Here is a 72,089-nt window from a genome sequence, read left to right as displayed (position 1 = left end):
ACTGTCACATTCCAGGGATGTTCATATTTACCACATGAGGAGTACACACTATCCACTTTTTAAAGGTTCAAATTTACAAAACATTTTAACTACAAAACAAACATTACACTCACATAAAACACATTTTAGAGCAATAAATGTTTATCATACTATGTACTTACACGTAAAGTAGTTTGTAATGAGATGGTCTCTAATCTCCCTTCCGCCCTCTGTGCTCTGCACATCACCAGATGTGACACGTACCCCTTCTTCTTCTTCACTGTCTACTGCAATAATCGGTGGGGTAAGTTGATGTAAAGCCAGGTTATGCAGCAGACAGCAAGCCAGGACAATCTCAGATACCTTTTCAGGTGCATACATAAGCACCCCACCAGATTTATCAAGGCACCTGAACCTGGTTTTCAAGAGTCCAAACGTACGTTCTATGACACCTCTAGTGGTTATGTGTGCCTCATTGTATTGGTGCTGTGCAGGAGTCTGAGGATGCAGCAGAGGAGTCATGAGCCAGGAGCGACACCCATATCCTGAATCTCCTGCAATAAAAGTAAAATGTTAGCTACCATTTAATTTGAGCATGTTGTACAGCAGTTAGCATATGTGAGTCCATTTGAGCAAGGATAAGGGATATATAAAACATGCAAAGTACATATCCAAAAGCCATCCTTCCGGCATTTCACCACTTTCAAATTTGGCATAAAGGGTAGACTGTCTCAGAATAAAGGCATCATGACATGACCCAGGATAGCCTGCAACAACACTCAATATACGCTGGTTAGCCATGAGGTTAGTACGATTGAGGCGAAACATTTGTACTACCTCCACATCAGCCAAAGACTCCAGATTCAAACGCACTGGAAATGCACGTGGAGTGCGGGGTCTTTGCAGGCTCCGCGGAACAGATGCCAACTGCTGTTCATCCTCCTCCTCCTGGCGCCTTTCTGCCTCCATCAGGTAAAAAGCTGCAAACATACACTGGCAAGAATGCACCACATTACCTGCAAAAGCCATTCTCCAACAAACCCACACCTGCCAAATAATGAGGGGCCCTTTTTGTAAGCATCATGATTAACTGGTGGGCAATAGACGGTGATTGTCTGTGATTGCTTCAGGCAGAAAAACCATTTTTCACATGTGGATTGCATTAGCATTAAAATAAGGGTTAACTATGTAATGCAATAATTCCCATCCTAATTTCTTTGAGGCAACAGTATTCTAGTGGATTTTTGGAAAGTAAAAAACAACTAGAAAAGGAAAGGTGAAATGAGATTTTACTATGCAATCATACTGGGTAAAAAAATAATGCAAAAAAAAAAATAACAGTAGCCTGAAATTTCATGACACTTTGCCCATTTTCTATACACAGTCCTATTGGGTCATTGGACATGAAATAGGCCTTTCTCTTATGGTCTGATTGGCAAAATACCTGAAACAGCACACTGTTTGAACCATCACGCCGCTCACAAGCAGCGCTTTCATTTTGGTCTTTTGAATGGCGGTTTTCCGGCGGCTTTATAAACCCCCTAATAGTAAATCCGGCTGTTTGTATGTTGAACATTGTTGAAACCGTCATGGCGCTTTATACAGAGGCGGGTATGAAAACATCTTTTCTGGTCGTTTGGACGGCGGGTTTAGCCTTAGTAAATCCGGCGATGACTAAACCGCCGCCAAACCCGCCGAAAGTCAGCTGGTTTACAAACACGCCTGATAGTAAATCTAGCCCATTAGCTTTTCAGCTGATGGCTATGACAGATGAAGAGCACAGATCTGAAGGTAAGTCTTGTAAATTGGTATAGTGTGTGCACATGAATCAGCATGCTGACCGGGACTTTCAGTCGTTGGTAAAATTGTTAATGATATCGCATCAGGAAAAATTTTCTGTGCTGTGTATTAATTTTTAATATATATCTGTCCAACTTAGCATCAGTGCAATAGTCTCTAATCTAAACGTCCAAAATGATAATTTTTGTATAGTTTTTATAAAACTGTATTATTAATATTTATTATTTTCTTTTTTTTATTTTTCTATATTTTCTTTATGTATAAAACACTGAAATATTATTCAGCACTAGGGATGTGCACCGGCCACTTTTGGTGTCTCGTGTTTTGTGTTTTGGATTCGGATTTGCTTGAGGTTTTGGGTTCGGATTTGTTTTGTAAAACACCTGACGAAAGGTTTTGGTTCGGATTTAAGGTTTTGGATTCGGATTTATTTTGAAAAAAACATAAAAAGTGCTAAAAAACAGTTTTGTGGGTTTTTTTTTCACTCCAACGTTATTATTAACCTCAATAACATTCAATAACAATCATTTCCACTAATTTCCAGTCTATTCTGAACACCTCACAATATTGTTTTTAGGCCAAAAGATTGCACCGAGGTAGCTTGAGCACATAATGCCAAAAAAGAGGTACAAGATGGAATTGTTCTGGGCCCTCCCTCCCACCCCTTGCGAGATTCGACGCGAGACTTGGAGACTTGGACGACAGAGCCTCGTTTTCATTTTTTTGCCCGCCAGAAATATCCGAACAGTGCTCGGATCCCGTTCGGATCCGCACTATTCGGGTGGGCTCGGAATAGCGGAATCCGAGCCCGCTTATCTCTATTCAGCACGGTACATTGAAGTAATAATATTAAAAACTAATTACATGCAATGACATGAAATAAAAGGAAATGGTCGATACGAACATAAAGGGGCATATTCAATTATGATTCTGGTCCGCGGGATCGCGCCGGCACGGGCCGCGAACTTATTCCACGGTACCGCAATAACATGGATTTTCGTTCACAGCCCATAGGGTTGCGTTATTGCGGTACCGTATTACCGGCAACAGTGCGCACTTTACACAGTAATGCGCGTTACCGCGGATTGGAATCCTAATTGAATATGCCCCAAAGTTTGTTAGTTCTAAAAACCTTGATGTTAAACTCCCAGTTATACGGCATGCATATTGGAATTCACAAAATTAACTTATTAGATAAATTATTGCATATTAATAATTATGTCACTCCAGATCTGATATATAAATCATTAACAGTGAATATAAAAGTTATAACTTTATTTGTGATGTTTTTAAATGCGAAGCAGATATAATGCTCAAGGCTATGTTTTGATGCCATGTTATAAGATAATAGTTTTTAAAGTCTAAAAAGCTATTATAGGACATAGGTTAAAAATAAGTGCATTTACTAAGCTAATAACCTACTTTTGAAATTAAATATAAATCCAAAGAGTTTATAGATGTGTCTTGTACCTCAAATGTAAAGATTAGCCAATATAAATTGTTATTTGAATTAGTATTACCTTAAGAGATGGAGCTGTCATTCCCATCATAAATAAAAAAAACAATAGAATGGTACTATATATCTATATATATATATATATATATATATATATATATATATATATATATATACACACATATATATATATATATATATATACATATATACAGTACTATGTTACCATCAAATCAATGATTCCTAAATGTTAATACTTCTCAGTTTGACCCATAAATAACTTTACAAAACCTAGCATGACTAATGTACCCATAGCAGTCCCACAACATTTACAATATTTTAAATAATATTGCATTATAGTGTTCATATATGAGAAGGAAAATTAACCAACATTTAAAGCTAGATAATGTATAATTCATTTATATAGTGATTGAACATCACAACTAATGTAGGGATACTCATATTTAAACACTATAACCTTAACTATAGTTAAAAGATCAATAGTAGTACATAAATATTACCTTAAATGTATTATAATAGGCTGCAAATAAAACTCTACAAGTTAAGAAAGCTTTAAAAGGAAAGAATCAAGATAATTGGTCTTCCACAGTATACAGCAATATGAGGGAAAGGGGTGTCTACAAATTCTTCCTTAGAGATAGCTCATTTTTGACAACAAGTTTTTTAACTTGTAAGCCTGAAACACTTCTGTAAGATCATTGGAAAGCATATTTTAGTAAATCAAAAAGTTTAAAATCATATTTGCTTCTTTGATATAAGTATAACAATTTTGAAGTACAACAGCTTCACCTTTATCAACTCAATTTACAATATGCTTTGAGTGATCCATGAATTATTTCATAGATATCTTTTCTTGTATTGTCTATTTGGAGTGTACCATATTTGTATCTGATTCACAAAAGGATCTAATCTCATTTTGAAATGATTGATAAAATGCATAAGGACCCCTAGAATTCACAGGATTGAAGCCTTAAATTGATCTATGCTGCCTTCTTCTTAGCCTTTCGCTTAGCTTCATTTAACGTATGTGTCTTTTCTCACAATATACGGGAAAAGACATTATGGAGGCACATTTATAACTTATATTACTTGTACTACTAGTGAGTGAATTACTCTATTTAAAGTCAGATATGTCATTGCACACATTTCCTGCTATTGGGATATGTTGAAAATAAAAGCTTATCTTTTTCTTATGCTTTCATGCTCAAGTCATATTAGAATTAGGGATGTGCACCGGCCACTTTTGGTGTCTCGTGTTTTGTGTTTTGGATTCGGATTTGCTTGAGGTTTTGGGTTCGGATTTGTTTCGCAAAACACCTGACGAAAGGTTTTGGTTCGGATTTAAGGTTTTGGATTCGGATTTATCCTGAAAAAAACATAAAAAGTGTTAAAATCAAGTTTTTGGGTTTATTTTCACTCCTACGCTATTATTAACCTCAATAACATTCAATAACAATCATTTCCACTAATTCCCAGTCTATTCTGAACACCTCACACCTCACAATATTGTTTTTAGTCCAAAACGTTTCACCGAGGTAGCTTTCTGGACTGCATAGTGCAGTGGTCCCGGTACACAATTTGGTACCTGGGCCACAATACCTATGCCTTCAAATGGTCTGAATTCCACTGCACAGATGCCTGCTCCTACATCCTCTGCAGCATATACAGGGTGTAGTTCGAGCGTGTCAATACCTCTTGTTTTTGACGATGACAGGTCATTTTCATTAATTTATGATTTGGCAGCAACAGTCAACGTTGTTTAATATCTGATACGCCTCTATCTGGACTGCATAGTGGAGTGGCCCCGGTACCCAATTTGGTACCGGGGCCACAATACCTCCTCCAACTTTCAAGTGTAGTGTTTATAATTTATAAAAACTACAGTAGTTATAGCACGTCAATAACTCTTGTTTTAGACGACCATGGTACAGAGCATTCATCATTGAGATCCCATCAAGTATGTGAAAGACAGACAGCGTCGAAGTGTTATTTGTTGACTTTGTTAACCAAAAAATTGTCCCTGTTGCAAATATTCGTGCAATGAAGAGTGACTTTTTCATTTAAAGGCTCAAGCTTTCAAGTGTAGTGTTTATAAGTTATAAACACTACAGTAGTTCAAGCACGTCAATACCTCTTGTTTTAGACGACCATGGTACAGAGCATTCATCATTGAGATCCCATCAAGTATGTGAAATACAGACAGGGTCGAAGTGTTATTTGTTGACTTGGTTAACAAAAAAAACTGTCCCTGTTGCAAATATTCGTGCAATGAAGAGTGACTTTTTCATTTAAAGGCTCAAGCTTTCAAGTGTAGTGTTTATAAGTTATAAACACTACAGTAGTTCAAGCACGTCAATACCTCTTGTTTTTGATTATGACAGGGCATTTTACTTTTGGTTTAATTTGTTGAATTTGTTTTAATTTTGTTTTACTTTGTGCTCATGGCAAACGACTGTTGAATGGTCACATAATGGCAAAAAAAGAGTTGCAAGATGGAATTGTCCTTGGGCCCTCCCACCCACCCTTATGTTGTTGAAATAGGACATGCACACTTTAACAAACCAATCATTTCAGCGACAGGGCCTACCAAACAACTATGGCTGAAATGATTGGTTTGTTTGGGCCCCCACACCAAAAAAGCTATTCATCTCTCCCTGTACAAACTAAACAGGCTCTACTGAGGCAAGATGTTGTCCTCATCCTCAACCTCTGATTCCTCTCCCCCTACAGTGTGTACTTTCTCCTCCTCACACATTATCAATTCGTCCCTACTGGACTCCACAACCACAGGTCCCTCTGTACTATCTGGAGGGCAGTGCTGTACTTGATTGAGGAATTGATAATTCATTTTTATGAACATCATTTTTTCAACGTACTGAGGAAGCAACCTCCTTCGCCGCTCACTGACCAGGTTCCCCGCTGCACTAAAAACTCTTTCCGAGTACACACTGGAGGGGGGACAACTCAGGTAAAATAGAGCCAGTTTGTACAGGGGCTTCCAAACTGCCTTTTTTTCCTGCCAGTAACATAGCAGTACCACTGGACTTATACTGCTGAATCAGTGAACTTTGCAATATTGCAGTACCACTGGACTTATACTGCTGAATCAGTGAACTTTGTAATACAGCAGTACCAATGGACTTATACTGCAGAATCAGTGAACTTTGTAATATTGCAGTACCACTGGACTTATACTGCTGAATCAGTGAACTTTGTAATATTGCAGTACGACTGGACTTATACTGCTGAATCAGTGAACTTTGTAATATAGCAGTACCAATGGACTTATACTGCAGAATCAGTGAACTTTGTAATATTGCAGTACCACTGGACTTATACTGCTGAATCAGTGAACGTTGTAATATAGCAGTACCACTGGACTTATACTGCTGAATCAGTGAACTTTGTAATATTGCAGTACCACTGGACTTATACTGCTGAATCAGTGAACTTTGTAATATAGCAGAACCAATGGACTTATACTGCAGAATCAGTGAACTTTGTAATATTGCAGTACCAATGGACTTATACTGCAGGATTGTTTTTGGATATTTTTTTTTTTATTTTATAATTTTTTTTTTTATAACTTTTTTAAAAAAAAATAGAATTTGGGAATAATGGGAAAATAACAATGCCCTTAGAAGGACAGAGCACAGGATACAGCACCACTGGACTGAACAGGACACAGCACAGGACCCAGCAGCACCACTGAACTCAGAAGGACAGAGCACAGTACACAACACCACTGGACTGAGCAGAACACAGCACAGCACAGCACAGCACAGCACAGAACTGAACAGCACAGCGCAGCACAGCACAGCACAGCACGAGATATAGCAGGACAGAGGACCACCTAACACAACCTCCCTCTACCCTGATCAATGCCCGAGTGAAGATGGCGGCGGCTAGCGGGGAATTTATAGAATACGAGTATCGCGAGATCCGACAGCAGGATTATGACTCGGTTTCAGTTTTGCAATTGGCGGGAATACCCGGATCTGTCTCGGATCCGGCTCGGATCGGCAACGTTCGGATGGGCTCGGATTTCAGATATCCGAGCCCGCTCATCTCTAATTAGAATCATAATCGGTTTTATCTCTTGCAAATGTCTTATCTTTTTTTCTCAGTAATTTTATTATCAAAACTAACAACATGTTGATTCACTTTTTCACAGCACATAGCAGCAAGCACATGATCCTTAAATGGTTTGAGCTAATTTTGTACAGCTTTAATATTTTCCTTTAACTCTTTAACACTTTTCTGTCTAAAGTAAATCAATAATTCCATTCATTTAACTAGATATGCATCTAAAACGGTCTTCCATTTTGTCAGGATGAGGGGAAAAAAAACACGATATGATATGATGAAATAGAATACTAAATGTCAGGGCCAAAATAAAAGAATACATTGATAAATAGAAGTGAAGATGATTGCCACCTCAGATAAATGTGTTTCCTTTTTTTAAAACATTTGGTCAAGTAGCCTAGTGGGAAGTAATTAGGTTCAGAGGACATTCTGTGAGGAAACTAACTTAAGACATGCAGATCACAGACATCCATTGTTTGTGAACATATATTCCACTTCCTATTTGACTTCCTTTCAATAACTACTGTAAACACAAAATAACCACTAGGAATAAATTAGACAGAGACATATGCCTAGGTGAGAATCTTGGAGACAGAAGGCAAAACCTGAAGGCTCTCTAGGCAGCTATTTAGAAATGGTAACTTCCAAGAAATTGCTTTCATATTTCATATTTTGGAAAATTCATGTGCCACTCCATACTGGGGGGCAAAAACCACACAAGGGGTTTAAAACATAGATATAACTATACAGGGAACAGCCATAGTCACATGTATTTCTGGATGAGATCTGATATTGCTGTAACCCCATATTTGGTATTTAAATTAGAGATGGGCGGGTCCGGTTCCCCGAGAACCGAACCCACCTGAACTTTGGGTATCCGAGTACCGAGCTGAGCAACTCGGTACTCTCCCGCCCGTTCCGAATCCAAATCGAGGCCGAACGTCATCGTGACGTCGTCAGATCTCGGGGCTCGGTTCTCGCGATACTTCAACCTTATAAATACACGCCTCCACAGCAATCCATCGCCATTTGACAGAGGGAGAGAGCAGGGTGTAGTCACAGGCTGATTAGAGCAGGGACAGAGAATCCAATATTCTTCTTGCAATTGCTCTAACAAAAATCGCTAGAGAAGAGAGGAGGATAGAGGTTTATTATTTTTTGTTAATATTTGGCACTCCCCAGTGCTTTTGGGGTGTCCCCTATAATTGTGCATAAATATTTCTGGCTGTCAAAAGTCATATCTGTCAGCAGTATCTACCAACTAATTGTTAGCACTCCTCAGTGCTTTTGGGGTGTCCCCCATAATTGTGCCTAAATATTTCTGGCTGTCAAAAGTCATATCTGTCAGCAGTATCTACCAACTAATTGTTAGCACTCCTCAGTGCTTTTGGGGTGTCCCCCATAATTGTGCATAAATATTTCTGGCTGTCAAAAGTCATATCTGTCAGCAGTATCTACCAACTAATTGTTAGCACTCCTCAGTGCTTTTGGGGTGTCCCCCATAATTGTGCATAAATATTTCTGGCTGTCAAAAGTCATATCTGTCAGCAGCATCTTACCAAATAATTTTTACCACTACAAGTGCTTTGCGCTCAGAATGGATTCAAAGCAGTCCACATATGATCAGAATGAGCAACCAGGTTCTGTCACCAGTCCTGATGTTAGTGTTCCCAGTACGTCATCTGGCCAAGGCGATGTCAAACAACAGAGTGTTTCCAAATCAGTGCAAAAAACAAAAACCCCCAAAAAATTTACTGTGTTGAAGCGAAAAAAAAGTGTTACTGAGCAAAAGTTAAGTGGCGATAATTTTTTTTTTGCCAACATGCCATTCTACACACGCAGTGGCAAAGAGAGAATGAGGCCTTCACCTTTGGCTATTAGTGGCAGATCCAAAAATGTTACCGACCCTACAAGTGGTGCACCACTACTGTTACGCTTCAAAGCCGAGCTGCAAGATAACAGTAAGGCATTGGAGAATAATGTTTGCTCTGAATCAGAAATGACACCGATCCCTGTGGAGAGTCCATCCAACAGTGGTATGTCTAATTGTGAGCATTCTGTTAGTGTACCCATAAAGAAGGGCCCTTTCAGCAGTTCTGCTGATGTGTACCTGAAGAGCCCGAGTGTAGCCGCTGATACACAAATTGAGGATGCCACTGGAAATAGAAGAGGATGAGGGGGAGATTTATGGAGGTGACGAGGGCGCTAATGAGGATGTTGATGATTATGATGCAGACAGATACCAAATTGCCTTTCTCAATTTCTATTTATATTCTAGATTATACATTGGCTGAATAGTTTTCTATTTTATTCCTAGTGGAGAGGGGATCTGATGCAGACAGATACCAAACTGCCTTTGTCCATTTCTTTGTATATTCAAATTTCTAGTTCTACAATCTATGCAGGCTGCTTTTTTTATATTCAACTACAAGTGGAGGGCGGGGGGGCTTAGATAGCCAGCAAAGTACCGTGGTCCATTTAATTCTACTTTATAGCTACACAGTCTGTGCAGGCTGCTTTTTTTATATTCAACTACAAGTGGAGGGCGGGGGGGGGGGGGCTTAGATAGCCACCAAAGTACCGTGGTCCATTTAATTTTACTTTCTAGCTCCACAGTCTGTGCAGGCTGCTTTTTTAATATTCAACTACAAGTGTAGGGTCTAATATACACCCAAAGATGATGGCTACATTGCCAATAATCAAAGATGGAGGAGGTAGACAACCGGGTTTGACTGTATAATTTGCAGACAAGTGTTCGCATTAAGGACGGCGACCAGGGATTCAACTGTTTTTTCATAATTTATTAGCTTTAGAATTACCTCACTTATCTAAGAAACTGGTGGAGCACTAAATTAGGTTATTTTAGACCCAAAAAATTGTATTTTTCAAAAATAGCAAAAACAAAACCAAACAAAACCAAAACCAAAACACGCAAGGGCAGTTTTGCAAAACCAAAACCAAAACCAAAACACGAAGGTAATCCAGATCCAAAACCGAATACAAAACCAAAACACGGGGGTCAGTGACCATCTCTAATTTAAATGTGCGAGAAGTTATGACCGGTTTATTGAAGAGGAAGTTATATTTCTGGGATATATCTGAGAGAAGTTTCCAAAGGTCAAAACTTTAGAAAACGTTTTGAGCAAACCTTAGGTGGCAACCAGGGGACATTTCCGCCTCCCACATTAGCATTCATTGTATATGAATATCCTGTGTATGCCGCCCCATTTCATTTTGCTTAAAAACCTGTGTTGTAAAGGGACAAATTGTCAGCTTCTTGGGGATCAATCTGCCATACAGATTATTATACGTAAGTGATGCTCTGTACTTTCATCCCATTTGTTTTTATAACTGTTTGCAATGTTTTATTTGTATGTCAAATATTGATCTAATTGTTTTTATTATCATTGTAACTTTTGTCAGTGCCGTAACTAGAAATTTTAGTGCCCTGGGCGAGACAGGGCACCGGCGCCCCCCCATCTAAGTGGGAGTGACATTTGCCAAGTGGGTGTGGCCAACCTAATGTGGGGGTGTGGCTAGCATTTTACTGAGAGAATTATGTTACATATATTTGCAAATACATGATATATAATTTATATAGAGTTAGGATTCAAATAAATTAACAACCGGTTCTCTGCCCTAATGACCATTTAAAGTATGCAAAAATACATACCAAAAGGTATTGTAATATTTCATGCACTTAATACTCAAATAACAGTAAAAGATACACAAAACTATATTGTTATAAGAAAGAGTTTTAAAATGTTAAAGTAAGAATACCTTACCTGACAAAAATCTGTTATTTAATATTATGCCATAGTAATGGCTCTCTTCATCACACTCTGCCATGCTGCCTTCCTTTACTGCCCCTTGCTCCGTTCCTTCACTTACCTTCTCTATCGGCTTCTTTCTTCTCTTTTCATTCCTTCTTGTCGCCGACTCCTGTCTGCGCTGCTCCTTACGGACGTCACGCCTGACATTCAGTGCGGGCGGAGCCGGTGCCGACGCCGCAGAGAGAGATTTTTTTCTTTTCCACGGAGCCTTAAAGGAACACATATAATGGGGGGGAGAGATCGCATGTGTGTTCCACTAACAGGAAGTTACTGCATTTGGAATTACAGAGGGGGTATTCTGTGTGTGTAAGACATTACAGAAGGGGTCGTATATAGAGCAAAGGTAAACAGGAACGGAGTACAGGGCAGTACAAAATAACAGAAACACAGTGTAATTATAACCGAGAACAGATGCACAGGGCAAAGAGGGCTTATAACTAAGTATAATGAGCCTTGTAACTAACTGGTTGTAAAGAAAAGAGAGTTTTCCATGAAGCTCAATCATTTAGACCTGTAATAAGTGATATATCACACAAGCATCTTTTAGTTATGATTTCAACAACTATGCAAATACCGTAATTGGTTTTGCACTCTGTAAAAGTAATGTCAAGAGCAGTAGAAAGTAAATATAAGCAGATTTATTGAAAGGAGATGAGAAGGATTCAGAAATATGTGTAAAATGTACAGGATCTTGTGAGATGAGATTTAAAGGGTACATGTTGTGAGGGAAGATAATTTTTGTGTTCCTAAGGGGGGTGGAGAGAGAGAGAGAGAGAGAGGGGGGAGAGAGAGAGAGATGGGGGAGAGGGGAGAGAGAGGGGGGGAGAGAGAAAGACACTGTGGTATATTTACATTTTTTTTCCTGCTTATTCCTACACTTTTAATTCTGATCATGTCCCTTGAAATCCAATGGCTGCTGACAGCTCTGACTGTGTTGTGTTCTGTTAAATTCTAATAAAGCTTTGTAAAAAAAAAAAAAAGTAGAAAAAAACGAGTCAGAGGATAGAGCTAGAGACCCTGAATACTGTGCAGTTCACATTGCAGCGTGCAACCTCTGAGTGGCAACAAAAAACAAACTGAAGTAGAGTTATAACGGAGTAGCATGCTAATCCCCTGCTAGCGCTGCAGCCTGCACTCCCGAGTAAGTACAAGTTTGCAGTGCTGCACTGTGAAGAAGTAAAGTTAGGATGGTGTCTAACTGCCACATACCCCAAGATGACTGAAGTCCTTCCAGAGCCAGCAGGTGCGCTAGTTTAAGCAGGCGCACATGCCTAGTTAAGGGGGAGAGAGAGAGATTTTCTTCATCCCTTCAGTTCCACAGTGGTTCCACTAACAGGAAGTTAAGCATTTGGAACGCAAGTTTGCGTTCCAAATGCCGAACTTCCTGTCACTGCGGAACTGAAGGGATGAAGATACAGAGGCAGCTAGCGGGCGGCTGCTGCGCCCCCTTGGCCTTGCGCCCTGGGCGACGGCACCGCCCGCACCACCCTCGTTACGGCTCTGACTTTTGTATATTAAATCTAACAATTTAATAGTTCTTTCCTTATTGCTCTAAACAAATCCATTGCCTGTTTAGAAGAGACAGATTGCTTGGCTGGATTAACTCTTTAGAAACCAGTGTGTTAAGGGTTAACTGTTTAGCTACCAGATTGCAGAGTGTGCGCAATTGGGTGATCAAGTCCTAGGTTTGCTACGGGCCTTATACCTAGCTGGTGGAAGTTGCTGAGAGGTGTAAAGAGTGCGTCTGTGTTGGGAAAGGGACCAGCGAAATCTGTATCCTGACAGAGAGATGAGTGTGAGGTTTAGGCTGGAATCCTGTGTGTTCCCTTACAGTAAGCTTCCAAGTCACATGTGCGCAGAGGGCGGTTTGTGACAGATAAAGGGGTTCAGGAGTGGTAGTTTCCTGACAAAATAGAGGTGATATATTGTATGACCGTTGGAATATATGATAAGATATTAAATCAGGGAGTAGGTAGAGGGGCTTATCCCTGGCACATTTATAGTAAAAAATAATAAAATCCATACCTGAATAATGGAATCTGCTTGTGGCATATATATATATATATATATATATATATATATATATATATACACAAGTTAACCCGTGCATGATACTCATGCATTCTAGTCAAATCAAGCTACTTAAGGTGATAAAAAGGTTCTTGTCATGCATTTGGGCCTAGCCCAGGCCTCAACCAGCAACCACTTCCCACTGTCACCCCCGGCAACCACCAACCACTCCCAACTGTCACTTCTCCTTCAAGAACTATATATATATATTTTTTAAATCTTTATATACATTTTTAACAATTAACAAATTAAATTAACAAATTAAAAACATCTTAGTATACCAAATTTCAGCCCTTTCTGATTTATTTTTTCCACACACACTAAGAATTTAGTAGGTCAGTGTATAACTCCGCCCAGCAGGTGGCGCTGCAGCTTGGTTTTATTTTTTCCACACACACAGACAGACAGACTAACACACGCCACTAGACATTTATATATTAAATATATATATCTTTTGAGGGGTAAATAAATCCCACCAGTGTCTCATTTTGTTTTTAAATAACCTCTGTAATTTACAAAAGGAGTCTTAAATTGATCTATGCTGCCCTCTTCTTAGCCTTTCGCTTAGCTTCATTTAACGTATGTGTCTTCTCTCACAATATACGGGAAAAGACATCATGGAGGCAAGAGTGATTAAAATGTGTCATTAACATCTAATATGTTAAAATAATAGGAGATAAACAGCCCTAAAATAGATCAAATAGTCAAAATAAATAATAAATAATAATAAAGGTGCTTTCTATTAATAAACAGCTAAATACAGTGATAATATATACCAATATCAAGAGCTCCAGGGAGGAGATATGTCACCGAGTATGTAAGTGATGTCCAAGCAGAAAAAGCATAGTTTTTAATACTTGCAATACAGGCATCTTTGTGGAATCCATAGCATATTAACACGCAAGACTCATTCAGCATCTGCAAATATGTATTGGCAAACCGGAAATAAGGACACACCCACAGCTGTCAATGGAATAGTAATGCAACTTCATTCTGAGCTTCAGCTTCAGGATAGAGCACTTTTTGTTAAATGGGACAAAGAAGTTACTGAACAATAAACATGTAACCACTTTTAAAACTGAAATTATTGTGAAACAAAAATATAAGCATTGTACAAGAGATAAGACCAATTAGGATTCTAATATGATTAGGGGATAGAAGCATAATGGAAACAGAAATCTTTATTATCACCCTATCCAGAGAGCAAGAAATCTTAAATATGTCCAAACAAAGATTGACTTTAATATAAACAATCTTTACATTAATTACAAATATTTCAGATATGGCACCGTGTTTCAATAATATTACATTGAAATATATTCAGAGTTTTACTCTAGAGCCTTCATGTGACCATATCTGGTTTTGCATGTAGCACCACCGTATACAAAGCAAGCCCCTCTTCAAACAGACTGAACATGGAGATATCCCCACTACTGATAACCGGGACTGGTATGTGTCATTTTCAGCGCCCAAGGAAGAATTGGACTGCTCTCAGCCAGTGGCTCCTCATCCCGGGTCTGTACACTAACGGGATCCAGCCTCCCTTGGACCGATGAGTACTAAGTCTGGGGGTTACAAATACATAAATCTATCCTATCGAAAATGAGCTAATACCAGTACATTTCTTTTAAATCCCCCAGTTCTTTCTACTTTTTTTCATGTTTTTTGTGATGATTACTACGATGATACCATGGCGTTAGGGTAGACACCCAAATGAAAGTCCAGGGGGTAAATGTATGAAACGTCGGTAACTGCAAATCGCCGGAAAACAGTGACTTTGTAGGAGAAAATTAAAGTGGCAATGGCTAGTCAACGTAAATTTGCCTTTACAAGCCATTGCTTTAAATTTCTTCTGTAAAGTCGCCCATTTCTGGCGACTTGCATAAACAGACGTTTCATACATTTACTCTGGGGTATCGAATGGTTTAGAATCCCACAAAGAGAGATAGGAAATATACAACTTAATCTTAATTACAACAGATGAACTTTAATTGCAATCAATAGCCAAAATGAGAACTACACCTTTAAACAACTCCCAAGTGCTCACCGAACTCCAAACAAAACCCCCAAAATTCCCCAGTGCTTTTAAAGAACAAAACCCTGTTATAAATATTAAAGTTTTTACTGTACACAAAACCAGTGAAGTTATGCTGTCCTCAGGCAAGTTGTAGTCAGTGAATATATTGCCGGAGCAACAAATTCAGTTAGATCTCTTGGCTCCTTCCAAAAACACCCTCCTGGCCAAACAGTTGCAGTGGTCCTCTTCTTGCTTGATCTACCTGGCCACTTAGCGCAAAAGTTCTCTACTGAGATAGTAGAGATCTAAAGCCCAGTCTTTCTGCTCCAGCAGGCTCACTGTCACGGGCACTAGGAGTCTTTACCCAGGGATCACCAGGTGGTAGGCTTACCAGAGCAACGTAGGTGGTAATAGGGTACTCTGGTAGCAGGGTGATCACGGAACAGTAAATAGCAGATGATGAGATGCTCAGGAAAGTCTATGACTAGCAACACTGGTAATATGGAGGTGGTAGTACACGAGGAACTGTATGGACAAGGACACGTGAAGGTAGTCAGTGGTCTGCGATAGCAAGTTGTACCACTGCTATAGTGAGGAGGAATGTCCAACAGAAACGAGGAGGTGATGAGAGTCAGCGGTCTGCGGATAGCAAGTTGTACCGCTGTCTGAGTGAAGGAATGGAATCCAAGTGGAGGTATCCGGGGAGTCAGTGGTCTGCGATAGCAAGTTGTACCACTGCTATGTGAGAGGATACTGGAACAGGTGAAACTGGAAACAGGGATCAGTGGTCTGCTACTAGCAAGTTGTGCCACTGAATATATATGTGAGGAGGTGCACGGGGAGAGACTGCAACACAGGGTAAACACGGCACCTTAACACGATCCACAGTAATATGCACAATATAGATATATGAATGACTGAACAGCACTGCAAATATGGAAAGTCTCTTGAAGTAATCCGGAACAAGATAGTACAGTCAATGATGGCAACAGACTCAGCGGATAGCAGGCTCCAGAGGAGAACCAACACAGTCCAGCAAGATATGCAATACACCAGCACAGTCAATGAGAAGTATGCATACCGTGGTTCAGAAGCAGGCAGTCAGACAGGAGTGCAGCGATACCTGAGCGGCAGGAGGCCGGCAGGATGAGAAGTCCCTGGATGGATGAAGCAGAGGTCTAGTAGGTGCAGCGCACAGGTAAGTAAACCAACAGGGACACGAATCCACAGGAATCGGTAGAACACGGAACTGGACTCTTGGCGGACCCAGGAGAATGGTGATGATCTAGCAGCAGGATAGCAGATGAGACACGAATCCAATGCTGACAGGCGGGTAGAGACCAGCGGGACACAGGAAGGTGTGGAGAGCGGATCAGCAACAGATGGACGATTAGCGCTGGCAGCAGGAGCAGGACTCTGCGGACACACGGAGGTAACCAGTAGCAACCAGCAGGTGCAAATAGCGATGGAACACGGGTGAGCAGAGTAGACCAGGAGCTGTTGATCACGGGAGTAGCAAATGGCAATAATAGCAGCAGTCTCGAGGAAACACGGGAGAGATGAGATGAAGACTGCAGCGCACAGAGGTAGCGGATAGGAATCAGCTCACAGTCACGATGTTGAAACACAGACGAGTTGCAAGCTGGAGTCTGTAGTGCACGGAGGCAGCGGGTAGGAATCAGCTAACAGTCACGATGTTGAAACACAGACGAGTTGCAAGCTGGGGTCTGTAGTGCACGGAGGCAGTGGATAGGAATCAGCTAACAGTCACGATGTTGAAACACAGACGAGTTGCAAGCTGGAGACTGTAGTGCACGGAGGCAGCGGATAGGAATCAGCTCACAGTCTTGATGATGAACAGGTGAGTAGATGTGGAGAGTGGCTGAAGTGCACGGAGGCAGCGGATAGGAATCAGCTCACAGTCTTGATGATGAACGGGTGAGTAGATGTGGAGAGTGGCTGAAGTGCACGGAGGCAGCGGATAGGAATCAGCTAACAGTCACGATGATACACTTGATGGTAGAAGTGGTATGGGAACCACAGTAGTAGAAGTGGTTTGGAAACCACAGAGGTAGAAGTGGTTTGGAAACCACAGGAATCAGCAGCGCTGAATACACGAGGAAACACAGGAACACCTTCAGAGACTCATGGGGAATGAGACTCTAAGATCAGGCAACGTGGTGTTGACCACAGGTGCTTAATATAGGGAGTGTTGCCTGATCTGCCAATTAAGTTAAAGGGACATACACTGAAGGGTAGAAAAGGGCTGCGCATGCGCAGACCCTCAGGATGGAGGACGGCCACGGTTCCTAAATGTCCGGGAAGAGGCACTCACGGTCCGGTGAGTGACAGTACCCCCCCTTTTAAAGGTGGGCACAGAACGCCTGGAACCGGGCTTGTCCGGATTTTTGGAATAAAACTTCTTCAAAAGGGCAGGAGCATTAAGATCTTCAGCTTTGATCCAAGAGCGCTCCTCAGGACCAAAGCCCTTCCAATGAACGAGGAAACGGAGAACTCCTCGCGAAATTTTTGCATCCAATACCTCAGTAATCTCGAAATCCTCCTCCTGGTGAACTTGAACTGGCTGCGGAGCTGAGGGAGGAGTTGAGAAACGGTTGATGATAAGAGGTTTGAGTAAAGACACATGAAAGGCATTGGAAATCCGAAGATTCTTAGGAAGAAGAAGTTTAACACATACTGGATTGATTATTTGAATGATCCTATATGGACCAATAAAACGAGGGGCGAATTTCATAGATGGGACCTTCAAACGAATATTAACCAGATAACCAGACACGATCTCCAATTTTTAGTGGTGGAATAGCCCGCCTCTTCTTATCTGCAAAAGACTTATATTTGTTAGATGTCTTCTTTAAACAGGTTCTGACCTGAGACCAGATATTTTTGAAGGTCTGACAAACAGTCACCACAGCAGGAACTTGGGTGGGCGGGAGGGCAGGAAATTCCGGAAAAGACGGATGGTGACCGTAGACCACAAAAAATGGAGTTTTGGATGATGACTCATGGTACATGTTGTTATGGGCGAATTCAGCCCAGGGAAGCAATTCTACCCAGTTGTCTTGATTGGCTGAAGAGAACATCCTTATAAAAGTCTCAAGATCTTGATTGACTCGTTCCGTTTGTCCGTTAGATTGCGGATGGTAAGAAGATGAGAGTGCTAATCGTATGCCCAAGGTTTTACAAAGGGCTCGCCAGAATCGGGAAACGAATTGTACTCCTCTATCAGACACAATCTCCGACGGACATCCATGGATACGGAAGATCTCTTTAATGAAATGTTCAGCCAGAATAGACGAGGAAGGCAAACCAGACAGAGGGACGAAATGAGCCATCTTCGAAAATCTGTCCACCACCACCCAAATAGTATTATGATTCTTACTAGGTGGTAAATCAGTAACAAAATCCATACTAATATGGGTCCATGGTTTGGACGGAATGGGTAGTGGTCGCAGCAACCCTGCTGGAGTTCTGCGGGAGGATTTGAACTGGGAACATAATTCACAGGAAGCAATGAACTCTTTGACGTCTCTCCTCATTGAAGGCCACCAGTAATTTCGAGAGAGAATCTCAAAGGTCTTGTGTTCACCGGCGTGTCCAGAAAAACGGGAGGCATGGAACCACGAAAGGATTTTCCTCCTTAGAGTAGGAGGCACAAGGGTCTTCCCAAATGGTAGCATTTTGGTGGAGGAGGCAGCCAGTGAGATACATTTGGGGTCTAGAATAGTATGGTTGGAAACCTCTTCTACATCAGAGGACGTCACAAAAGCTCTAGATAGAGCGTCAGCTTTTTTGTTCTTGGCAGCTGGTTTGAAGGTTATAATTAATTCAAAACGGGAAAAGAAAAGAGACCATCTTGCTTGACGAGGGTTCAAGCATTGGGCAGACTGGAGATATGACAAGTTCTTATGATCCGTGAAGATCGTCACCGGATGGCGAGCTCCTTCCAATAAGTATCTCCATTCCTCTAATGCAGCTTTGATAGCCAGTAACTCCTTGTCCCCGATAGTATAATTCCTCTCTGCGGGCAGAAGACCCCGAGAATAGAAGGCACAAGGATGGAATTTTTGCTGTTCCGAGCGTTGGGAGAGGATGGCTCCCAAGCCCACATTAGAGGCATCTACTTCTAGGAAGAATGGAAGTGTCACATCAGGCTGTCGAAGAATTGGAGCCGAGGAGAAGGACTCTTTGAGAATTTGAAAGGCTTGGAGAGCCTCAGATGACCATTGCTTAGGATTAGCCCCTTTCCGAGTCAGGGCCACAATAGGGGATGCAATGGAAGAAAAGTCTTGAATGAAGCGTCTATAGTAATTGGCAAAACCTAAAAAACGCTGGATAGCACGAAGAGTAGTTGGCTGGGGCCAATGTAGTACAGCATTCACCTTGTCTGGATCCATCTTCAGGCCAACTCCGGAAACTATATACCCCAAGAATGGAATCTGGGGCAATTCGAACGAACATTTTTCTAATTTACAGAACAATGAGTTTTTCCGTAGCCTGGAGAGGACTTCTGCCACATGTTGGTGATGAGAAGGCAGGTCCTGTGAAAAGATCAATATGTCGTCCAGGTAGACGACGACACATACGTATAATAAGTCCCGAAAGATCTCATTGATGAAGCCTTGGAAAACAGCGGGGGCATTACACAGCCCGAAAGGCATTACCAGATATTCGTAATGCCCGTCTCTGGTGTTGAACGCTGTCTTCCATTCGTCACCGGAACGAATTCTAATTAAATTGTAGGCACCACGAAGATCCAACTTAGTAAAGATACGGGCTCCCTTGATGCGATCGAACAACTCAGTGATCAGCGGAATGGGATACCGATTCTTGATAGTAATGGCATTGAGTCCACGAAAATCTATGCAAGGGCGTAATGATCCATCCTTCTTTTTGACGAAGAAGAACCCAGCTCCAGCGGGAGAGGTGGAAGGTCGAATAAACCCACGCTGGAGGTTCTCCTGTATGTACTCAGATGTGGCTTGAGTTTCAGGTAACGAGAGTGGATAGACCCGGCCCCTGGGAGGAGTCTTGACAGGTAGAAGGTCGATCGGACAATCCCAAGAACGATGAGGAGGAAGACGTTCAGACTGAGCTTTATCAAACACATCAGTAAATGAAGCATACTGAGGAGGGAGTCCCGGTGAGGAAGATGAGATGGAAGATTGCTGTACTTTGAGAGGAATAACTTGGGAAAGGCACCGATGGTAACATTCAGACCCCCAAGACGTAACTTGAGGAGTGCGCCAGTCAATCTGGGGAGAGTGACACTGAAGCCATGGAAGGCCTAAGACAATCGGACTTGTCGTAACTGGAAGGATTAAAAACTATATTTCTTCATGGTGCAGGGCACCAATCTGAAGTGTTACTGGAGACGTACTCTGGGTGATGAGACCGTTGACGAGACGTGATCCATCTATAGCCGTCACAGTAATGGGTGTTCTTAACGTAATTACTGGTAGAGACCATTGATGCACTAATGATTTGGAAATAAAATTTCCTGCTGCTCCGGAATCAATCAATGCCTGTGACTCGAAGGTTTTGGTAGCAAAGGAAATCGTAACATCAAAAGCGCAGACTTTAGATTTCATAGTAGATGGAGAGGACTCCAGGGACCCTAACTTCACCTCTCCAGAACTAGTTAGGGCCTGGCATTTCCCGATCTCTTAGGGCAAGAGCTAAGCATATGAGTGGAATCAGCACAATGGATACAGAGTCTATTCTTGACTCTTCGTTTCCTCTCCTCTGAAGATAATTTGGAACGTCCTATCTCCATGGGAATCACAGAGGGTGAAACTGGACGAAATTGAGGGTTTGAACGAAGAGGTGCTTTAGCAGAAGTTGTTTTTTCAGCCTCTCTTTCACGAAATCTCATATCAACACGATGGCAAAGAGAGATCAGGTCTTCAAGTGACGAAGGAAGCTCCTGGGTAGTCAGTGCATCTTTAATTTTATCGGAGAGCCCCTGCCAGAAGGTGGCAACTAGGGCTTCAGTGTTCCACTGAAGTTCAGAGGCTAAGATCCTAAATTGAATGACGTACTGGCCTACTGTATGAGATCCTTGTCGCAAACGGAGGATGCTGGAAGCAGCGGAGGTCACACGACCTGGTTCATCGAACACACTTCAGAATGTAGAAATGAATTTGGCACTATCTTGCAATATTGGGTCGTTTCTTTCCCACAGAGGGGAGGCCCAAGCCAGGGCTTGTCCAGAAAACAAAGAGATAAGATAGGCCACTCTGGAACGATGGGTAGAAAAATTTTGAGGTTGGAGCTCAAAATGGACTGAACATTGGTTAAGGAAACCCCTACAAGTTTTGGGGTCCCCATCGTACTTTGACGGAGTAGGCAGGTGAAGCGTGGAAGCTGTAGACACCTGGGATGGCACTGGGGAAACGGAGGAAAGCACAGGAGCCTCAGTAGTGGCTGTCACAGTCTGTCCAGATGTTCCTTGGGAGGTTAATGATTGATAACACTGAAGTAACAGCTGTTGGCGGGCATCCTGTTGCTCCACACGGCTGACCAGATGCTGCAGCATCTCTTTGGCGGTAGGTTCCGTATCTGGGTCTGTCATGGCCTGATCTTACTGTCACGGGCACTAGGAGTCTTTACCCAGGGATCACCAGGTGGTAGGCTTACCAGAGCAACGTAGGTGGTAATAGGGTACTCTGGTAGCAGGGTGATCACGGAACAGTAAATAGCAGATGATGAGATGCTCAGGAAAGTCTATGACTAGCAACACTGGTAATATGGAGGTGGTAGTACACGAGGAACTGTATGGACAAGGACACGTGAAGGTAGTCAGTGGTCTGCGATAGCAAGTTGTACCACTGCTATAGTGAGGAGGAATGTCCAACAGAAACGAGGAGGTGATGAGAGTCAGCGGTCTGCGGATAGCAAGTTGTACCGCTGTCTGAGTGAAGGAATGGAATCCAAGTGGAGGTATCCGGGGAGTCAGTGGTCTGCGATAGCAAGTTGTACCACTGCTATGTGAGAGGATACTGGAACAGGTGAAACTGGAAACAGGGATCAGTGGTCTGCTACTAGCAAGTTGTGCCACTGAATATATATGTGAGGAGGTGCACGGGGAGAGACTGCAACACAGGGTAAACACGGCACCTTAACACGATCCACAGTAATATGCACAATATAGATATATGAATGACTGAACAGCACTGCAAATATGGAAAGTCTCTTGAAGTAATCCGGAACAAGATAGTACAGTCAATGATGGCAACAGACTCAGCGGATAGCAGGCTCCAGAGGAGAACCAACACAGTCCAGCAAGATATGCAATACACCAGCACAGTCAATGAGAAGTATGCATACCGTGGTTCAGAAGCAGGCAGTCAGACAGGAGTGCAGCGATACCTGAGCGGCAGGAGGCCGGCAGGATGAGAAGTCCCTGGATGGATGAAGCAGAGGTCTAGTAGGTGCAGCGCACAGGTAAGTAAACCAACAGGGACACGAATCCACAGGAATCGGTAGAACACGGAACTGGACTCTTGGCGGACCCAGGAGAATGGTGATGATCTAGCAGCAGGATAGCAGATGAGACACGAATCCAATGCTGACAGGCGGGTAGAGACCAGCGGGACACAGGAAGGTGTGGAGAGCGGATCAGCAACAGATGGACGATTAGCGCTGGCAGCAGGAGCAGGACTCTGCGGACACACGGAGGTAACCAGTAGCAACCAGCAGGTGCAAATAGCGATGGAACACGGGTGAGCAGAGTAGACCAGGAGCTGTTGATCACGGGAGTAGCAAATGGCAATAATAGCAGCAGTCTCGAGGAAACACGGGAGAGATGAGATGAAGACTGCAGCGCACAGAGGTAGCGGATAGGAATCAGCTCACAGTCACGATGTTGAAACACAGACGAGTTGCAAGCTGGAGTCTGTAGTGCACGGAGGCAGCGGGTAGGAATCAGCTAACAGTCACGATGTTGAAACACAGACGAGTTGCAAGCTGGGGTCTGTAGTGCACGGAGGCAGCGGATAGGAATCAGCTAACAGTCACGATGTTGAAACACAGACGAGTTGCAAGCTGGAGACTGTAGTGCACGGAGGCAGCGGATAGGAATCAGCTCACAGTATTGATGATGAACAGGTGAGTAGATGTGGAGAGTGGCTGAAGTGCACGGAGGCAGCGGATAGGAATCAGCTCACAGTCTTGATGATGAACGGGTGAGTAGATGTGGAGAGTGGCTGAAGTGCACGGAGGCAGCGGATAGGAATCAGCAAACATTCACAATGATATGAGATAGAGTTGAAGTGGTTTAGAAGACTGTAGTGCACGGAGGCAGCGGATAGGAATCAGCTAACAGTCACGATGATACACTTGATGGTAGAAGTGGTATGGGAACCACAGTAGTAGAAGTGGTTTGAAAACCACAGAGGTAGAAGTGGTTTGGAAACCACAGGAATCAGCAGCGCTGAATACATGAGGAAACACAGGAACACCTTCAGAGACTCATGGGGAATGAGACTCTAAGATCAGGCAACGTGGTGTTGACCACAGGTGCTTAATATAGGGAGTGTTGCCTGATCTGCCAATTAAGTTAAAGGGACATACACTGAAGGGTAGAAAAGGGCTGCGCATGCGCAGACCCTCAGGATGGAGGACGGCCACGGTTCCTAAATGTCCGGGAAGAGGCACTCACGGTCCGGTGAGTGACACTCACCAGGTGAACAGACCCATGAGCCACTCTGGATGGAGCAGAGGTTCTTGAAAGTTTTGATCACTTGACTTGGAGCAGGAATCACAAGATAGCTGGTGAGAGAAAAGACTACACCAAGCTACAGAAATCCTAGAACACCCTGATGTCTTTCCCTCACTGTCTGTTAAAGTCTTGGGGAGAACAATGGTGTCTGAACTGGTTAAGGAGTTACCAATCCCTATTGATGAAGAACACCTCCTTCTTTTAACCCCTTACAAGCGTTTGTGACTTTGAAGGGGCTGAAGGAACTGGACACTTCATATGGATGTGATGCGAGGGGGAGGGAGTCCAGGAAATAGGGAATCCACCATTTGTAAGTGGTATTGCAATGTGAGTTAATCCACCCGGCTCTATTTAAGAACCTTGGTAGTTTCAGTCCATGTACAAGTCCAGTTAAATAAAAGTTTGTAAACACCAACAACCCAAAATAAAAAGAAACATTCTTAATTAATAAGGAGCATAATTATATTCACAGGATCTCGTAAAGTTGCTGAGAAGACAGCAGGATGGAATGTTCGCTGTAGTCCATGCTGTCACAATTACTAAAACACGTGATACAATTATATCCAAAATTAGTGTAAATCTAGATATTGGCCTTCTTGCCCATAGACATATTTTTATGTTCTGTGCTTTCAAACTCATTGTTTATTTTATTCAATAAGAGCAGGTCATAACCTTTATTGCAGAATCTTTGTTTTTGAAATTTGGAATTTAGATATGTATTCGTTTCCACTTGTTTAAAGTGTGCTAAGGTGATGATGGATTCAGTAGTGGACTTAATAATGAGGTATAAAAAGTTGACATTCTCCTGTGTAGCACTATGAGGAAACTTGCAAGAGTTATTACTCACATAAATAATAAAAAACTCAAAGTCTTAGAGACATACTTGACAAAGGGCTGGAAAAGGGTATGTTAAACCTGGCAGAATATGATTTGATTTACATTAATAATGTTTATTTATAAGCACTAACATATTAGTCAGCACTGTACATTGAGGGGATCATAACACAAGCAAATTACATACAAAGATATGAAACAGTAGGTAAAGATGACTCTGCCCAAATTATTTTACAATCTAAAAGGTGTGGAGAACAGTTGATACATAAGTAAATACACACACTGTGCCTGATTCATTAAGGAAAGTAACACAAAAAAATTAATACGTTTTCTCCTGGACAAAACCATGTTACAAAGCAAGGGGTGCAAATTAGTTTATTGTTTTGCACATAAGATAAATACTGTTTTTTTTTTTCTTGTAGCACACAAATACTTGATAGCTTTATTTGTACACTGACATTTAAAGTTGATCTAGAACATGCCCTACCCATCAGTCCCAGGGGGCCCGCCCCAAGAAATCCATCCATGTTTGTCAGCCGTTGCACCCATTGCCCAACATGGCCAGCTGTAAATATGACGCAATATCAGCCCTGCGCTGGGAGACCAGGACTTGGAAGCTGTGGTGCTGCGTGTGAAACGAAAGTGAGGAGTAGACCTGGAAGAGACCCTGGTTATCAGCTGCAAGAGATGGAGATCCAAGTAGGAGACCCCCGGCTCCATCACTAAGCAAGTTTGTAGCGCATCCAGAAAGACCTACAAGACCAGAAAGCCGCTACCGTTTAATATCAAGCCTCCGTCCGAAATGTGATGACGAGTTGGATAGTTGATCTGGTGATAGCCAAGCGTCTAGCCTTGTTAAGGACCAGCTGCTCATACAGAAGATGCCAGAGGTCTCTGCACAAGAAAAGTATGGTGACTTTAAGTATTTGACATGGTACATTTGTCTTTGTATTTGATTTTGGTGCATCGTCAGGACAAATTTGATTTGATAATATTTTGAGCGCTGTTTTTTTTCTTTGTGCTTATGCTGCATGACTGAGGAAGCAGAAAAGGAAGAAGCCAATTTAAAGGTCTGTATATCTGTCTAGCTACAGTGTCACTGAATGCTAAATTTGATGATTAACCCCCTAATGACAGGAGGTATTTCATACCTTTGTGACCAGACCATACTTCAATTTTGCTACCTATTGGCTAAACAGGGAATATCTTGACTGCATTATCTGTCCTTGTAAACTTTAAATTGTTTTTCTCAAGACAGATTGGGCTTTCCTTTATTAGGATAGTGAAAAAAAAAAAATATTTTAATAATACAGGCAAATTGGCAAAGAATACACTTATCTGTGATTCTCCCCATAAATACCTTTACATGGTGGCAGGGCTGCCAAGAGAAATTCAGGTCCTTGGTACAACAACTTCATGAGGCCCCCCTATAGTTGAGCATGTCAAAAAAAGTTGTGCTGGGCATGTACATACAATTGGGGGAGTGGCTAGCAGGTGAAAAGCGCTACGTCACCCTCCTAAAGAAAAAAAACCCTGCATTGTTGTGTACACCATTGCCACAAGGGTGCAGTGCCCGCTCGCCAGAGCGTGACATGTCCCAGCACTCCTGACATATTTTTTTCTAAAAAAAAGAAAAGAAAAAGGTCAGCTTTGAAGGCCCGAGCCGGGCCCCCTGGCAGGTCCGGGCCCAAGTAATTAGTACCCCCCCCAACTCTCGGCAGCCCTGCATAGTGGGGTAGGGTATAGAAATAAAGGTGGATTCTTAATTTTTTTTATATGCTTTATTCAAATAGAAAGTGAAGACAAATAAACATTGTACTTAGTACATCTACAATCCAATGCAGAACGTACAAATCATTGCACAGTCATGTACGTAATCATGTATATGTATTTAAGACACTGAAATATTTGTACTTGGGTTAATAATGTCTTAGCTTTAGATGCCTTATATCAGACAAAGTGCAAACTTAACATTGATTGTTGATATAAGGCATTTAAAGTAGAGATGTTCACTGACCCCCGTGTTCTGGTTTTGGTTTTGAATCTGGATTAACTTCGTGTTTTGGTTTTGGCAAAACCGCCCTTGCGTGTTTTGGTTTTGGATCCCGATTATGTTGGACTTGTAGATTAAGTACTTTATTCACTTCGCCATGATCCAAGAGTTATCAACATCTGGAAATCGGATCATTACATTATGGCAACTTGTTACGGCTCACGCCCCCAGGCATCAACTCCTAGAACCGCTTCAGAGGTCTTCACCTATAGGAACCGCTTTTCCCGTCGAGCTAGATGCGCTCACAGGTACTCTGATGCCCCCAGGTCTTGTACTCTAGTAGTAGGAGCTGATTCCGTGAGAACGTAGGGCTGGTGAATACGCAGAGGTGGAGTGATGATTCCAGCTGGGGTTTTGAAGGTGTCAGCAAAACGATATTGCCAAGGTCCAGGCCGGGGTCAAACAGGTCACAGGCAATACGGCAGCGTCAGAATCCAGGCAATAGATCAGGGGCACAAGCAATAATCTGAGTCAGTATCCAGGCTATAGGTCAAGGGTCACAGGCAATCAATCAAAGGCAGTATCCAGGCAATAGTTCGGCAACAGTAATCAGAATCCAAAAGATAATCAGGGAGCAAGGTCACAGCAGGGTAATATGCAGAGTAGCAGGGACTATAACCGGCAGGGAGGGCTTGCCCCTTCCTTCCTTATATACTGATGTGGCCCAATAGAAAAATGTCCTAGCAGCAGGGGGAGTGAACAGCCCAGCTGGGCAATAAACTCAATTTACTTTGAGCGCACGCCCGGCTGCCCTAGATGCCGAGACGCGGCGCTGTAGCCAGAGAGCGTCCCGACCGTTGCCTTGGCAACGGCCGGAACAAAGCAGATGTGACGTCCCGGTCATCATGAAGACGGCCGGGATGCGGGGGCACCTGAGAGAGTGAGTCACGGCAGTGCCTGAAGCCGCCGCGGTTCGTGACACAACTGTGCTTGATCCTAGGTTTAAGAGCTATGTCTTCTCTTTCCAACTGACCCAGATCTCAAGAGATGCAATAAGCTCCTGGTCAGCAAGCTGACAGCTCAAGTGGTACATGAAACAATGACATCTCGTCCTTCAGTTTCTCTGGAAATTGCTGCTAGGAAAAAACTTAGCTTTCCCAAGACACCCAGTGGTAATGCAGATGAGTCAGCACAACATTTTGACATTTGGTCTGGTCTAAAAGAATTGCCCAAATATTGTTACATCTCTGCTGTAAAATGAACTACAAATTCCACAAGGAAGGCCATTACCGGCAATTACATCAAAGTGCATAGACTTCTGTGATAGTGGATTCCAGCGGGATGTATTAGTATTGTTTGAGGATGATGTACACACTGATGAGGGTGAATATGATGACAGTGTAGATTGCAAATGCTGAGATCTAGCTGAGAGAAGGGAGATAGCTGATACTGGTATGCTTGGTAATATTTTGGGTAGAATGGCATGTTGGCAATTTTATGTTTTCTACAGTAAACTTTCACCTTATTAGAGAGGTGTTTTTTTCTTTACAAAGGTACAAGCTTTTTATTTACATTTTTGTTTCCCTGACTTAAATCCACTATGCACTTGAACATACACTTTAGCACATGAGGTAGAAGGATTAGTATCATCATGTCTGAGACTGGAGAGTGACAAGAACAATGCCACCCCTCCTGTTTCTGTATGAACTATGGCACAGTAGAATGTCACTGGAGACTTTTAAGAACACTGCCAGCCCTATTATTACAATTTCTGTTTCAGCACTGAACCCTGCCACCTTTCCTGTTTCTGAGTGAGCTTTGGTACTGTAAAATGTAACTGCAGATTTAGACCAAGACTGTCAGCCCTATTATTTCCATTTCAGCAATGACAATTAGCAATGGAGCAATGGAGCTCTCCTGAATGTCACTGGAGACTTTGAAGAACACTGCTACCCCTCCTCTTTCTTTTCTACATATGATGCTTCCCAACGGCACTAGAGACTACCAAGAACTGTGCTACCCCTTCTGTGTCCCTCTTTGAAATGGCACTGGATCGCCGTGGAGGGCGGTACTTATAGAATCCAATCTCTTGAGATCCGAGATTGGACGACGTTACAATGATGTTTTACCTCATTTTCAATTCTGAGGGCGTGCGAAATTACCAAGCCGAGCGGGTCTGCTAAGTTTGGGAGTGTTCGGTTCTCAGGGAACCGAGCCTGAGCATCTCTAATTTAAAGCTAAGAAATAATTTTGTAGAACATTATTTGCACTCTGTATTAGGTAAGGAGTTAAAAAGTTAATATTTTTTGGTATAACATTCTTTGCATTATCTTTTCTAGTAGGTGTTAAAAGTTAATATATGCTATGCTGAAAAGAATGTAGTGCTATGGATTGTTTCAGGGAGGGGGGCCCAAAACCAGTATCTTGCCTACAGTTCCATGAGGTCTAAATCCGGCTCTGATTACAGATAAAAAACAATTCTACATTTCCCTACTATATCCTTATACACTTGCACCTAAACAGACTGCAGCCACAAAATCTTGTTTCTATATGCTTTTTTATATGAAATGTGGACAGGGCATCACAGATGTAGGGCCAAGCTATTGCCCCAGAGGACAGAAGGTGGACCTGTGAATAAAGTGGCTCCAGGAGGAGGGGCGAGAGCGAAAACTGCGGGTATCATGATGAAATGGGGTGTAGGCCCGGAGGAAGGAGCTGTGGGGGGACGGGGGGCGGTATCCCCTTATGCCAGAACTTGTGCCCCTGAGAGAGGATAAACGTTTGTATCGTATGTGCCCCAGGTCATCAATGAAGGGGCTCAAAAACTTGTTGGGGGGTGTTAGCGAGGTGCCCCCCCCAAGGGGGTTGTGTCTAAAAGGTGGGGACGGCCTGGCTCTAATGGAAGCATGTCGTTCTCAGACTTGCCAAGCAGGAGGAGGGGTAGGAGATCTCCTCTCTCCTTGCCCCAGGACACTTCTACTTGCTGGTGAGACTCCAGAGCAGTTTAAATGACAGGGAGAATGGGGGGGGGGGGATTAATTAGAAGACAAACAGCTGAGGGGGGAAGCAAATGAAGGAGAGGGGGCATAGCAGGGGCAGTAGGGAGAGATAGGTAAAATAATACACAATACATGAGAGTGAAGAGAGTAAGGGATAGAGCAAAGAACAATGCAGAAATTACAAACATGTCTTTCAAGAAGATACTGAGCCTGACAGCAATTCCACGGTCAAACCAAAATGTGTTGCAGGAGACAAGAGACCCAGCATCCACTGGAGTAAGAATATATATGGAAGCTTGGGACCCTCTTTGTGGATATTATTAGCTGGGTATACAGGTGACTTAAGTGCAGGATGTCAGTAACTTGGAATTGCAGACTGGTTTCCAGGAAACTCAGTATAGCACACGGGTCACAGGAAGCCAGGAGCACACAGATAGCAGGGTGTCAGGAATTCATGATAGCACACTGGTAGCATGGTGTCACAACTCCAAGAACTCAGGATTGCTCACTAATAGCAAGATTTGCAGGAACACAGGATTGTTACTAGTAGCAAAGTTTGCAGGAACACAGAATAACAGGATCTGGACTTGGACTAAATCCCAGGAACTGCAGCCAGGGCCGCCATTTTGGGGCAACCAGGGGTACTGATGTAAGCTGTCCAGACTGACTGGAAGGACATCATTGCCATTGATCTGCTTCTCATTCACAGACAGAGGGTCTGCCTCAGTCCCACCCATGCTAGTGACAGGGGAGCTCATGTCATGCCTGGTGACATCACAACCACATATTCCAGCTACTGCACACTCACTGAATTAGGGAGCATCACTGATCTTGTCATCTCTCTGATCTGTAAATGACTGTTTTCAAACAGTCTGATGGAAATGTAAAGGGTAGATATGAGGATGTTTTGTGGCATATGTGGAGGTCTGAGGGGCATGTAAAGGGCATGTGGGGAGGTCTGAGGGGCACGCAAGGGGCATGGGCAAAGGCCTAATAAGCATTTATGAGGCTTATGGGGAGGTCTGGGGGCATGTGAAGAGGCCTGAGGGACATATCTTTAAAGGGACAGGGGGGTAAATGTATGAACATGCGGGTTCTTCAACACCCGCGTGTTCAGCGTGTTCGGCGATTAAATTTCAAGCGGCGCTGCATTGTAAAGGGAAACTTCCCTTTACAATGCAGCGCCACTTGAAATTTAATCGCCAAACACGCGGGTGTTGAAGAACCCGCATGTTCATACATTTACCCCTAGATGTGCAATATGGTCTATTAGATATATGGGGCCTGATTCATTAAGGAAGTTTTCTCCTGAATAAAAACATGTCACGATGCAAGGGGTACAAGTTAGTTTATTATTTTGCTCATAAGAAAATACTGGCTGTTTTTTCATGTAGCACACAAATACTTGATTGATTTATTCTTACACTGATATTTAAAGTTGATCAAAGACAACTCCCTTTAGAATGTTCGCTCCTTTGAGCAGGGCTCTCCTACCTTCTGTTTCCATCACTTTTAACTGCGCTCTCCAGCTACTCAGCTCCCCTCCTCTCAGTCCCTCTGCCCTCTGTCTCCTCTCGCTTCTCTCAGCTCCCCTCAGTGACTCTCAACCTGTCATCCGTGCCCACCCTCTTGGGCCATAGTTACCTGCCTGTACTCACTTTTCCCCTCCCTCCCTCTCTTTCATGCTGTGCCTGAGCCCCCAGAGTTATAGTGCTTACTGTTACTTGTACTGTGCTGTTTCACCTTGTACTGTGCCATTGTTTGTCCTTGTACGGCGCTACGGATACTTTGTGGCGCCCTATAAATAAAAATTAATAATAATAATAATAATAAAGACATGCCCTACCCTAATTATAAACCTGTCCCCACATTTTAAATTTACCTCTCCTTCCAATGAAACATGGTTTTGCCAAGGTCCTCAATTTCTCATTTTTTGCTTTACTTTCCTTAATGAATCAGGCCCATGGTATGCTTACCCTCTAACTATTTGTTTGTTTAAGAATTTTGGGCCTGATTCATTAAGGATCTTAAATTAAGAAGTTTCTTATTTAAGTCTTCTGGACAAAACCATGTTACAATGAAAGGGGTGCAAATTAGTTTTCTGTTTTGCACATAAGTTAAATACTGACTGTTTTTTCATGTAGAACACACATATCAACTTTAAATTTCAGTGTACAAATAAGCTATCAAGTATGTGTGTGCTACATGAAAAAACAGTCAGTATTTAACTTATGTGTAAAACAGAAAACTAATTTGCACACCTTGCATTGTAACATGGTTTTGTCCAGGAGACTTACCGGTAAATAAAAAACTTCTTAATTTAAGATCCTTAATGAATCAGGCCCTTTATGACTATCTTTGTAGTGTGTGTGATCTGGCCCTCTTTAACCAGCAGTCATAGGCTGTATAGGCAGAGAGGCTGTTTTAGCCAGAGTGGATTTATTCTAAATGTTGACTTGTTACAAGTGTATTAACAAATTTAGATAGCATAGTAAGAGTCACACAAGAGTTGAACAAAAGGAGAATATTCTACCTGGAAACACTGCTACATGAGGACAGTATTCAAAAATCATCTGTGAGCTCTGATATCCTCCATCTCATGCACCTGCATTGTGCACTTCCTGGGCACACCCTTCTCAACTGTTTCACAACCCTAATTCTTGCTGCTGCAGTCTTCTTATGACTTGTTGGTTTCACTTATTCTGTTGCTTGTATTCAAACTACAATTTCTGCTCCACTTACCCTGAATCTTTAACTGGCACCCCAGCTCCCCTGCCCAGTGATCATACACAGCCATCTCAGTGCACCTTCCACTATGCCTAATGCTATATAATCCCTCTCCACTCCTGCCTAATGTCACTGTCTAATCTAACTGATTTTTACTCACCCATCCATTATTTCTATTATCCTAACTGCTTCCTATTGCCTTGCTTATCCTTTTACATCTTTTCTTGCTCTTTTCTCTCCTACTACCTCTGCAGTCTCTCATTTTACTCACCTATCTTGTTCTCACCATCTCTTCACCTCACTTGTAACCTCTCACCGTTCTTTCTTTCTGTCTTACTTTCAATTGTTTATTCCACGCTTATCTCTAGCATTATTATGTTTTGTTCCTCTCTCACTTCTGTCATCTCCCTCTATCCTCGTTTTCCTTGTCAACCTTCCTATATTGTTTCACTTTCCCTCTCACCCCCTCCCTATTCCACTCCTCTCTTCTCTTCACTACTTCCGTGCCTCTGATCTGACTCACGGTTCTGGAGAAAGTAATGCACTCATGCTGACTTCCTCCAATTCAAGTTAATTCTTGCCTCTTTCAGTTCGGCCCTATCACTTTGTTTGGTTTCTGTGGTGTAGGGTGGGTAGGTCATTTTGTGGTGTTGTGTGGAAAACAGACAAGAGAGGGAGGGTGATTATATGCACTTGCCTTATGATTTGTTTTTCCCTAAATTTCTTAGTAGTTCATTTGTGGTTGCAATTCTTGGTTATATTTGTTCCGTGCTCCTGTATTGAGAGAAGAGGGGGGGTTGTGGGGAGGGAGAGGCATGTAAATAGACAGTATACTCTTTTCTGATTGCTGATAGCAGTCAGTGGCTGTCACAAAAGCCCAGACTGTCCCAGATACAGCAATCTGAACAGCTGGTCGTGACTGGCGTCACATTAGTCACTTAGCAATGAATTAGAGATGGTCACTGACCCCCGTGTTTTGGTTTTGGATTCGGTTTTGGATCTGGATTACCGTCGTGTTTTGGTTTTGCAAAACCGCCATTGCGTGTTTTGGTTTTGGTTTTGGTGTTGTTTGGTTTTGTTTTGCTATTTTTTGGGAAAATCCATGTTTTTGGGCCTAAATTAACCCAATTTAGTGCTCCAACTGTTTTAGAGACAAGTAATCTAATTGTTGAGGTAATAAATCATCCAAAAAAACAGTTTAATTCTTCGTTGGTAGGCCTTCATTTATTCTACACATAAAACAGGTTGTCTTCCTCTCCATCTATGCATATTGGCAATGCAGCCATCATCTTTGGATGTATATTACACCCTACACTTATAGTTAAATATGTAAAGAAATGGAAAAAGCCAGTTTGGTTTCTGGCTCTCTAGGCCCCCCTCCACTTGTATAAAATACCCAAAAATGCAGCCATTATAGACTGTACAATATTATGAAAAATGGACAAAGACAGTTTGGGGTCACTCTGTCTATGACACCCTACCCTTAAGGATAAATTGCCCTAACAGCAGCCCTTCAAGATGGTATGTGATATGGAAATGCCACAAGTCCCTTTCCTCTTTGGGGGTAGATTGCACCCTACACTTACATAGAAAGTTTTAAAAAGATGTTATCGGCATCATCTTCAGCTTAATCCTCACCCTCATCAGTGTGTACGTCATCATCACAGACTATCAATTCATCACCGCTTGAATCCGCCATTAGAGAACAGTCAGTGCTTGGATGTCTTGGATGGTGAAGGCCTTCCTCGTGGAAGATGTAGTTCATTTTTATAAACATCATTTTCTCCACATTTTTGGGAAGTAACCTTCTACGGCGATCACTGACTAAGTTCCCTGCTGTGCTGAACACTCGTTCAGAGTACACACTGGAGGGTGGGCAGCTTAGGTATTGCAAAGCAAGTTTGTACATGGGTTTCCAAATGGCCTGCTTTTCTTCCCAGTAAAGAAAAGGGACTGTCTGACATTTCCATATCAACTACCTCTTGAAAGTAATCCTCCACCATCCTTTGCATGTTTATACTCGTATTGGATGGAGTTATGGGCAAAGTGACACATTTTTTTGAAAAATCCTTCAAACCAGCCCAGATGTTAAATTGTTCTGTTCTGCCCCCTGTGTCTTCCCTGCTTCTTTTTTGGAAATTTAATTTTTTACGAGCAGCAGCTTGAGAAAGTGAAGGAGGACACGTCGTCAAGCCGAGGCCCAGTTCAGCGGCCAACTTGCTGAGCAATAGCTCCTTGCAAAAGTTCACATCTCGCTCATTTACAAGTAAAGACTCAATGTAGGTTTTAAACCTTGGATCAAGCACAGTGGCCAAAACGTACTGATCCGAGTTCAAGATCTTAATAACTCGCGGATCATTGTGAAGCGAATAAGTACTTGATCGACAAGGCCAACATACTTTGCTGAATTGCTTGCTTTCAGCTCCTCCTTCATTTTCTCAAGCTGCTTTTCCAATAGTCTAATTAAAGGAATGACTTGGCTCAAACTAGCAGAGTCTACACTCACCTCACACGTCACAACTTCAAATGGTTTCAGCACCTTGCACAGCACTGAAAGGATTCCCCACTGTGCAAGACTGAAATACATCCCCCCTCCTTTCCCAATGTCATGGCTTGTGCAATATGCTTGGATGGCTTTGTTCCTCCATCCTCTGAAGCATGTACAGGGTGGAATTCCACCGAGTTACCACCTCTTGCTTAAGTTGGTGGCAGGGCAAGTTAAACTGCTCTTGGAGCTGCTGTAATCTCCTACATGCTGTGGCTGAATGCCTGAAATGGCCTGAAATTTTACGGGCCACCGAAAGCATCTCCTGCACCTCACGGTTATTTCGTAGGAAGCTCTGCACCACCAAGTTGATGGTGTGAGCAAAACAGGGAATATGTTGGAAATCACCCAGCTGTAATGCTCGCACTATATTGTTGGCGTTATCTGAAATGACATACCCTGGGGAGAGTCCGAGTGGTATAAGCCATGCATCAATCACATCTCTCAGTTTGCGTAACAAATTGTCAGCCGTATGCCTGTTAGTGAAGCCGGTGATACAAAGAGTGGCCTGCCTGTGACAAATGTTACGTAGTGGTGTACATGCTGCTGCTGTTCCTGCTGGTGAAGGTGAATGACCAACCCAGTGGGCTGTCACAGTCATATAGTCTTTGGTTTGGCCACTTCTACTTGTCCACATATCTGTGGTTAAGTGAACAGTGGGCAGAATGGCATTTTTCAGCGCAATCTCTACATTTTTACACACTTTTTGGTATAGTTGTGGAATAGCTTTACGGAAGAAATGGTGTCGCGATGGAATTCTGTAACGCGGACACAAAACCTCAATTAACTGTGAAAAACCAGCTGCGTTTATTGTGGAGATTGGACGCAGATCTAACACTAACATTGCAGCCATGGTGTCTGTGATTCGCTTGGCGACTGGGTGACTGCTGTCATATTTGCTTCCCCTCGCAAATGATTGTTTCACAGTTAATTGCTGAAATGTAGGACTGCTCATTTTATTAACCTGCCTCTGGGATGACGATTCACCTCCAGCAGCAGCAACAGCAGCAGCAGGACTAACGCTTTCTTCAGAGGAATCAATAATAGTGCCGGAGTCATCCAGCCTTAAGTGGGATGCCGGGCTAACTCCGAGCGCTACTGAGGATATTGATGAGGATGGTGTGGTGGGTGTATTTTGTAGCCGTCGGTATGTCGGTGAGCGGAGGGTCTTAGCTGATGAGGGATTGCTTGTATTCTTTTGGGAAGAACTTTCAGCTTTTCCCAACACTTTGCCATGAACTCTCGTTAAATGGCGTAACATAGACGAGGTTCCAAGATGGTTAAGGTCCCTCCCTCGACTGACTGTGGCTTGACATACACTACAAATGGCTATACAATTGTTGTCTGGATTTGGGTAGAAATAATTCCACACATAAGAAGTGGATTTTTTTGTTTTATACCCAGGCATGACAATGGCGTTTTTCTTGTCACGTGCCAGAACTGCTGCCACTGGTGCAGGACTTACACAAACAACCTCATCCTCATCAACATCCTCATTAGCGCCCTCGTCGCCTACACAAATCTCCCCCTCATCCTCTTCTAATTCCAAAGTGGCATCCTCAATTTGGGTATCACCGGCTACACTCGGGCTATTAAGGCACACATCAGCAGAATGCTCACGATTAGACATCCCACTGTTGGATGGACTCTCCACAGGGATTGTTGTCATTTGTGAATCAGAGCAAATATTCTCCTGTAATGCCTCTCTGTTATCTTGCAGCTCGGCTTTGACGCGTAACAGTAGTTGTGCACCAATTGTAGGCTGGGTAAATTTTTGGGATCTGCCACTAATAGCCAAAGGTGAAGGCCTCATTCTCTCTTTGCCACTGCGTGTGTAGAATGGCATGCTTGCAATTTTTTTTTTATCGTCACTTAACTTTTGCTCAGTTACACTTCTTTTTCGCTTCAATACAGTAAATTTTTTTTTGGTTTTTGTTTTTTGCACTAATTTGAAAACACTCTGTTGTTTGACATCGCCTTGGCCAGATGACGTACTGGGAACACTAACATCAGGACTGGTGACAGAACCTGGTTGCTCATTCAGATCATATGTGGACTGCTTTGAATCCATTCTGAGCGCAAACCACTGGGGAGTGCTAAAAATTATTTGGTAGATACTGCTGACAGATATGACTTTTGACAGCCAGAAATATTAATGCACAATAAGGGAGGACACCCCAAAAGCACTGAGGAGTGCTAAAAATTATTTAGTAGATACTGCTGACAGATATGACTTTTGACAGCCAGAAATATTAATGCACAATTAGGGAGGACACCCCAAAAGCACTGAGGAGTGCTAAAAATTATTTAGTAGATACTGCTGACAGATATGACTTTTGACAGCCAGAAATATTAATGCACAATTAGGGAGGACACCCCAAAAGCACTGAGGAGTGCTAAAAATTATTTAGTAGATACTGCTGACAGATATGACTTTTGACAGCCAGAAATGTTAATGCACAATTAGGGAGGACACCCCAAAAGCACTGAGGAGTGCTAAAAATTATTTAGTAGATATTGCTGACAGATATGACTTTTGACAGCCAGAAATATTAATGCACAATTAGGGAGGACACCCCAAAAGCACTGAGGAGTGCTAATAATTATTTAGTAGATACTGCTGACAGATATGACTTTTGACAGCCAGAAATATTAATGCACAATTAGGGAGGACACCCCAAAAGCACTGAGGAGTGCTAAAAATTATTTAGTAGATACTGCTGACAGATATGACTTTTGACAGCCAGAAATATTAATGCACAATTAGGGAGGACACCCCAAAAGCACTGAGGAGTGCTAAAAATTATTTGGTAGATACTGCTGACAGATATGACTTTTGACAGCCAGAAATATTTATGCACAATTAGCGCTGGGGAGTGCCAAATATTAAGAAAAAATAATAAACCTCTATCCTCCTCTCTGCACTAGCGATTTTGGTTAGAGCAATTGCAAGAACAATATTGTATTCTCTGTCCCTGCTCTAATCAGCCTATGACTACACCCTGCTCTCTCCCTCTGTCAAATGGCGATGGATTGCTGTGGAGGCGTGTATTTATAAAGTTGAAGTATCGCGAGAACCGAGCCCCGAGATCCGACGACGTCACGATGACGTTCGGCCTCGATTTGGATTCGGAACGGGCGGGAGAGTACCGAGCTGGTACTGCTCAGCTCGGTACTCGGATACCCAAAGTTCGGGTGGGTTCGGTTCTCGGAGAACCGGACCCGCCCATCTCTACAATGAATACACCTTTTCTGCCACCGCAAAGGATTTATTATGGTGACCTTACGTTCACCAGAACCACTTATTAATGTTTCATACTTAAATCACATACACATGCAGCATGAGCCTTCCTGGCTTCGTAAGTTCACAAAGAATCATGGAGAATACACTAGATTAAATTTATTTATTCTGAAAAATGTTTCCAAGGCTTAGTTACAAAAATTAATAGCAAGACATACAATATATTTGCACAAATAAGTTTCAGAAAATAAAATAGACAATAAAATCAGAGTCACTACTTACTAGCTAAGACCGGGGGGTAAATGTATTAAGCTGAGAGTTTTCCAGCGGGTTTGAAAAACCAATCAGATTCTAGCAATTATGAATTTACTACATTCTACAAAATGATAGCTAGAATCTGATTGGTTGCAATAGGTAACGCCTCCACTTTTCAAACCTGTCAGAAACACAATTGAAGATGGGCATTTCAGTCTTGATAGACCCCCTCATGAAAATGCACATGTTATTGTCTAAGGCAGAATATTTTAAACCTTTTTCCCACACAGCTCTCATCCCCCATCTTTGGAGTTTAGCTGTCAATAAGAACAGATTGATTTCCCAAATGTCACGGGGCTTTCGAAGTGAGCTAGGGATGTCCTGAGATTAGGAATGTTCACATGACCTTGAATTCTGACCTCTGCTCATTCTGCTTGAGTGGATAGATGATTTACAACTTTGGGGTTTCAAACTCCTCCAAGATCCTATCTCTCCCTGGTCTGGCTATTTTCAACAGATTAATAACACTTGCATAAATTCAAACTCCGGTCATCTAGCAAAGCACACATTGAGATTACATTACAAGGTTACATACAATATACATTGTCATACATGAATTCAAAAGAAAATAACAATCAGTCATTAGATATACTACATAATCATCACAATAGCCCTTGAGTGGTTTTTACAGTTAGAGCTCTTTTGCGTCTCTATAGTTCTGGTTTTGGTATACTGCTATTAACGTGTGTTTTGGGGTGTGGGTTGTGGTGGGAGTGTTTATAGCTCCTGGTAGATGAGTATAGCTCTTATCCTTATAGCCCTTATAAAATTGCTAGCTGCAGTTATGAGTATTTGAGTTATGAGCAGCTGCGTGTGTGTATAAATATAAATAGGTTGTATCTCAGGCTGCTCTTATAAGAGCACTTGTGTTGTAGGGATGGGTCTTATTAGTTGTAACCTCCATAGTTTTGCCTGCTCCCTTTGTTGGTTTGTGGTGAGCAGCTGCGGTTTGTACTCTGCGGCTGTGCGTTCCACTTCTCACTTGCGGTTTCTCGGTGGTTTGTATGGGCGTTCGGTTTTCACGATTGGCTGTTTCTCAGTTTGTTGATGCAGGGGTGTGTGTAATTCTCCTGTCTTAGGTGCTGAATCCAACATGTTTCCTCCCTCTCCTTCAAACCTCACATTTTATCCCTCTCAAAATCCTGCTACTTCCACCTCCGGAATAAATCCAAGATACAGCCCTTTTTCACCACGGAAGCCACCAAAACTCTTATTCACTCTCTTGCAATCTCTCACCTTGACTACTATAACCTCCTTCTCTCTGGTCTACCTAACTCTCTTACCTTGCCCCTCTTAAGTCTATCATCAATGCTGCTGCTCACCTCATTTTTCTCTCCTGCTGCTCCTGCCGCTCTATCTCTGCTGTCCCCTTCCACCAGTCCCTACATGGTCCCTATGGCCCAGAGAATTATATTTACACTCCTCATACATCTGCAAACTCATCTCTACCCACACTCCTCACCACCCTCTCCGCTCTGCCAATGACTGCTGCCTCACCACTTTACTGATCTCCTCTTCCCACTCCCACCACCAGAACTTTGCTCGGGGTGTTCCCCAGCTGTGAAACGATCTCCCACACTCCATCAGGTTAGCCTCTACTCTCAATGGCTTCAAGAGTGCCCTTAAGACTCATTTCTTTATTCAAGCCTATCAACCTTCTTCCAAACTCCCTTGTCCATGCTTTCTCCCCCAGTCAGCGACAACCCTATTTGTGTCTCCCCCTTTCCTTTAGGATGTAAGCTCTCACGAGCATGGCCCTCTTTCCTTGTGTTCTCTTTCTAATATTCAATCACCCTCTGTACCTCTTGGCCTGCTACCCTAGCCCTGTTTTCTTAAGCTTAGAGTGATGATTACTATCATCACTCTCACTCACTGTCCCACAAATAATTTGATCTGCATTACCTTGTTACCTGTATTTATTTTGTATTTATTCATTATGTCTGGCATTTGTAATTTGTTCTTCTTGCTGTATTATGGATCACTGCTTTCTGTATATGTCATGTACGGCGCTGCTGTCCCTTTGTGGTAAAAGATAATAATAATGATAATAATAATAATTATAATAATAATGATTTGGAGTACATGAGTGATTTGAGAGCTTGAGGAAGTCTAAGCAAATGTTTGTGCATTTTGTGGCAAGTGGGGCTCTAAGGGCATATGGGTTATTGTGGACCATGAAGAAGTCTGCGTGACATATAATGGAATTTTGTAGCAAGTGAGGAGCATTTGAGGGCATTTTGGCATGATTGAGGTCAGTGTGCCAAGGTTGTTTTTGGGATATTTTCTCATTCTCAAAAGTAAGTGTGTGATTCTTTTGAAGTTTGATTGTATGTATTATATATTGCGTGATCTGTGATCGACTTTCCATATTTCATGTACCTATATATTTTCCAGGCTGTGAAAGTTGCAGTACCAGGTAGGAGTGAACAACAGTCCACCAACAAGGAAGGGGAATAGCATGTCCTTGCACTGGGCGCCATAGCTCCCTGATACACCTTTCTGTCCACCGGGCCTGGGGCAACAGGGATTGTGACTGTACTGGGACCTGCCATTTATGATGGCAGTCGTAACTGCAGCCATGTGACAGCATAGCATCACCAAATGATCTCCCCATGATTGCTGGGATAGTCATAGTTATAAAAAAGCCAAGCACAGGTATTACTATTATTATCATTATTATTATTATCCTTTACTTATAGGGTGCCCCATAACATTTTTGCAGTGCCGTACAGTAAAAGACATTAATCATACAGGGTAAAACAGTACAGAATATTAAACAAAAAATACCAGGGGATATATTTACTAAACTGCGGGTTTGAAAAAGTGGAGATGTTGTCTATAGCAGTCAATTAGATTCTAGCTGTCATTTGGTAGAATGCACTAAATAAATGAAAGCTGGGATCTGATTGGTTGCTATAGGCAACATGTCCACTTTTTCAAACCTGCAGTTTAGTAAATATACACCCAAGACTTTAAACTTTCTAAACATAGCCATAGCTTGCATGGTGAAGTTGGGGCAGAAGAATAGGCAGAGAGACAAGAGGGAAGAGGGGCTTGCTCGTAAGAGCTTATATTATAAAGGGAGGGCAAACAGACAGGAGGCACAAAGGGAGTCAGAGGGGATCAAGTACAAGAGTAGCAAATAGGGGGGTGAGAGAGGGTGAGGTAGTCAAGCATGGAGAGAAAGTTAGGTGGTTGATTGGTAAGCTTTGAGAAACAGAAGAGTTTTGACTGCCCGTTTGAAGGAGCACAAATTAGGGGACAGTCGGATGGAGCATGGGAGGTCGTTCCAATGAGAGGGGCAGCACAGGGGAAATCTTAGATTCTGGAATTTGATGAAGTGATCAGTGTGGAGGAGAGGCAATGGTCATTCACCGATCACAGGGAACAGGATGGCGTGTGAATGGAGAGGAGCTTCGCAATGTAAGGGGTAGTAGAGCGAGAGAGGACCTTTTTGGTGAGGGTGAGGAGTTTGAAAAGGATATTGTGGGGAAAAGGGAGCCAGTGTAGGGCGAGGCAGAGAGGGGAGGCAGAAAAGGATTGGCGGGAGAAGAAGATGAGTCTCGCAGCCGCATTCAGTATAGAACTAAGGGGGGCAAAGTGGGAGAGGGAGGAGGCCGTTGATTAGAAGGTTACAGTAGTCCATACGGAAAATGATGAGTGCATGGATGATGGTTTTGGTGACATCCTGGGATAGGAAGGGCCTGATGCGGGCGATTTTGCGGAGCTGGAAGTGACAGGATTGTGCAAGAGAATGTGTGGGAAAAAAGAGAAGGACGAGTCGAGGGTGATGCCCAGACAGTGGAGTTGGGGAACAGATGAGATGGTGGTGTTGTTGACAGTGATATAGAGATCGAAATGGGATTAAGATCTAGAAGGAGGGAAGATGATGGGCTCAGTTTTGGCAAAGTTAATTTTGAGGTAATGTGAAGATATCCAAGAGGAGATTGTGGAAATGCAGTCGGATACACAAGAGATAAAGGGGGGAGATCAGGAGTAGAGATGTAGACTTGAATGTCATCGGTGTACAGGTGATATTGGAGACCAAAGGAAGTGATGAGATCACCCAGGGAGATAGTGTACAGCAAAAAGAGTAGAGGGCCAAGAACCGAACCCTGAGGAACTCCTACAGGGAGGGAGGCAGGAGAGGAGGATGAACCAGAAATGGATGCAGAGAAGGAGTGGTTAGCGAGGTGTGAGGAGAACCATGCAAGGAGAGAGCCAGAGAGACCAAGAGAGAGAAGGGTTTGCAGCAAAGTCTTTTTGGCGTGAGTTGGTCAGCTTAAACATATATTGCAATATGTGGAACTAACATTCCCTGTTTTTAATATAGAACAGTACTTGATATAGCATTAATTATGTGTTTGGAGAGTGCAGAGTATCCCTGTTTTCTTGTCTATACAATGTGGGCAACCCCCTCTTGCACCCCAGTCTGTACATGGTGAATGCAGAGGACCTATGTCTGTTTTTGTTTATACAATGTAAGTCCCATGACTCTTGCACCCCATTCTTTACATTAATTAATTCCAACTTGTGTCAGGTGAGTCCCAGGTCTCCCATGGCTGCTAGTGCTAGGGAAAGACTTGCCTTTAAGAGCTGTGTGCAGGTAAGCCTTAAGCCCAGATAAGATAGCATAGCATTTGATCATGTTAGGACTGACCAGAATGGGAAGACTTTGGCGTGATTTGGTCAACTTAAACATATATTGCAATATGTGGAACTAACATTCCCTGTTTTTAATATAGAACAGTACTTGATATAGCAATAATTATGTGTTTGAAGAGTGCAGAGTATCCCTGTTTTCTTATATATATATATATATATATATATATATATATATATATATATATATATATATATATGTATATATACACATATATATGTATATATATATATATATATATATATATATATATATATCTATATCTATAATATAAATGTCTAGTGGCGTGTGTTAGTCTGTCTGTGTGTGTGGAAAAAATAAAACCAAGCTGCAGCGCCACCTGCTGGGCGGAGTTATACACTGACCTACTAAATTCTTAGTGTGTGTGGAAAATTTTTTTTAGAAAGGGCTGAAATTTGGTATACTAAGATGTTTTTAATTTGTTAATTTAATTTTTTAATTGTTAAAAGTGTTTATAAAGATTTTAAAAATATATATATATATTTCTTGAAGGAGAAGTGACAGTGGGGAGTGGTTGGTGGTTGAGGCCTGGGCTATGGCCCAAATGCATGACAAGAACCTTTTTAACACCTTAAGTAACTTGATTTGACTAGAATGCATGAGTATCATGCACGGGTTAACTTGTATATATATATAATTATATGATGAATATTTCACTGTAGCATTTGCATGAGCGTCAAACATCAAACCTCGGATCATGAAGAGAAGAAACTATTCAATAATGACATCTCATTATTTTGATATTCTGATCTCCAATACAAACAGACATATTTGTGGGAAAAATAGGCATATGCCGTCACAAAATACAATTTGTGTTGTATATTTGCAGCTTCATTACCTTTATTGTGCAGAGTGAATATTGTTCATAGTGGTCTCTCCTTACCATCCAAATTACAGCTGTAGATTAACAGGTCAATATTGGAATAATCACATATTGATAACTATGAACTAAACAGATGTTTTCAATATTATCAGAACAGTGAATTGCTTATTTAAGCAAACCATACTTCCGTGATATATCCATCAATTAAAAAAACAAAACACTCCTCTTTGCCAAACTTTGCGCAACCTTTTTCTACACGCACCAACTGTCAGAGATTTGCAATATGTAACATTAAGAAATACTGGTAAACACAGTGACTAATTATTGAAACTGCCTGTGTGGGTGACTAAATATTTCAATAGCGTAAATGGCCCTTATCACTATGTAGTGGTAGATTGTTTAGATTGTAGTGGGAACACTGGGTATTTAAATGTTCACAGCTCACAACATCCACACTGTGCATCATTTTCATTAAACAGCCATGAAACCTTTTCTCATCTTGCTTCTCTCCGCAGCGTACCTGCTGATCTCTGAAGGTAAGAGATATTTGATCTGTAACTGAAAAGAAAAGTCCACATGTTTTTTTTATTTAATTCATATTTTCAGATTGATAATAAGATGATATACAATTTATTACAATAATGACCATATATTTAAGTTGGTTCTAGACTATCTACCTGTGAGCTGGAGAAAAAAGGTGACATCCGACCTAAGCAACAAAAATCTGATTGTGCACAAGGTCATCAGCTCATAGTTAAATACCATTATAATGTGTTGAGCCAAATATAATTGCAATCTGATTGTACATCTTTATTGTAATCTGATTAGAGCAAGGACAGAAGTAGTCAAATTGATCCCAGATCTAATCTGATGAAACCTGATCAGATTGCAATATGATCATAAATACTGTTTTTTTCACACAGCTGAACTCCATTATGTTTAAAATAAATCATAAGATATAAACACAAATATTTCCTCTGAAACAAGCTCTTTGCATAAATGTGATAACTAGTGGGGTCATGAAAGGGTAAAATAACTGCAAATTAGGAAGGTGATGCAAGTCTCCCTCTTGAATTACTTGTATATGTGAATTCAGCTGGAGAGCTTCACTAGTGCTGTGTGACAGGTGGGATCGGCTGAAGAGTATTGTTACTATCCAATCAGGACCCAGCTGTCAATACAGCACTTGTGAAGCTCTTCACAGAGGTTCCCACTACAAATACAGGGATACAGCTGCCTTGTGCAAACGCTGTATGTCCGTCAAGACGTCCCCCAGGCTAAGTGAGAAAGATGATGTGTGAAACTCTGCAAAGTTTGCAGCACATTTAACCAATGAATATATATTGAGTTCCATGATGTGATTAAACAGACTCCTTCAATATGCTTCTTATACAGGCATATTTATAAACCACCACATTTTAACCACTATCCCTTTCAATCCTTATTGCAAAGATAAGGATTGAAATATTGGGAGTATTTATTAAAAATCTTCAATAGAAACAGCAGTCACGAAAATCTGCTGTTCCTGCGAAGACCTGTATCCTATCTTTTCTATGGTCACTAACGCAAAGTGGCCACCTTTGCGATAGTAACTGGTGGGGAGAGCAGGTAAATTGCGGTGAGGGATCTGAAGATCCCTCTACCACAATACTCTCCTCGTAGACTTCAGTGGTTAACACTAGTTTCAGCTGGCGTTAGCCATCGTGCACAAGTAGCTGTTTTTTACAACTTGCACTTGTTAAACAGTGCAAAATAACTGCTTTGGAATTCAAAAAAAAAGGCAAAGCAACAGTTGTCTATGATATCTGTTGTGATGCCTTATTAATAAATTACAACTTTACTTTAAAAGGCGGCTGTCCCTTGGCTGTAAAATAAATAGGCCTCCTGGTGACAAACGTTCACTTTGAATACTAGAGTTTTTCCAGCTAGAAAAGTGCTGGCGTTCATAGAGGGCAATGGTCGCATTGTGTCACATTGATGTGGAGGGGTAACGTTCTTTGTCACGTGAGTGAGATTAAGTTCAGAAGAAATTGCCTGCAGCATCCCCAGGTCTTAATTGTTCCAGTGTGAGTTGGGAAGGAGCTTTCCCCTTTAACTTCACTGTTTCACCACGGTAAGCATTGTGCAGGGTTTCCACTTTCAAATTCTAGATTTCCAGGTTTTGCCCTTTTTTTTCTTGGAAAACCGGGAAAACAGTGCGGGACCGGTTAGTGGAAACACTGCAGGAAGCCATGAACAACACTGGAATAAATCTGTAAGTGGAAAAAGATTATGGGCTATAATGTTAGTTCTTTTTTGTTTGTTCAAAACAGCCACTTGGTAAATGGCTACAACACTACAAGCATTGCGGTTTACAGATTGATGTTTATTTTTCTTTCTATTACAATGAAAACTACAACTACATCTTATCTCATAATAACATGTAAATGTTATTAATATTGTGCTTCTAGTTGCCAACATTTTAAATATTTGGACACCGAGCTGCTTAGCAGGTGCCCCTCATTATACAGTCTGTGTTGACCTCTGTCCAATAAAACCCCTGTTATAAATTACTAAAAATTATTATAATGCATTATTTTATTATTAAATAATTACAATTAATGTATTTATTTTAGTAGGGCTTAGCTTGTAAAGTCTGTAAAATAAGAAACTATCATGGAAATGGCATTTTATTTACAGGATAAGACTAAATATATTGTGCAGGAAATCTGTGTCCATGGACAAATCCTTAAAACCTGGTTCTGTCCCTGGGAATTAGGGACAGTTGTACAAGTACAATAATTTATATAAAAACACAACTTGTCAGGACATCTTTCCCTTAATTGATACAGTATGATATTTATAGCGGTAGTAGTATTATCAATGTAAGACAGATATTACAATATCTCTGACTTCTCAGGCCTCTTATCTGACCAACTGTTCTTTCTCTTGCATTCTCTTGTGCTGCCCTTCCTCACACATCCTGATCAACAATGAAAGTCAGATAAGGCTTGATTAAAGAAGATGCCATGTCATTATTTGGTATTACAATATATCAACGGCTGCATTTTAGAGGGCTCACATGCTCTGCAACGATATTACTCGATTGTGTCATGTTAGGACTAACTGACCGCATATAGCAGTGTGTATTGACCCAAAAAGAACACAGACTGTGAATAACATCTTATTGAGATACTTCAGATGTAGATCCAGATGGACGGAAAATCTAGTCAGACAATGACCTTGTGTGCGTGCCATTGTGCCAGCGCTCCAGCAAAGACTGTGTGTGTCCAAATTAGACATCATTCCAATTGCTAATGTCTATCAAAAGAACAGCTTAGATTTGTGCGCACAAGTTCAGTGCTAATGCTATATTTTTTACACAGCTTTGAGGGAACAGCGGTTGTCATATATTATCCTAGCTCTGACTAGAAGAACAATGAGAGCTTTCCATTGACCCAGATATATTCCTATATATATATATATATATATATATATATATATATATAGCCCCCCCTCGCCAAATTCTATGGTTTATAGAAATGCCTTCTCAGCGAAATAACCTGAGAGGGTTAAATAATGAATCATAGTAATCATCAACAATTGAATAAATCTATAAAGGAACTCACTAGCTGCACACATTTGCAGCACACATAAGGGTCATATAGAGTTTGATGCATGACTGTTTTATTTGCTGAAAATACTATTTTTTTACTGTGTTTACATACAAAGAAGTAGGCATATATCTGTAAACAGATTTTGACACATCTTACTCTTACGACTCCTTGGGACTGTAGAAGCAGAACGGGGAAGGAGCGGGCAAGCGTAGGCGTACAGTATGGGCATATTTACATCATTTTGACTGACGTAGACCTGGGGGTACTGAGTTCCATATACTCAGTAACCCTTCATACAAGCCAAGATTTATGGATAACCCCGAGCCTAGGGTGGCAGAATTGCAGGGGAAGCTGTCTGCTTGTTAAGTTGCAAGTGATAGTAGTTCAAAATTAAATGTTATTTTATTTTATATGTACCTGCATTTCTGTTCAGGCTGAGAGAGAGGGTACATTTTTAGTTTCTGGTAAATTAAATGTAATTATTTAATACACATGGGGTGTGGTGGGGTTTTAGACTATAGTGTTTGGTGCTGTAGTGGTTAAGGGTTGGGGACATAACAACAAAGGCCTAGGGAAGCAAATAATGTAATCCTAGCCCTGTTCTCTCCTTCCAGGTAGCAGAGCTCCGGTCAGTACGCAGTAATATTGGCTGACAGAGCTCCCTGTCAGGGGCAGGCTGAGCTGGGGGGCAACAACAAAGGCCTAGGGAAACGGCTACCTTGGGCTGGGTCACTGGGCCATCTGCATTTTTTTTTCCTTTAAAATGTTCCTAAAAGGCTGCTGAGTCGAGTCTTGCCTCCCCTGCTCCCTGCCCTGTGCTTCACTGAACTTCGATTGGATGCCAGAATTCAGTGAAGTTCTATCAAGCAATAGTCACACCACAGATAAATAGAGGCTCAGTAAACTAATGTGAGCCTTGTAAAAAAAAAAAAAAGGTATTGCACTATAGCGCAAGAGAGAAAAATACTTTTAAATTAAATCTAATAAAAGTGATGTACCTTTAGCTATATTGGAAATAATTACATTTTTAAGGCTCAAAAGTGCCTATTATTATTATTACCATTTATTTATATAGCGCCACTAATTCCACAGTGCTATACAGAGAACTCACTCACATCCGTCCCTGCCCCATTGGGACTTACAGTCTAAATTCCCTAACACACACACACACAGACAGACAGACTAGGGTCAATTTGTTAGCAGCCAATTAACCTACCAGTATGTGCTTGGGGTGTGGGAGGAAACTAGAGCACCCAGAGGAAACCCATGCAAACATGGGGAGAACATACAAACTCTTCACAGATAAGTCCATGGTCGGGAATTGAACTCATGACCCCAGTGCTGTGAGGCAGATGTGCTAACCACTTAGCCACCGTGCTGCCCAACTTATTAAAAAATCTTCTTGATGTGGTGAAAATTACATTTCTTAACAGTTTTCACTGAAATTTATTAATATTTTATGTAGAGATGAGCGCACTCGGATTTCCTGAATCCGAGCCCACCCGAACGTTGCCGATCCGGGTCGGATCCGAGACAGATCCAGGTATTGGCGCCAAATGAAAAATTGAAACCGAGGCTCGGAGTCATAATCCCGCTGTCGGATCTCGCGATACTCGGAACCTATAAATTCCCCGCTAGTCGCCGCCATCTTCACTCGGGCATTGATCAGGGTAGAGGGAGGGTGTGTTAGGTGGTCCTCTGTTCTGGTAGATCTCGTGCTGTGCAGTTTAGTTCTGTGCTGTGCTGTGCTGTGTTCTACAGTATCAGTTCCAGTGGTGCTGTGTGCTGTGCTCTGTCAATTTTGAGTTCAGTGGTGCTGCTGGGTCCTATGTGCTGTGTTCTGTTCAGTCCAGTGGTCCTGTGTCCCATGCTCTGTGCTTCTAAGGGCATAGTTATTTCCCCAATATTCCCAAGTGTTTAAAAAATTAAAAAAAAGTTAATAAAAATAATATACAAAAAACTAATTAAATTTTTTTTTAATTACAACAAAATTTGCCAAACCAATCCTGCAGTATAAGCCCATTGGTACTGCAATATTACCAAGTTCACACATTCAGCAGTAAAAGTCCAGTGGTACTGCTGCAATATTACAAAGTTCACACATTCTGCAGTATCAGTCCAGTGGTGCTGTGTGCTGTGCTCTGTCAATTTTGAGTTCAGTGGTGCTGCTGGGTCCTGTGTGCTCTGTCCTGTTCAGTCTAGTGGTCCTGTGTCCCGTGCTCTGTGCTTCTAAGGGCATAGTTATTTCCCCAATATTCCCAAGTGTTTAAAAAATAAAAAAAAAGTTTAAAAAAAAAATATACAAAAAACTAATTAAATTTTTTTTTATTTACAACAAAATTTGCCAAACCAATCCTGCAGTATAAGCCCATTGGTACTGCAATATTACCAAGTTCACCCATTCTGCAGTATCTTGTGCTACATATAATGGAGAGCAAACATTTGGAGGATAAAGTAGGGAAAGATCAAGACCCACTTCCTCCTAATGCTGAAGCTGCTGCCACTAGTCATGACATAGACGATGAAATGCCATCAACGTCGTCTTCCAAGCCCGATGCCCAATCTCCTAGTACAGGGCATGTAAAATCCAAAAAGCCCAAGTTCTCAAAAAATAGCAAAAAGAGAAACTTAAAATCATCTGAGGAGAAACGTAAAGTTGGCAATATGCCATTTACGACACATAGTGGCAAGGAATGGCTTAGGCCCTGGCCCGTGTTCATGACTAGTGGTCCATCTTCACCCAAGGATCTTAGCCCTCCTCCTCCTCCCCCCCCCCTACAAAAAATTGAAGAGAGTTATGCTGTCAGCAACAAAACAGCAAACAACTCTGCCTTCTAAAGAGAAATTATCACAAATCCCCAAGGCGAGTCCAAGGGTGTTGGTGGTTGTCAAGCCTGACCTTCCCATCATTGTACGGGAAGAGGTGGCTCGGGAGGAGGCTATTGATGATGTAGCTGGCGCTGTGGAGGAACTTGATGATGAGGATGGTGATGTGGTTATTGTAAATGAGGCACCAGGGGGGGAAACAGCTGATGTCCATGGGATGAAAAAGCCCATCGTCATGCCTGGTCAGAAGACCAAAAAATGTACCTCTTCGGTCTGGAGTTATTTTTATCCAAATCCGGACAACCAATGTATGGCCATATGTAGCTTATGTAAAGCTCAAATAAGCAGGGGTAAGGATCTTGCCCACCTAGGGACATCCTCCCTTATACGTCACCTGAATAACCTTCATAGTTCAGTGGTTAGTTCAGGAACTGGGGCTAGGACCGTCATCGGTACAGGGACACCTAAATCCCGTGGTCCAGTTGGATACACACCAGCAACACCCTCCTCCTCAACTTCCTCCACGATCTCCATCAGATTCAGTCCTGCAGCCCAAGTCAGCAGCCAGACTGAGTCCTCTCCAATACGGGATTCATCCGAGGAATCCTGCAGCGGTACGCCTACTACTGCCACTGCTGCTGTTGCTGCTGTTAGTCGGTCATCTTCCCAGAGGGGAAGTAATAAGACCGCTAAGTCTTTCACAAAACAATTGACCGTCCAACAGTTGTTTGCCATGGCCACAAAATACGATAATAGTCACCCTATTGCAAAGCGTATAACTGCGGCTGTAACTGCAATGTTGGTGTTAGACATGCGCCCAGTGTCCGCCATCAGTGGAGTGGGATTTAGAGGGTTGATGGAGGTATTGTGTCCCCGGTACCAAATCCCGTCGATATTCCACTTCACTAGGCAGGCGATACCAAAAATGTACAGAGAAGTACGATCAAGTGTCCTCAGTGCTCTGAAAAATGCGGTTGTACCCACTGTCCACTTAACCACGGACATGTGGACAAGTGGTTCTGGGCAAACGAAGGACTATATGATTGTGAAAGCCCACTGGGTAGATGCATCGCCTTCCGCAGCAACAGCAACAGCTGCATCAGTAGCAGCATCTACAAAATGGCTGCTCATGCAAAGGCAGGCAACATTGTGTATTACAGGCTTTAATAAGAGGCACAACGCTGACAACATATTAGAGAAACTGAGGGAAATTATCTCCCAGTGGCTTACCCCACTTAGACTCTCATGGGGATTTGTGGTGTCAGACAATGCCAGTAACATTGTGCGGGCATTAAATATGGGCAATTTCCAGCACGTCCCATGTTTTGCACACACCATTAATTTGGTGGTGCAGCATTACCTCAAGAGTGACAGGGGTGTGCAGGAGATGCTTGCGGTGGCGCGCAAAATTGCTGGACACTTTCGGCATTCAGCCAGTGCCTACCGCAGACTAGAGGCACATCAAAAAAGCATGAACCTGCCCTGCCATCACCTCAAACAAGAGGTTTTGACGTGCTGGAACTCCACCCTCTATATGCTGCAGAGGATGGAGGAGCAGCAAAAAGCCATTCAGGCCTACACAGCCACCTACGACATAGACCTTCTCGTCAGGAGATTGTCCTCTGAAGAGGACCGTGACATGCCAACAGCTCCACCCTCATTTTCTTCCACATCTATAGCTGCGAGGAAAAAGTTCAGTTTTCCTAAAAGAGGCGCTGGCGGGGATGCTGATAACATCTGGTCCGGACTGAAGGACCTGCCAACCATTGCAGACATGTCTACTGTCGCTGCATTGGATGCTGTCACAATTGAAAAAATGGTGGAGGATTATTTTGCTGACACCATCCAAGTAGACATGTCCGACAGTCCATATTGTTACTGGCAGGAAAAAAAGGCAGTTTGGAAGCCCCTGTACAAACTGGCTCTATTTTACCTGAGTTGTCCCCCTCCAGTGTGTACTCGGAAAGAGTTTTTAGTGCAGCGGGGAACCTGGTCAGTGAGCGGAGAAGGAGGTTGCTTCCTCACAACGTTGAAAAAATGATGTTCATAAAAATGAATAATCAATTCCTCAATGAAGTACAGCACTGCCCTCCAGATAGTACAGAGGGACCTGTGGTTGTGGAGTCCAGCGGGGACGAATTGATAATGTGTGAGGAGGAGGAAGTACACACTGTAGGGGGAGAGGAATCAGAGGTTGAGGATGAGGACAACATCTTCCCTCAGTAGAGCCTGTTTAGTTTGTACAGGGAGAGATGAATAGCTTTTTTGGTGTGGGGGCCCAAACAAAGCAATCATTTCAGCCACAGTTGTTTGGTAGGCCCTGTCGCTGAAATAATTGGTTTGTTAAAGTGTGCATGTCCTATTTCAACAACATAAGGGTGGGTGGGAGGGCCCAAGGACAATTCCATCTTGCAACTATTTTTTTGGCATTATGTGACCATTCAACAGTCGTTTACCATGTTCAAAAATTAAAAGAAAATGTCAACAAATTCAAAAAATTTAATCAAAAGTTAAATGCCCTGTCATTATTTAAAACAAGAGGGTTTGACGTGCTAAAATTAGTGTAGTGTTAATATGTTATAAACACTACACTTGGAACTTGGAGGAGGTATTGTGGCCCCGGTATCAAATTTAGTACCGGGGCCACCCCACTACGCAGTCCAGATTTTTTTGGGGGGGAATTCAGAGCCGTGGAGGGTTTTTTATTAATTATATTGTGGTGACCCACTCCTCTACGCAGTCCAGGTACATTATTCGGTGCGATTCATACCAGTTGATGGTTTTCTTATTATATTGTGGTGACCCACTCCTCTACTCAGTCCAGATACATTTATTGGTGCGAATCATACAAGTTCAGGGTTTTTAATTTATATTGTGGTGACCACTCCTCTACGCAGTCCAGGTACATTATTCGGTGCGATTCATACCAGTTGATGGTTTTCTTATTATATTGTGGTGACCACTCCTCTACGCAGTCCAGATACATTTATTGGTGCGAATCATACAAGTTCAGGGTTTTTAAATTATATTGTGGTGACCCACTCCTCTACACAGTCCAGGTACATTTTTTGGTGCGATTAAGACCAGTTGATGGCTTTCTTATTATATTGTGGTGACCCACTCCTCTACGCAGTCCAGGTACATTTTTTGGTGCGATTAAGACCAGTTGATGGTTTTCTTATTATATTGTGGGGACCACTCCACTACGCAGTCCAGAAAGATACCTCGTTGCAACGTTTTGGACTAATAACTATATTGTGAGGTGTTCAGAATACACTGTAAATTAGTGGAAATGCTTGTTATTGAATGTTATTGAGGTTAATAATAGCGTAGGAGTGAAAATAAGCCCAAAAACTTGATTTTTTTGAACTTTTTATGCTTTTTTTAAAAAAAAAACCCTGCATCCAAAACCTTAAATCCGAACCAAAACCTTTCGGCAGGTGTTTTGCGAAACGAATCCGAACCCAAAACATCACGAAAATCCGAATCCAAAACACAAAACACGAGACACCAAAAGTCGCCGGTGCACATCCCTAATTTTATGTATAGGTCAGCTCAGCTATACTTAGCTACAAATGAGAGTAGAAAAATTTATAATAAATCAGTGACTGGAGTCCATTGAAACAAATCACAAATTTCACAATGGAAAATAAATAGTATTTTTTATACTAAAATGAAATGTACTTTTTCTAACAACTCATTCTACAAGAAAAAAGAAAAGAAAAGTATAAAATTAAAAAAATTAACACGTGTGTATTAAAATTACTTTCTAAGCCATTTATTTGTTTTATCTATTTTTTGAATGGATCTTCAAGAAAAGATTTGTGAATGGATTAGGAGGAATTCAAATCACTGGCCGGAAACTGAAAACTGACTTTTGGTGGTGCTCGGCGGAGCAGGAGAGAGTGGTTGCATCACTGTTAATGTAAGCCAGTGATTGCAAGCACATCGTCTTACCAGTTAGTACTAGGATTCATTTTGAGCCACTGCAATGATTGTTTGCTGCTTGCTCTTGCTACTGAACTCAGATGCATAATACAGCAAATGGTCCCATGAAGGGGAACTCAACTAAAATAATAGTGTATGAAAGAGATTAACTAGAAGTCTTATTTAAAGAGCAAAGCCACTTTAAATGGGTAAAGATACTACACTTATAAATGGGATGGTTTATCTTTACAACAGACACGTCTTTCAAATGGTCTATATCAGTGTCTAACATATATATTACTCACAGATAGAAAAAAGTGATATAAAGACCATAAGACCTAGATTTCTGATTTGTGATTTATATCACTGTCATGTTATATTTTTCCGTGCTGATTACTGTTTTAAAAAATATATAACTGTGCTATATTTCTTATTCAGCATATTTCCAATAGCATTGCCCATTTATAAATATATATAATGAAGGATGTTTCAACTGCAATTGTTCTCAACCATCAAAATAATATTTTGGTGTGGCGCTAAGTACATTATTTTCATGTGCATTTGACTAAGAGGGCACTGATTGTATTTGCAATCATTCCTGAAAACCGGGGCAAACGGACATACAGGAAGTGAAGCAGACGGTGATAAAACAACCTTTGGCCAATCAGAGAATTTGAATGTTAACAGCAGCACAGAATGTTTCAGTGCTGTCTTCTCCTCTGTGTCTATGTTTAGAAGTGGTAGGGGTTAGGGCAACATATATAGCCAAACCGATTATATAAACTTTAACACCAGCACATAGTAGTGCTGTGAGGCCAGTGTATAACTGGGGCAGAAAGATAGAGGTGTGAAAAGCTTGCTTTCATTTTCCATGTCTTACTGCCACCTTCTAAATATTTGCCTACTCTCTCATAATGTACTAGTTCTTCCAGACGCTGGTCTTTCTCCAGTATCCCACCGACTTACTAGTGAAGTGTATGGGACTGGGGCCTCCGTGATCTGCTTCGCAGTCAATCACGTCATTTTGTCTGCCGACACCAGTGGTGCGATGATGCAATTGCTTCATTTTTCCTCAGGGGCAGGGTCCAAAATATGCAAATTGCAGCACAATGTTCTCCCTTCATTTGCCACTTCACCTCCACTCCGGTAGTTGCCAAGTATGGTTATGTATTAAGGTCGTATGTGGAAGTAGTGTTGATGCAACCAGAAATAACATTAGGCATTTGATTCTTCTCCTTCCCAAATCTGGTAGATTGATGGAATACTATTTCAGGTACAACAGGAAAATTAACTGTTGGCACTTCTCTATTTCCCAAAGGATGAGGTCCTGTGTTTTAAAAAAAAATCTTGTCTCCTCCTTATCTTATAATAAAAACATTGAAATATGGGCAGCAAGGTGGCTCAGTGGTTAGCACTTCTGCTTTACAGCGCTGGGGTCATGAATTTGATTCCCGACCATGACCTTATCTGTGTGGATTTTGTATGTTCTCCCTGTGTTTGAGTGGGTTTCCTCTGGGTGCTCCGGTTTCCTCCCACACTCCAAAAAGCATACTGATAGGTTAATTGGCTGCTGACAAAATTAACAGGTGTATGTGTGTTTATACACCCATATATTCGTTTCTCTGCCTTTTGGCTAAGATCAAGTGAGTACCTGTCCAAGTAGAGAATCGCCCACCTGAAAGGGCCATGGGAAAACTTGGTCTGGCCAGAAGGCCGGTAGCTTGAAAGCCTGGAACAAGTGCCCCTGGAGTGGTGACCCAGGGGGGCCTGAAATCACTTGGGGACTGGTCACCCTCACTTGAAATTAAGGCATATTGCACAAATTCCACTTTTAAGCTCACTCACTTCCTTTGCTCTGGCCCTCTGGCTTGGCAGAAATTTTTTTTACATCTCAGCCGGAAGGCTGGGGCCGTCTTGCACGGTCACTATTTATTTTTCTACACTGTTTGTTCTTTTGACTTATTTATATGTTTTTTTTCCACTGGATTGGAGGAGGTACGGGTGCCCTTATGGGTCCGATCCCCGAAGATCTAGGGGGGGGGGGGGTGGTGTGGTCCTAGTGGCTCCCACCTCCCTGAACCATCTGAGGTCTCCCCTTGGCAGAAGAATTTGGTGCCAAGGGGAATGCTTTGGCAGAACCCTTGGCAAAAGGGACCCCCCTAGACTTGCGGCGAAGGGGCTCTGAAGACCCTTGCTCCCCTAAGGGGCCTTCTGGCACTGGGAGGTCGGGGATAAAGGGACCCTTCCTCTTGAGGAGGGTCTGAAACCGTACCCTTGTACTTTAGATTTAAATAAGATGTATTGTTTTATATGGTGGATTGAACATGTGCCTCTGTATGCAATAAAACTTAGTAGAGGAGAAGAGAGGTTGAGACCAGTACTTGCAGAACTCCATTTACTGATTTGAATCGACTATTGCTCAACATATCAAAATCTCATGATCCCCCTGCAGCATTAAAGAATTATTGACCCCAGGACAAAGTTCACATTATTGGGTTATCAGTCCAATTTGTAAAATACAAGGGTAAGCTGCAACTGTACACCAAATATGTAACGTTTTCTTGAGACCAAAATGTTTACACTAATTTGTTTATGTGAGAGATTATTAAATATTTAGATGGTTTGTTTTTGTTTTTTATAAATTTAGGATATTTTTAGCGTTTGGGACAAGGTTTATGGATTAGGGTTTGGGCTAAGTCTTAGGCTAAAACTTAATGTGAGTTTAGACTTATAACCTGGGCCAGTGTTAGGGTAATGTAAGACTTAGGGGTTTATTTACTAAATGGCGGGTTTGAAAAAGTGGAGATGTTGCCTATAGCAACCAATCAGATTCTAGTTATCATTTATTTAGTGCATTCTACAAAATGACAGCTAGAATCTGATTGTTTGCTATAGGTAACATCTCCACCTTTTTCAAACCCACAGTTTAGTAAATCTAGCCCTTAGTATCTAGATTCTAAGACTATGATTAGCATTTAGGTTCTTTTTTTAAAACTGTATATATAAACTGATATTCTCATCTTTATAACCAGGGGAGTCTCATCTTCCTAGGACACAAGGGGACTGAGATAGAAGCTCTATCCAGCCCCTACTCCATTATTAGGGAGTAAATAGCTCCCCCCCATTCAGGTGGAACAAGGATAATTGCCCATTTTACCTAAGTATTAAATTGGCCCTAACATGGTCAACACAGTTAAAAAATCAGGACATCCCTGACATCACCGATTTCAGATCTAATGGGTGAGGGATTTTGTCATTAAGAGCAATGCTATAAAAATAATTGAAGTTTCATGTAAGGGTAAACATTTTAAGTATGTAGAGCTGGTGATGCAGTAGATTTTTTTGCAGGTACTTGTGGAACTATCAGAGTCCAGCACAGGATATTGAGAGGGTCCTTCTAACTTTTCTCTTGTACAAAAATAGGTATATTCATGCTCCACAAATACTACATACTATATAGATAACACATATTATATAAACATCCTGCAATTCCCCCCTTATTTTTTTGTGAAATGCCGCATACAATATTAATATTTACTCGTAGCATGAATGTATGGTATTAGTACGCATATACTTTATGAATCCTGCTCTGGTATAGACCAGAATCTGCATTATGGTCATAAGTGTTAATGAAGTCTCATCTTGGTAGGAATGTTACCAAAAAACAAGTCTAATTAGCAGCAATTGGCAAACTTTGTCTCTCCGTCTGTGAAACTGAGAACATGCCCTGTTTGAGAGAGGTTAGATGGGCATGCTGGGAGTTTCCCACCAGATGGAGAGAGATAACTTCTGATAATTATAGGGCCTGCAGCCTGCTGCCTTTAAATGGTTCCAATACTGGTGACTTAAGAGCATTATAATTTATTGTAAGGGATACATTATATCATATATGTCTTACAAATGTATATGGTAGCTCTGTATAAAATGTATAACTGTTTTTTATGAGACATATTTATCTTAAATCACACAGGTACAATGGTTAAAATCATAGATGGTGATGAAGTTGTTCCTCATTCCAGACCTTACATGGCTCTGATCAATTTTGAGACGGAAACACATGAAATGATATGTGGAGGAAGTTTAATAAAAAATAACTGGGTACTAACTGCGGCTCACTGTGAACTGTAAGTACTACTGATGTCATCCAGATAAGTGTAGATTGATATATCTGTGTTGAAAACAAGGACACCCCCAAGTCACCATTATGTGCCTCTACAACATAATTTCAAATGTAGTCCTGAAGGTCTCATCTAATAGGGGTTTTAACTTTTTATCCAATAGGACTCCTATTGGATAAAAAATGAAGAACCCTATTAGATGAGACCTGCCTGCACCTTATGGCTGGAACGCTGAATGAAACTGAACTTAATTTGACAAGAAGGAACCCGCTTAGCCAATCAGAAGCGGATTTTCCACACTGCACCTTCTGATTGGTTGCACTGTGCACAGGCAAATTATTAAAATCCCCATAAAACAGATTTCAATATTCATATCAAGGAAATCTAAGCAATCATTGTTATATGTGTAAGGTTAAAATTCAGGAAGAGCTACAAAATTAATGTAGTATCATTGTGGGATTTTAATGAGGCCTGATTGAAGCTCACTGCAGCTCAATAGACACTGCATGGAGTTTGCTTTTGTTCATTTTCTATAAGTAATGCATGCAAAGATAGCAAACCTCGCAGTAAGGCACTAGCCTAGGTGGAGGGTGACATAGAGAGATTTGACTAGAGATTACATCAGGATGGGGGACTTAAGGATGATTAGAGTACACAGAGTACACAATTTGTAAGGAGTCACTCAGTCAAAGAACGACAGCCAAGCAGACACATTTTTGACATTTCCCAAGCACACAGTAGTACATTTTTTTTCCAGAGCTGCCTTTCTAGGCCACATACTGCTAAGTTCCAGCTTGTATCAGGAGCATTAACAAAGGACCTGTTCGTTTTGTAAGGCTCTGCATAGTGATTTCCATGGGACCTGTTTGGCTGTGTGACTGGCTTCATGCTGCAGCCTCATATCAGACCACTGCATTTTCATTACTACTATAGGGTACGTTTATACCTGGGGAATCTTTTTGAAGAAATACTACATACCTGATTTGAGCTGATTTAAAGATTCTCTCCGGCCGTCCCAAACATGGACTCCTTTGTCCCATGGATCGAGAAGATGAGAGGACACGTGGACAGATGACGTGGTCATCCTGGATTGTTTATATGTGGGGAAGGAGTCAGCAACATGTCCACATGCAGCCACAATCCAGGGGCTTCATCCCATTCTCTGCACTTAATCTGGGCTAGGAAAACTAATGGTTAGATCTCCTGTTCAAACTTTCTTCCAGGGTTTTATTGAATCTGGCTATAGTAGGTTGGGAGCTACATCCCAGGGAAGTCGACAGAAGTCATTAGCCAGAGCACAGGTGCAGCAACCTAATACGGCAAAGCCTTCCTTTCATAGCAGGGTTTTTGTTGTATTATCAAAAATGTAAAAGTCATAGGGGAAAAATTATTTCCGTCATTGTTCCCAAACATTTCACATCTAGCAGGGATTCATAAAACATAGGCAGACAGAGAGAGTTTTCTGCACCTGGTCCTGAGATGTCAGAAAACCAGAAATTAAATATGAGGTTGTGTGGGATTGTGTATGATCTGTCGACGCTCAGGCTATCAAAACAAAAATATCGACAGTCCGACTGTCGACAAGGGTAAAATGGCAACATTGTGACTGTTGACAGCAGCTAAACTCCATAGTCACAATTTTTGACATTCAAACGGCAAAGGCACCACCAGCCATCGGCACAATACAGCTGCCATTCTCTAAATGTGACAGTTTATGGACACTCACAATGCTCACAATAGCTAGTATGTAACATTGGCAAAGTTTTTTCATTTTTCAAAGCACTGTTCCTGACGATTATTTTTTGTGGTTCCCCAAGTGCCAGCATGCCTTGGCAGCTATGGGTATGCTGGTGCTTGTAGTACTACAAGCACCAGCGTGCCCAAACTGTCAATGGCAGCCTGAGCTTGCTGGGAGCTGTAGTGCACCAAATCAAAATGGTATGCTTACTATCAAATACTTTTTATTACTCCACACCCACCACCCAGGTTTGTAGGAAGAGCCCTAGTGCTTTCAACACGGGTCTGGGTACCCTTAGGGTAAAGGGAGCCGTGGGGGCACTTTTTTTCCCATCTCCCTAGGTAATCTAGCCCTAAGCTGGCCTGTGCTGACCAGTCTGGGGTTGGTTATGGCAGGGGAACCATACTGCAGGTTCCCCTGGTATAGTGCCACCAGCCCGATTGGTAAAGCCTTGTGCTGGAATTAGTAAAATTGGGGGGGGATTTTTTCCCCCCCAATTTTGTTAGGGATAGCAGTAGGATTGGTCAGTTTGTGGAGGGATGGGAAACGCTATTATTTTGCTTTTTAATGTAGTAACGTTTTATTACTATGTGTACTGTGTCTGCAGCGGTGCCATTGCCATTTCAATGTCCACATTGTAACTATCGACTTTAGCAGCTGTCGACAGTCACAATGTCATCACTTTAACCATGCTGACGTACTGAACCTGACAACAGTCGGACTGTCAACATTTTGGTATGGACAGATTGACTACATCCCATTGTGTGCACATTGAACAATATATATGGCACTAGAATGAGTCTTTTTATCTGCAAAAGCTGTTTAACATGAATGTGATCTTCAAACAAGCAGTAAAGTGTTCATGTTGTGACCATGATGATTATGGTGGAGGTGGGCATCAAAGACATAACCACTAGCACTGCTAAGACATGATTGTACACAATTAACATGTGAAGTTCATTCATCTTACAACAGGATATTCAACACCAATTCACATCAACAGGACACATCAGCAGATCGGGCCTGATTCATTAAAACATACATTCTGCATGCAACCCGTGTTTTACAGTTGCAAGTGAATGCAAACACCTGTTCTAGCAGAAATATATATATATATTTTCTCTCTCTCTCTCTCTCTCTCTATATACATATATATATATATATATATATATATATATATATATATATATATATATCATATACACACACACTATATGGACAAATGTATTCGGACACTTGACCATTACACCAACAAGGACTGTAATACCATTGTATTCAAATACATATGCTTTAATGTGAAGTTGGTCCTCCTTTTGCAGTGATAACAGCTTCCACTCTTCTTGGGAGGTTTTCCACAAGATGTTGGAGTGTTTCTGTGGGAATTTGTGCCCATTCATTCTGTAGAGCATTTATGAGGTCAGGTACTGATGTTGGACGAGAAGGCCTGGCTCGCAATCTCCATTCCAGTTCATCCCAAAGGTGTTCGATGGGGTTGAGGTCAGGGCTTTGTGCACAGGGCTTTCCACACTGAACTCATCAAACTATGTCTTTGTAGTCCTTGCTTTGTGCACTGGGGCACAGTCATGTTGGAATAGAAAAGGGCCTTCCCCAAAGTTGGATGCATAGAATTGTCCAAAATGACTTGGTATACTGAAGCATTAAGATTGCCCTTCACTGGAGAAAAACAGCCCCATACCAATATCCCTCTTCTACTAAACTTCACAGTTGGCATAATGCTGCCAGGCAGGTAACGTTCTCCCGGAATCCTTTAAACCCAGACTCGCCCATCTGACTGCCAAACAGAGAAGCGTGATTTGTCACTCCGCAGAACACATTTCCACTGCTCCACAGTCCAGTGTCGGTGTGCTTTACACCACTCCATCCAACGCTTGGCATTGGTCTTGGTGATGTGAGGTTTGCATGCAGCTGCTCGGCCATGGAAACCCATTCCATAAAGCTCCTGCTGCACAGTTTTGGTGCTTACATCAATGCCAGTGAAAGTTCAGAACTATTCATCTATGGAATCAGCAGAGCATTGGCAAATTTTACACACCATGTGCCTTAGCTGTCATTGACCCCGCTCTGTGACTTTACGTGGTCTTCCGCTTTTTGGCGGAGTTGCTGATGCTCCTAAATGCTTCCACTTTCTAATAATATCACTTACAGTTGACATTGGAATATCCAGCAGGGATGAAATTTCACGAACTGTCTTATTGCAAAGGTGGCATCCTATCACAGTACCACGCTTGAAGTCACTGACCATAACCATGGTCATGAGATTTTTCCCTTAAACAAATGTGTTGGGGGTTTGCATATGAATTGCTTGAAAGAGGCTCCCACTGACTAGTGCTAGCAACAAAGTTTGCTTTTTAAGGTGTGAATTGTGACAATCTAGTACACAGATTGAAACACTGCTGTGAGACTCACTGTCACGGTAACATACAAGAGTACAGCTAGGAGCCACGAATATGGTGAAAACACTTTGTTTATTTGCAGAAAAAGTATAAATAACAGGTAATCAAGAGTAGTCATAGATACCAGGTGCAAGCTGATGCAGGAAGTAATATGAATGTCCAGAAACCAGCAGGTACACAGCTAATGCAGGGAAGCAGGAGGTATGAACAGATTCCATGCAGCATGTAACCAGAGGAGCAAGGCAGGAGGAAGAATCCACAAGGTGCAACAACAGGATATGACATCAATAACCAGCAATGTGTGTTGGGAGTGACAGGTATATAAAGGGAAATGAGAACACACCCAGGTGCATGGAATAATTAGTGAACATAAAGGTTAACTCCTCAAGCACAAGAATAAAGCACAATAGCAGCACCTCTGGTGAATGGAGGTACTGCTGTTAACACATAGAATTAACAAAAATAGCAAAGTCTGATAGTCCAAGTTAGGAGCTGCCAGGCAAAGCAGTATGCTGCAGGCAGATCGTGACAGTACCCCCTCCCTTAAGGGCGGATTCCAGACGCCCAATTACCAAAAATGTCTGAATTCATCGGAATCATAGTCCAGAATTGGGGGCCCGGCAGAAAAGTCCTCGTCCATGGGCAAAAGGGCAAAGGAGGCCATGCCAGCTGCCAGTTCAAGCACTGCAGAACCACCTCTTTTCTAACGTCCTCCTCTCTTACGGGACTTCCTTAGAGTTGGGACCTGCGCCAACTGGGTGGAGCACAAGGGTAGTTCTCGCACTGTAGTGCCGGATAGTGTTGCTGAAAGCACAGGTGACCCACAGGATGGCACTGCAGGGGTTGGAGAAAACTTTTTGATTACTTCCTCAACAAACCATTGTAAGTCAAACAGGATGAGATCTTAGGTTTCAATAAATGGATTTGCCCATTCCAAAGCTTCTCCTTTAAAATACAAAATAAGGAACAGTACCCGTCCCTTAAGGTTGTTAACAAGCTCTGGTATGGAGGGCATATAAGAGGCAGCAAATTTCAGAAGGGCACAAAATTGGGAAATGTGCCCCTCAAAGAAAGGCAACGGCTCAGACTTAGCACCCTCAGCAACAGATGGCTCGGACTTGGCAGACAACTTGGCAGCAGGCCCGGACTGGGCGGCAGACTTTGCAGCAGGCCCGGACTGGGTGGCAGACTTGGCAGCAGGCCCGGACTGGGCGGCAGACTTGGGGGCAGGCCCGGACTGGGCGGCAGACTTGGGGGCAGGCCCGGACTGGGCGCAGACTTGGGGGCAGGCCCGGACTGGGCGGCAGACTTGGGGGCAGGCCCGGACTGGGCGGCAGACCTGGGGGCAGGCCCGGACTGGGCGGCAGACTTGGGGGCAGGCCCGGACTGGGCGGCAGACTTGATAACAGGCCCGGACTGGGTGGCAGACTTGGCAGCAGGCCCGGACTGGGCGGCATACTTGTAGGGGACAGTGCTGTGAGAAGCCTCGAAGGTGGCAGCGCTGTGAGAAGCCTCGGGGGGGACAGAGCTGTGAGAAGCCTCAGAGCAGACAGAGCTGTGAGAAGCCTCAGAGCAGACAGCGCTGTACCGCATAGAGTAGCAACTCGGGCTGAACCGCATGGACAGGCAACTCGGGCTGAACCGCATGGACAGGCAACTCGGGCTGAACCGCATGGACAGGCAACTCGGGCTGAACCGCATGGACAGGCAACTCGGGCTGAACCGCTTGGACAGGCAACTCGGGCTGAACCGCATGGACAGGCAACTCGGGCTGAACCGCATGGACAGGCAACTCTTCTGGAGCAGACTGGAGGGACAGGACCCCCTCTGGAGCAGACTGGAAGGGCAGCGCCCCCTCTGGAGCAGACTGTAAGGGCAGCGCCCCCTCTGGAGAAGACTGCAAGGGCAGCGCCCCCTTTGGAGCAGGCTGTAGCTCAGGAACAGAGACAGCGGCTGAAGACTCGAGACTGGAGGCAGCGGCTGAAGACTCGGTACTGGAGGTAGCGGCTGAAGACTCGGTACTGGAGGCAGCGGCTGAAGACTCGTTACTGGAGGCAGCGGCAGGAGACTCAGGACCGGACACAGTGGCAGGAGACTCAGGTCCGGACACAGTGGCAGGAGACTTAGAGCAAGAGGCAGATGATGGCACCTTGGAGCAAGAGGCAGATGATGGCACCTCAGCACAGGAGACAGAGGCTGGCACCTCGCAACAGGAGACAGAGGCTGGCACCTCGCAACAGGAGACAGAGGCTGGCACCTCGCAACAGAAGACAGAGGCTGGCACCTCGCAACAGGAGACAGAGGGAGTTGGCACCTCAGGACAGGCGGGTGGAGCTGGCGCCTCAGGACAGGCGGCTGGAGCTGGCGCCTCAGGACAGGCGGCTGGAGCTGGCGCCTCAGGACAGGAGGCTAAAGCTGGCGCCTCAGGACAGGTGGCTGGAGCTGGCCGATTGGGTCTCTTCCCAGAGAACAGGAATGGTGGAGCATAAACAGATTTGGAATGCAGAGAGGAAACAACAGGAGATGGTTCAGTAAGCTGACGTGGTCTACGGATAGGACAGTCCTGCAAGAAATGTGTATTGCTGGCACAGTAGAGACACAACTTGTTTGTTATTCTGCGTTGTCGCTCCTCTTCGGTCAGATGGGGGCGTGGACCACCTGTGAACTGGGAATTAGTTACCCCATAGTTCTTAGAAAACAGCAAATTTGTAGAAGCACTTTTAAAAGGTGCTATTTGCACAGGTTCATCAGCAGAGAAGGTGGATTGAGACAGATCAGCAGCTTCTGAATTAGGAGAGACAGAATCTGACAGTCTACTGAGTGGGTCCATAAGCAAAGTGGAAAATTTAGCCAGCTGAGAGCGTAACAGGATTATGTCCATTTGTAAAGCCTGTAGCTGTGGCAATTCAAAAGCTGGTAAGGCAGACATGTTCCAAAAGTAAACGAAAAATGAATTGCAGAACAAAAAGGTCCCAGAATAAAAAACTTTCACCTGACTCCTAAGCTGTTTTTTGGGCTGGTTATACTGTCACGGTAACATACAGGAGTACAGCTAGGAGCCATGAATATGGTGAAAACACTCTGTTTATTTGCAGAAAAAGTATAAATAACAGGTAATCAAGAGTAGTCATAGATACCAGGTGCAAGCTGATGCAGGAATTAATATGAATGTCCAGAAACCAGCAGGTACACAGCTAATGCAGGGAAGCAGGAGGTATGAACAGATTCCATGCAGCATGTAACCAGAGGAGCAAGGCAGGAGGAAGAATCCACAAGGTGCAACAACAGGATATGACATCAATAACCAGCAATGTGTGTTTGGAGTGACAGGTATATAAAGGGAAATGAGAACACACCCAGGTGCATGGAATAATTAGTGAACATAAAGGTTAACTCCTCAAGCACAAGAATAAAGCACAATAGCAGCACCTCTGGTGAATGGAGGTACTGCTGTTAACACATAGAATTAACAAAAAGAGCAAAGTCTGATAGTCCAAGTTAGGAGCTGCCAGGCAAAGCAGTATGCTGCAGGCAGATCGTGACACTCACTGATTGTGTAAGAGACCGACATGTGATCTGAATCAAAAAATAATGCAAAAGCTACAAAGTTGGATCATTAAAGACAAACTGAGAGACACAGATTCAGAGAACATTGTATTAACATCAATAAAGGACTCCTTACACATGGAGTCTCTAGACATTTTTACGAGAAGCATAAGAGTGATGCTTCAGGTGTCACACTGATAGGGTTGGACAAGTTTGATACCACACCTAGAGGGGGGGTTTGGTTTTGCACAGGATCTCCATTGGGATGTTTGGTTTTGCACTGGATCTCCATTGGGCTGTTTGGTTTTGCACAGGATCTCCATTGGATTTCCACACATATCCACATACTCATAATATAGGACTAGGCAGTACCCTCCATCACCCCATTATAATGTGTTGGGCATTATCATTGGACAATTGTATTTCAATCCATATGTGATTTTTAATATTTACTCCGGAGTAACCTATTTACATTGTGTTTAATAGCAATAAATTGTGTATTTTTATCTATTTCTCTCTGATTATATGTGGTTTATGTATTGATTGATATCTTATCAATCAACACACATTTAGGTGGAGTTCTTCCCAGCGCTGTATCATCTCCGCATTTTAGAGACAGACAAATAGGAGAATCTATGTACACCTGTATGCTTTGCACTTTGGTAAATAACCTTTTCTGTCTTTTAGGCCTCGTAGTACAGTAACTGTTTTCCTTGGAGGTCATTCAAGAGAAAACAATGAAATGGATAAACAAAAGCGTTCTGTTGCCAGATTCATCAGACACCCAAATTATAACAGAACAAATTACCATAATGACCTTCAGCTTCTCAAAGTAAGAATGCTGTACATTAGAGCGTATTATATTATTCAAATTTGGGTTTGATAAGACCACACTATTTATTAAAAATGTTAATGAGAAATGCTGTACAGAGAAATTACAATTAATTTTATTATAATCCTAAGTACACTTTGATGACTAGCTCCACTGTAGCTCATATCATACTAAACAAAAATATAATAACATGTCTGCAGTTGTTTGTTAGTTGCAAGTAAAGATCCAACAGTTTAATAGTTGGGTCTGTCTGTAATCTTCCTCTTGGTTGCTAGTGTAAAACATAGACAGTATAGCTCTGCTCGTACCAGACAGGAGTCGGATTCAGGAGATACAGGTGGGAACTAAAATAATCAACCTGGGAACTGTAGAACCGGACAGCAGAGAAGCTGAACCCACCAGACAAGATCAGGGACTGATGAAGTAAGGATAAGCAAAGTCACAAGCCGAGGTCAGAACTAGAGAGAGGTCACTAGCTAAATTCAAGGATTTGGGAAAACAAGCAAAAGTTCAGGAACAGAGAAACAATGGGAAATTGTTCACAGTAAATGCTCGGAACCAGTACCTTGCTCAGACCAGGTGTTATGAGCAGAGGTGCTTTAAATAGGAGGACAGTAATGTGGTGTGATGCTAAGTACAAAAAATCTCAGTGCTACAATGGCAGCAACAAACACATGAGTTGTACTGATATATTGCCACTCGATACTAGGCGTGAAGACTTAGTGATCATGATGTGACTGCAACTCACATTAATCACACCAATTGCTGTGAGAACTCCATTGTTTCTTTGTTGCTGAAGTTTTACACGTCTGACCATTCTGTTTTCTCTAACCATCGTCCTCTCTTAGAGATCTCTCTCCAGTGCTGACTTTGAATTGTGACCTTGATTATCCTAATTTCTCCAGGCTCTGTTGTAATTATATCTAGCACAAAACAAAAAAATATAGACATAGTTTTGTGCAATCCCACAGTGCAGGTTATGAACAAACTCAGGGGGTTGTGACTGCTACCTATTTCGCTGTTTACTGTCATATTTTCAGTGCTTTCTAGACCTTACTGAGACTTAAATGACACCATACCAAGCCCCCAATAATGTCACACATACCCCTTTCCACTAGGTCAGTTTCCAAACTATTGGATTGCGAGAAGATTACCACCTCACAATAAGAGTGACAGGATAACTGTGAGAGAAGATAAGGGATTATGAGTAGAGAGTAAAAACAATGGCAGCTGTCCTAAATGATGAGCTCTACAAGCAAACTCAATAACATTGTCATACAATGCATAACATCACAAGTAGCACCAATGAAATGATGTAATGTCTTGTAATAACAATATTCTTATACATTCATCCCATAATATGTACATTAACCAAATACAAAAGAAACTAAAAAATATAGTAATTAAGCTTTAATATACTGTTGTCTGGAATAAACTAAAATAATTGAATGAACATTTATTAAAACATATCTGTTTCTCAACCTCATGGTGCTGTCCAGTGTTAGCCAGTGCAGTTAAAGTGATAGAAATCATTGGCTGATGATAACTGAATAGCTTTAATTGCAAACTCTTGAGACTACATAGGTCTCTTTAAAGGCATGATACAATGCAGAATCTGAAAAGTCACATATCTATTCTCAAAAATACAAGGCAATGAAGTTAAAATTTATTTCACACACGTGCAAAGAAAGTATACAATTATGGATTCAAAGATATTGATGAGTCGATGAGTCAAGGAATTGACATTCTTTATCTGACGGAATGCTAAAAGTCCCTTGTGCACAATACTCAGACTTTAATATATATATAAAACACTACCTCACAGGATGTCAAGCAGAACATCGCTGTCAAATGAATCTTCCATTAATACAAAGTTTGTGGAAAACAAATAAGCCCACTAATATATACAATTAATACCAGGGGCTCAGTGTGCCAACTGGTTGTGCCCTTACTTTGGCAGCTACAAATACTCTCATGTTAATAAATCAATATGAGAAATGGGTCACTTTCTGCAAGTTGCAGAACACTCGTTAAGGCTCCGCCATGGTTAGTAGTTGTATGTCTCCAACTGAATTATGGTATCTCTACCCTTGATTGTTTCCACTTTGCTACCCCGATATATTTTACATTATTATTTTCAATCACACAAAATAGCAATGTTCCAAGTACCAATGCCAAACTATCAGTACCCATTTACTAAGATTGCATTCTGTTGCAAAATTTGCAATGAATCACAGCAACCAGTTTTTGTTTGTTTAATTCAAGTCAGGCAGTGAAAACAAGTTTGTGATAGGTTGCAATGGTATAGTGCACGTTTTGCATCTAAAAGTATTGTTAGTAAGTGAGCCAGAGTGAGTCTTTTTCCCTGTTGTTTTTTTGTCTTTCTTTCTTTTTTTACTTTACACACCCCTGTAGTTCTACTTACATATTAGCCTTAGGGTGGTATATTTGATAATTTTGTGTAGGTTAAATACTTTCATTTCTGTTACAGTTGCGAGGTAAGGTAAAGCTTGGCAAAGCTATTCAGCTTCTCCCTTTGCCAGACACATTTGAGGACACAGAAGCAGGAACGGTTTGCGAAGCAGCCGGATGGGGCTTGACTGAACACGGCGATTATTCGGACAATCTAATGAAAGTTAATGTCACTGTTATAGACAGAGAGAAATGTCATAAATTATGGGAACGTAAGGCTAATATAACAAAAAATATGCTGTGCACCAATGTGGGGCCTGGAGGACAGGACACTTGTCAAGTAAGTGTGACATCGTCTTATCTAGTCTAAGCTTACAACCAATGTGGAGGCTAGATTTAACTAGCACTAACCAGTGCTGAAGCTAAATGAAATATGTGGTAAGCCTAATAGGAAGACAGGGGTGTGGTGCAAAAGTCTCTTTTGTAGGTCACCAAGAGATTTGTAGAAGACAACAGCATAATTCTTCAAGCCACTGTATCTCTTAAAGTATTGTATTTGAAAAGAGACAGAACCATTTCCGGAACCATTCTTACCGTATTGCTATATTTAGGGGAATGGTGACAACGTGTGGCCTGGAGAGCAGCATAAGGAGTTGGTCCATAGGTGACCTATAGTCTAGAAGCATTTGTTTATATTAACATTTTATAAAGGACAGGAATGCAGAGGTAGCAACTCATTGGAGGGAGCAGCCATGTTTTCCTGCAGGATGATGTTGGTTTACCTGTTTATTTCCTCTCCTAAGGCTATATCATTGCTGTATATAGCCTATATAGTAACAATCAGTATAACACTGCCCTTCAATCATTCACAAACCTCATGTCTAAAACAAGATATTGTATTAAAATGGAGGCATGGCATAAAACTCCAAATAGAAGTCACTTCCCCATACTACTAATTTTGTGGAAATCCCTCCACCTTAGACCTCTACCAATTGTTTTATTTCCCAGGTTCCTGGTACTTACAATTATTTACCTCTGTTGCTTGGATACTGTAACAATGTCTGTGCACCCCAGGAGGGGAGGGATCCATCATCCAACACAGTTTCTGTAAATGACAGTCACCTCAAGATGACTCCATGCTCATCAAATCAGGAAGCGGTAGTCAATTTAAGCTAATATGTTGGATCCCACCCTCATCCTGCATGCAGATGCGTTGATAGAGTCTCAGTTGGAGACGAAACGCATCAACAGTGAAATGAGAGAAACAATCACCCGATCAGCTGAGTTGGAAACATATGAGTCAGGCTCAAAGCGACATATAACTAAGATGGAAACCTTTTAAATGTAAGATATTGATCTGCGTAGATTGTTCAGACTTGGGATTCAGCGGGATCATTTCTCTAGTGCATACTGGGGTAAATGGGTCATTGGCCCTAAGGACATTTCTTGCTTCAATGGTATTTAAATTCAGATGGATGACAGATGAGCGGTTCCTACATTTATTTTAATTCCCTGTGACTTAAATTTCATGGTCTTTATTGTACCATTTGCCAGAGACGTCAATCAGTCCTCACCACAGTAATTTGTTTCTGCTTCTTTTTAGATGTGAATTGTTTTATAAACATAATGTAATGTTTAGCACTTAATTAAGATTAAATCAAGTCAAATGAGAGTATGTAAACAAAATGTAAAAAAATTAAAGTATGTTAACCCAATTTTATTTTCATAGGGAGATTCGGGTGGTCCCTTACTTTGCAATGGTGTTTTTAGAGGAATCACATCTTTTGGGAATACAAAATGTGGACATCCCAATGATGCATCTATCTTCACTCGTCTCACTAAAGAATACGTCCACTGGATAAATAACACAATTAAAACTTAAATCTAAAGCTTCATCACTTTTTTGTCTTGCTTCTGCTGCCCTCATTTCACTGTATTGAGAAACCTATCTTAAGCAAATTATCTAGTAATGAAAATTGTGTTTTTGTAGTAAACGTATTAAAGAATTGCACTCAGGTCTGCATGAGATTGGATTAGAAAAACAAGATTAGCATCCAATATGCCCAGACCAGCTATATCCTTGAAATATTTGTACATTTGTAGTTGTGAATGTTTTTTCATAATGCTAATTGCAGTTTATTTACTTAATTAATGTGTGTATCTCAGTAATGTAAAAAAAAAAAAAAAAAAATCACATAAACTATATCCCTTCTACCATACTTGAGATTAGTGACTGGGTTTCCATTTAAACAATATGATTGCCCATGCAGTGTTATTTCATTGACATTGATAATAAACAAAAATTGCAACATGATTTTGGGCTATTGTGTTGTGCCTAATGTTAGAAATTATATTATAAGATTGAGGTTCACTGTTCAACTTGGAAAGTAAGTTATATGACCCCTTGTTTGAGAATCCCCTTTAAGCAGAGTGTCTTTTGCCTTCACAGGATACTAAAGGGGTGTTTTAGGTCCATGATCTATTATTAGGAAACCAAAGGGTGGCCCTTATATGAGG

The 72,089-nt window shown here is 42.1% G+C and overlaps 1 protein-coding gene across 1 annotated transcript; it reads left to right on the top strand.

Annotated features, from left to right (window-relative positions):
- The first annotated feature begins 44,627 nt into the window (after positions 1–44,627).
- On the top strand, positions 44,628–71,886 carry LOC142109483 (granzyme A-like). The gene is made up of 5 exons (XM_075193656.1): positions 44,628–44,699; positions 58,483–58,636; positions 67,016–67,160; positions 69,652–69,912; positions 71,302–71,886. The coding sequence occupies exons 1-5, from the start codon at positions 44,645–44,647 to the stop codon at positions 71,452–71,454; spliced, it is 768 nt and encodes a 255-aa protein (XP_075049757.1). The 5' UTR covers positions 44,628–44,644; the 3' UTR covers positions 71,455–71,886.
- The last annotated feature ends 203 nt before the right edge of the window (positions 71,887–72,089 follow it).

The sequence above is a fragment of the Mixophyes fleayi genome, chromosome 1, assembly GCF_038048845.1.
Source record: "Mixophyes fleayi isolate aMixFle1 chromosome 1, aMixFle1.hap1, whole genome shotgun sequence".
In the NCBI taxonomy this organism is placed as follows: domain Eukaryota; kingdom Metazoa; phylum Chordata; class Amphibia; order Anura; family Limnodynastidae; genus Mixophyes; species Mixophyes fleayi.
Note: the sequence above shows the minus strand (reverse complement) of the source record. Positions and strands in the feature narration are given on the sequence as shown.

What these genes read in the sequence shown, in the direction of transcription:
- LOC142109483 (XM_075193656.1), top strand. Translation starts at nt 44,645, where the DNA reads ATGAAACCTTTTCTCATCTTGCTTCTCTCCGCAGCGTACCTGCTGATC. An exon ending in GTACCTGCTGATCTCTGAAG is followed by an intron (nt 44,700 to 58,482) that starts GTAAGAGATATT and finishes TAAATCACACAG; the next exon opens with GTACAATGGTTAAAATCATA. An exon ending in ACTGCGGCTCACTGTGAACT is followed by an intron (nt 58,637 to 67,015) that starts GTAAGTACTACT and finishes TCTGTCTTTTAG; the next exon opens with GCCTCGTAGTACAGTAACTG.